At 40.6% G+C, this 72089-nt stretch overlaps 1 protein-coding gene across 1 annotated transcript; it reads right to left on the bottom strand.

The window, feature by feature from the left end:
* Positions 1-1166: 1166 nt before the first annotated feature.
* pdia5 (protein disulfide isomerase family A, member 5) lies at positions 1167-55249 on the bottom strand. The gene is made up of 17 exons (XM_054615182.1): positions 55183-55249; positions 44188-44314; positions 39554-39641; positions 31794-31877; positions 31620-31665; positions 29985-30077; positions 28609-28669; positions 27115-27182; positions 25203-25294; positions 22028-22099; positions 18893-19029; positions 13543-13613; positions 12221-12384; positions 11298-11428; positions 7836-7906; positions 3845-3979; positions 1167-2939 (listed from the first exon to the last, which is right to left on the bottom strand). The coding sequence occupies exons 1-17, from the start codon at positions 55240-55242 to the stop codon at positions 2859-2861; spliced, it is 1581 nt and encodes a 526-aa protein (XP_054471157.1). The 5' UTR covers positions 55243-55249; the 3' UTR covers positions 1167-2858.
* Positions 55250-72089: the final 16840 nt, after the last annotated feature.

Raw genomic sequence — 72089 nt, forward strand, 5'->3', positions numbered from 1 at the left:
CAGAAACAAGAAGCTTTTCATTAAAAACCCTCGATGGTTTCACGTTTGACATTTTCACGATTCGTCTCCGATGGATTCCCTGAACTCTAAATTACAGATTTTCCAGTCGATCTGATCATAGAGGAGGTTTAGTTTACCGACGGCTCATCCAGCAGCACGCAGGATCTACATGAGGAAGTAAACCTTGATCTCCCCCAGCAGAGACGCTCGGCTCCGTTCATGGAATGGACTTCTGGGGCTTTGATTGGTCCCAGCGTTGACACACGCATGTACAGAAAAGATCAACAAAATCAATAACAGGAAGTGGCTTTTTTTAATGAAGAAAAGGGAAGGGGTCGTGTGGGCTTTAAGGGAAAACATTGACGTCAGGAAACCTGAGCGGCCCAACCTGTGAAAAGTGAAACGGTTTCTGGTGAAGCTACTCGAGTCCGAGCGGCCTCGACTTCTGTTCCAACAACCAGAGCTTCATTCTGCTCGACGCAGAACACTTCTGCTTCAAAGAACACGAAGAGGAAGAAGAGCCCCGACCCCTGACCCCCGACCCCCGAGTCTCCTCTCAGGACAATCAGAGTTCTTCTGCATGAATGAATCCAAACATCACAGCTGAAAACCTTCAGCCTCAGGGTCAGGTGATCCTCTAGAGGCCTCTGATTGGTCACCTGAAGGTCCGGCTCCATTTCTCATAATAAAGCCATCAGTGTCAGACCTGCTGAGCGCTCCATTTGTTTCCATCAAAGAGAAAAACAAAGAGAAATGATTCCAGGAGGAGAGTCCATCGGTCGACTTCTGTTCATGTGGCTGAGACGGCAGAGAAACTGAACCCTGATCAGATGTTCAAATGAACAAAGGATTCTTTCTCTGCATGTCTACGCTGTGTGATAGCTAAACAGAACGGTGGTTACTGGTAGAATGCTACTGAAACTCTCCTCTATTAGTTTCAAACCTTTATTCTAATATTTGATTATGTTAAATACCACAATATTTGTTTTAATTTAATTTTTAATTTGTTTATTAGTAACATTATGACAAAAACAGTTTGAACAATGTATTAACATGCAAATAATAACAATTTTAAGAAAACATCCCAGTGTGAAAAGGCCTTTAAACCAACGGATTAGTGAACCAATCAACTTTCAGCTTAAATAAAAACAACCCAAAAAAATCAGTTTGAAATGTTTGATTTTATTATTTCAGTTTAAATCTTGCAAGCTCCTTTCTGCAAGAAGACAAACGGTTCTTATGGCTGAGCTCAGAAAACTAAAATCCAGAGAGGAAAGGATGACTTCTTGGCATAAGTGACTCAACACGTTTGTTTCCGTCAGCGTCTCTGCAGAAGAAGAAGACAACGAGCAGCTCGTTACAGCGAGACGCTGGGAAGCAAACTGTTAAAGACACTGAATGGAGAGAACGAGGAAAAGAAAAATCACACTGATGTTTGAGGAGACGGATCAGTCACATCGTCTTATTCAACACACGACGTCATGACGGCACAGAAACGGATTTGTCTTGGGATACAAATGTAAACAATATTTAATTTGGTGATTTAAGGGCTTAAAAAATGATTCATCTGGAATGAAAAGAAAAGAAATCACAGAACAAACGAGTTCCCTTTTAATTGTGTTTCGCTTTCCCTGAGAACTTTATTCAGAATGACAGAAACAGAAGTCTGGAATAATAAAAACACAAGAGTTTGACATATTTATGGAGGCCGAAGAGTGGGAGTAGAAAAAAAAGTCTCAAAAGTAGGAATGTGACTTTTTTAGTCACCAGACTAATTAATTAGTCAATTAGTCTGGTGACTTAATTAGTCAAAGCTCAAGAGGGCCGCCATTTTGGCTCCTCGGTGTCGTTCATCTCTACAGGAAGTGGAGGAGACGTGTGGCCATGAAACACAAAAAAAACACAACCCTGAACGCACCACAGTGAAAACAAGGACGAGGCGTCTGAATGCAGAGGGGGATTGTGGGATATTTGGCTGGAATCCATGATTACGGGACATTATATTCATGATCATCATGTAAATATTCAGCCTGGTCTCTGAATGCTTCCTGTATGCAAATGAGCTCTAACCTTGTTACATCACCACAGCTCTGAATGCTAATATTTGGAAACGTATCAAGCAGAATATTTGTTACACCTCCTCGTGTTTATGACTTCCATAAGCTGAAGGAGCTGAAACAGCACCAGGACTCTGATTCCTCTCCTCCTTTGATGCAACTCCAGCATGGTTTTATTTCACATCTTTAAGGCCACAGTTTGAAGCAAACAAAAAAAAGAATCAAGTCATTTCAAAAAAGAAAAAAGCAGAATTAATCACGAGGGACTGGAACCATCCAGAATATGAACCCGTCGCTGCGGCAACGCTTCACATTTCACTGCTGAGATGTTGAGAAAACAAAGGGTGATATTCTGGATGGTTCTGGACCAGAGACATGAAGGTGTGGTTCTCCTTCTGGAGACTGCGGGTTTGATGGACTGGACCCCTGTGGTTCCTCCACCTTTATCTGTTAATGCCCCCCCCACCACCACCACCACCACCACCACCAGCAGCACCACCACCAGCAGCACCAGCACCCTCAGGTGTGAGTCGGCCCAGCAGGGGTCCGTGTTGCATAGATCAGGTTTATAGGGTGAAGCTTCTCACACGTCTCACAGTGTTTAGTTTTTGTCTGCGTTGTTTATTCAGCCGGTCAGAAGAAGTCTCCCTGCAGGTTCTCCGTCCGCCTCGTTACAAACAGGAACCTCCGCGGTATATAAAAAAAACGTAGCCTTTTAGCTGAGGTCATCAGGTCTCCCACCGTCAGTGCTGATTGGGCCCTTGCCAGGGGGTCAAGGGTCACAGTGCAACGCGCCGAACCTCAGAGCTCCTCCTTCCTCTTCACCACCTTCTCCTGGTCGCGACCTCGCAGGCTGCGCATGAACCCGATGAAGCCGGCCTCCTGTGGAGAGAAGTTCAACAAACATCTCACAAACATTCAAACATTCAGACAAGAGAAGGAAACACAGTCTGAATGCCGTCTCCACATTCAGGGTCAATCTGTTTGACCCTCACTATTATTAAAGGGACAGTTCACCTCGAGATCAAAAAGTCTCTTTCTAGGATTCATGACTGAAGATAATCCACAGACCTCGTTGTGATCAGCTTCATGGAGGAACTATTCTCTTTCTATCCAAGTTTGACATTTTGGTCATTTCTTCACAACCAGTGAACAGGAAGTGACCATATATGGACTGAGGAGGAGTGACGTAGAGACGCCGTATACGTCTCTGGTGTGGACCTGTCAATCAGTGTGTAGCCCCGCCCTAAAGCATCCCCTGCTTTATGGTCTGTTTGACTCTAAATGGAGCATCATTTACTAAATGAACATCATGCTGTATTGAAGAAGACTTGAAACTAGAGATTGAGACCATAAACTCATGTTTACAATGTTTACTGAGGGAATAAATCAAGAGAGAAGTAGAGTCATTTTCTCATAGACTTCTATACAACCAGAGGAGTCGCCCCCTGGTGGACAGCAGAGAGAATGCAGCTTTAAGACACTTTTAAAGTTTTAACAACTGTGGAAAGACTGGCATTCTACATTTAAGCACAGTTGTCCAGCTCCACTTTTAAATATATGATATAACTCAGACTCACTGCTGACTCTCCATCATCCCAGACGTTTTTCTGATGGACAAATTGGTGTTTTAATGAAGTCTTTGGGCAGCTCCCGGCTTAAGAACAGAGCTTATGAATGCTTTTCACGTTCTTTAGCATCGGTGCAGAAAAGAAAGGGGATTAAGTGTTCAGTGTGTAACAGCTTCAGAGACAAATAAAGAGATGGAGAGGCGTAGCAGAACTTACCCCACGGTCTCCGTTGTATTTCTCCACAAACTTTCCGTAGTTGTAGTGGTTGAATGTCGGGTAGCCCTCCACTCCCTCCTGCTTACACAGCTCGTGGTTCTGTCCTCTGGTACAGTCCACCGCGGCGTACGCAATCTGAGGAAACACAATCAGTTCAGTGAGATGTTGAACTGATATGATGCAACGTGGAGCTTTTACTCGTACAGGTGTTTGATATGCTGCCTCAACAGGTGAGAGGAGGTTAAAGGGACAGATGTGATGTTTGGAGGTGTGGTTGTATGAGGTTCTTCCTCATATAATCATATATATTTAGAATATTTCTATCTCTTTAATTTGCTGTCAGACAGCCCTTCCTGCTGTTATCTCTGCTCTCTTTAAACACACCAGACAGTGATTTCACCTCTCAGGACACAGAAGGTTCTGCTCTCCTGCTGCCTGTCTGGTAGGTAGTTTGTGTTGTTGTGTGACTTTGGTGTTTTAAAGGGTTAATTCAGATTCACCAAAGTGACACAATAACACAACCACACTACCAGATGGAGGCAGCAGGAGAGCAGAACCTCCTGTGTCCTGAGAGGTTAAATCACTGTTTTTGTGAATGTAGTCTGGTGTCTTTATAGAGAGCATAAATAACAGCTTCAGTTCCCGTCATAAAGGTAAAGTGGAAACATTCTAAATATAGCGTTCACTTAAACTGATATTGATTCCTTTAGGAGTCTAAAGGACGTCGACAGCAGAACATTGATGGCTCCATCTACTGTAGTAAAACCCTGAGTATGTAGAAGAACATCATACTAACACACCTCTAAACATCTCTACTGTCACTTTAAGGAAATCTAATTCTAAAACATCAAAGTGGAATTCTTTGAAATTAACCATTTTATTTTGACAGTAACTTGGTGTAAAAATAAAGACGTTTTTCTCTTAAAGTTTGAGTCTCTAACGTTGTAAATAAACACCGTTAGCATATTAGCATGCTTCGTAGCATGAATGTAATGTGGTTTAAAACTTACAGAAGTTTTTTTTATCTGTGTTTGAGGAGAAGAAAGAAACGCTGTGGTCATTTTCTCTGATAATAAAACCATGATTAAGTTTAATGGAGGATATATATATTAAACCAACATACAAACTTTTGAGGCAGGTTCATTAAATCATTTGGCTCATGTTTTTTAATATTTGTTCTGTAACAATGATTTTAATTCACAAACAGCATTTGGTTTTTATCGTTTTGGTTCGATTAGTTATTGTTTCAGTGTCTCTAAAGGACTCAAAAGAAATAAACTTTATTATAATTGTAAATAAATACTACTAAACATTCATCAGCTGTAAAATGCTCCTTTACATGCATTCAGATCTGTTTCTCTCCAGGTTGCAGAAGATGCATTGATGCTGAAGCGTTTGTGGCTGTTGGTGTGGAGAGAGAACAGGAATCCCATAATAATCACTCCTACATAAAAACAACAAGGGAGATTTATGTTGCGAGGCCGTCGCATCGATTAGTGACGAGCCGTAAAAGCCGCCTCGGCCGCTGGTTCTGGTTCTGGACGACTGAAACGTCTCCGAGCTGCTGAGCGGACCCGTCAACGCCAAATAAACGCTCCTCGTCTGACTGAAGGTAGAAATGACAGATCTGCTGCAGAAGGGAAACGCTTTTCTATGCTCGTCCAACCCTGAGGCGAACTCTCATTAAAAAATACAAGTGTTTGTTTTTTTCCACCCATGCAAACACTCAAATGTGTAGAATCTGCATGAGCAGCATCGTGCTGTTGGAGGAGAGGACGGGACCAAGAGTTCTGCTCAGAGTGAGGACAACGGAGAACATGAAGAGGAGTCAAAGCTTCATGGGAATATAAACCATGTAAACAGATTAGTAGAAATATTGTAAATATCATAATTAATCTGAATTATTGGTGCAATTAAACGTCGTCACTGTTAACTTCTCTTTGCGTTTGTTAGTTTGAGATCAGAGCTGCTGTGATTTGACGGGAGACAATGAAGCCGTAGAGACATTGTTCTTTAAAGATCTGCAGCCAATTCCCTTATTGATCCGTCTTCAAGTGACAGAGGAGACCCGCATCGTGTTATTGATCCGATAGCTCTGAGGAGCAGCGGGTCACCAGTTGGCTTGGTTTCAACGCACTGGTCTGTAAGACTGGTACTGGAGCAGATCACGGAATATTTTGATTGATCCGTATCGGTTATATTAAAGAGAGACAATGTAACTTGAAACTTGTATTATTACCATTGCAGCTGCCATTCAGGTCCCACTGAGCTCATTAAAACACAGGAAACCGTGAATTAACACTACTTTAATAAGACAAACAATATATATATGATTAATTAATTTATTTCATTTTTCATCATACACGGTTCACCTAAAAATGATATATAATGTATATATATAAATATTTTAAAAATAGGAGAGATGTGATGTTTATTTATCTTAATGCTGTTTTTTATATTTCAGCAGAGTCCAACTGTATATTGGATCAGTTTTACTCTCTTTAAATTAACTTTAAAAGCTTCCTTAATTTGAGAAAATCTCCTTTTGAATTGGAATAATTCTGACTATTATTTCATTATTATGAATAGGAGCTTACTTCCATAGCTCTAGTAAACTCTTTTATCATTATGATAGCATTGTCCTCATCTTTCGTTTTTTCAGTTATAGTTAATTAAGTTATCATGTTTTAACCTATTCCTTGTATTTGTTATTTATTGATTGGTGCTTTTTTATTAAGAGAAATACCAAAAATATCTGACAGTTCTCTGACAGAACTTTCCCCAGAAGCCACGAGAGAGGTTAAACATCTGTATTTACAACCTTTATAGATCACATCAGGAACGACAAACTGATCCAAACATCGGCGCCTTCAGCCGTTTGAACGCTGGATGTTTAAAATAATAGATTTATGATGCAACTTTTCTCTTAAAATACAAAAGAATATGCTTCCTGTAGGAGGTTCTGGTTTTAATGGTTAGTGTTTTTATGGTGGCCATTGTTAGAATTATTGCTCCGAGTTTCTGCTGTAACAACTATTATTTCTCCCTCATATCTTTATATATCGTAAAAGGACTTTCTGTTGTTTTATGCTGATGATCTATGGGTGTATTTCAGTGTTTACTCTACTGATGAAGGAATAAACAAAAAGAAATGTAAGAAGTTCCTGGACACACAAACATTCCCACATCATCTGTTGAAGTTTACTGTTACAGAGGATTGCCTCAGAGAAAAGAATGTGTGACGGAGTGGGTGAGGACACGTCAGCGTTTCACACCATCTGACTGTGATTTTGAGAAATTCCAAACAAATGAGAGAGCAAATGTTGGCTGGATGCTGATGGAACCATGATGAGGTTTAGCATCTCAATGAAACTATAAAAATCAAGAGGCAACGATTTGATACGTTTTCTAAGGTGTCAGAATTTAGAAAAGTGTTTTTCAGTATGTGTGTGTGTGTGTGTGTGTGTGTGTGTGAGTCACACAATGAAAGAGGTTTTGGAAACACTGAGCCCTGCAGTCGGAGGGTATTAACATGGACGAAGAGCAGTGGGAGGACAAGAGTCTGGAGGGAACAGAAGAGAAAGGAAGAGGAGATGATGGAGGACGAGTGAGTCCTGCATGAACCTTAAAGTGTGCCAGAGATCTGATGAGTCTGTGTGGGCTTCAGCTAAGTGGGCAAAGTCCTAACTTCTTCTAAAGTTTGCAGGGTTTCTATCAACATACATACGACATTTTGAGGATGCATTAACTTTTGGAATCCAAAAAAAACGTTGGAAGAAATGAAAAACCATCGCGAAACATCACCGTTTATCCCAAACAGAAGCTGTAAAAAACGTCTTTATTGTCAGATTATCATCAATTATGAGCAATTAGCAACTTTAGCAAAAAAAAGCATGAATATGGGTCTCCCTTTCTCAATTTTGAGCTGATTTTATGCTCCTTTTTGCACCACTATGTGTAATCGTACGTGTATAAAATAAGCATCACTCACCTTGCGGTCCTCTCTGAAGAGCTCTGCTGCCGTGGTGAAGTGAGGAACAGCGTTTTTACAGTGTGGACACCCTGGAAGACGAGGACAGACACAGACGGGATGTTACTATGACGGCTCATCACCACACATTAACGCCGTGACATCAATGCTTCACGTAAACAGCTGCTGACACACATCACAAATCACCTCCATACATCACTGACTGGGTCTCCAACATGTTCATAAAGCAGATGGAGCATTCAGCATCACTTCACGCCACATTAGTCGTGTTACGAGAGACCGTAAATCTCTTTATTGCCCTCATGAAACAGTCGATGCTCACACTAATAAACCAACAGAACCACAGAAACATCAACACCAGGAGAGGACTAACTATACATCTGACTCTAGCTAAGAAAGGAGGATGTGTTTCTGCACACAACAACTGTGAAGACGTCGTTTCTCCCCTTTTGAAAAGTTTGACTTCCGGTAGCTGCTAATGTCAAGTATAAAGCTTTTCTTCTGTTCACTACAATCAAATGCTGCTGTTGGAAATGTGAAAGGTGAGAAAAGGTAAGAACACCTCCTGTGGTGACAAAAGAGCTTTTATAGGACGAAGAAGAAGAAGAAGGAGGAGGAGGAGGAGGAGGAGGAGGAGGAGGAAACAGCCTGGCAGTGGGTGACTGGATAAAAGCTTTCATGCAGAGTTCAGATTAAATCAAAAGTCAATCAGTCTGAGACAAAGAACTCTATTTATAATGTGAGGATTATTTATTTTTGTGAGGAAGCTTCTGTTTCTTCTGATGCTAATTCAGATTTATTCAGCGAGTGTTATCCAAACATTCATGTTTTTGCTCTTCTGGTCCCAGTTTGACCTCCAGATGTTGCAGACTGGCGGAGGAAATAGTTTCTTTAAATGTAGTATTCTAATAAGGTTAACATACAATGCATGCTTTTATGTTTTTTGCTTCTGCTCTGTATGGATTTAATGTCTAATAATATAACATATTTGTGTCTTTAGTGCATGTTTCTATTAACATAATTATCCTCTTTTATATCCCCCATGGGGATCAATAAAGGAATATAATAATATGCTTGTGTTGAATGTCGTAATAGTACTTCACATTGTAGTTTAAGGGCGTTCTGACTGATGTTTCTGCTTATATTCATATTCTCTCCTCTTGTATTATTGTACTGCATGCTTTTAAATGATAAATGATGAATAACTTTGTATTCTTAATCCTATATTCTGTTTTTTAAGGGGACTTTGTAAGATCTGTCCAGGGACTACAGATGAAGAATAGCCTCTAGGAACATTTATAGTTTTATAAATGTGCATTGTCCCTACAAAAAAAACCAATAAATAAAAAAGGCCAAACGTAAATCACCCAAACAGCATTACAGATTATTAACAGGTATCATTTAGTTTTATCAACAGTTTTAACAGCTTTTTACTGTCGCGTCGACACAACTCTGCCTTCAACTCAATTAACCGTCGTCTCCCTCTCTGTCACAGCGGCTCAGAAAGCCATTTTCCTGCTGAAGTGGCCTTTTAGCTGCAACATTAAATGGCCTCTAAACCTTTAAAGGTTCCGTCGCAGTTCTGAAACCGATATATCATAAAAACGCAGCAGAGAGAAGTGGTTTTTCCTTTCAGATGAAGAGAACAAGAGAGAACGGACCTCAGAGGAACAGGAATATTTCAGTCTGTCGTCAAGGTGCTTTAAACGCAGTTCTGCTGTCGATGAAGACTCCTGCAACTCTCAGTTCTCTCCTCTACCTGCACAGATGTTTCAGACACCTTCTGCATTCTCTCTGCTGTCCAGCAGGGGGCGACTCCTCTGGTTGTATAGAAGTCTATGAGAAAATGACTCTACTTCTCTCTTGATTTATTCCCTCAGTAAACATTGTAAACATGAGTTTATGGTCTCAATCTCTAGTTTCAAGTCTTCTTCAATACAGCATGATGTTCATTTAGTAAATGATGCTCCATTTAGAGTCAAACAGACCATAAAGCAGGGGATGCTTTAGGGCGGGGCTACACACTGATTGACAGGTCCACACCAGAGACGTATACGGCGTCTCTACCTCACTCCTCCTCACTCCATATATGGTCACTTCCTGTTCACTGGATGTCACGATGACTGCGTCCACTTCTTATAGACCGTCTATGGTTCACACCCTGCAGACCACTGATTGGTCAGAGAGAATCTTCACCAAACAATCCAACGTTTCTAACAGCCACAATTTTTCAAATTCACTCGACCCAGATTTCTAAACACTACGCTCCACACCTGACTAATGCTGTTCTAACAGCTCTTCCTAGGCAGTGCACTCAAACAATCTTGCACAGAAATGACAGCTAATCATTATTTTCTGTTATTTCAACTAATCCAAAAGGAAACACTGAAGTGTGCAGGCGTTCCTCTGTTTGGTTGCGGATGAAAGAACCCATGGCGGCGGCGCCACAGTGATCAGGAGCAAAGACAGAGAAGTTCAGGTTCAATAACCCGAACTTTAGTTAAAACACAGATCGTTCCGTCTGCAGCGTCTCCAGCCTCAGACGTGTTAGAGAGCAGCTGCATCTCATCAGACGCTCCGTTAGACACCAGCTCCCTCACTGATCAGACAGCAGAGAGAGGGATGCAGATGTGAGGGAGGGATGTGCAGCTGGAGCGACTCTTTGTGGACGGACTCAGAAGACTTTGAAGCCCTCGTCAGACACAAAGGGCAGAGGGGAAGGTGTGAGTACTCAGTGTTCCTCCTGCTTCTGTGTTGTGTTTGATAGCTCAGGTGAGGAGGGTCACGACGACGGGACAGAAGTCTCGTTTACGACTCAAAAGAAACGATCGTCAACAGGGAGACGAAGGAAAGTAAAGAGGAGGATGAAATGCTTCACTCAGAAATGATTTGAAATAAATTCTATAAATTTGTCAGTGAAAAAACAATGTTACCGTCTCTCTACTTATATATTCAATCTCCTCCTCAGATATCTTGTGTGCATATTCTTCCTTTAAAAATACCAGTTCATGTTTTTACATCTGGTTCCAGGTGTATATAAAGGTTTGGTTCCAGAGATTCTAACTTTAAATGAAACTAAAAAGATGAATTCAAAGTGAGAAATAAAGTCTTTACTGTGAAGCTGCAATATGAAATTTGAAACATGAGGTGGAACCAGTGATTTGTTCTCTTTTTTGTTTTGTTTTTGCACAGATCTATTCTCAGTCACGTGACTCCGTCTCCCTGTGGTTTAGGCGGGGTTCTTTTCTGAGTGATGATGAGCTTGACAGACAGCTCAAGAGTTACGTAAAAGCTCTGACTTAAACCCAGGAAATGATCACACCAAGTCACAACAGAGCAGAGCTGTGATGGATGCAATGAAATCACACGTAACATTCTGATCAAAACAGATTTCAAAGATTGAAATCTAACATTTTGTGTAAAAAGTGTCTCTAACTGCTATGAATGAGTGTGAGCTCTTACAGGGAGCGTAGAACATGACCAGAGCGTGTTTCTTCTTCTTCAGCGCCTCTCGGAAATCCTCCGATCCAAGATGGCTGACGCTGGAGGGCTTGTCCTCCCAAGACTGCTCCGGTGGAGGAGGTGCCTGGGGACTGAAGACATGACGGAGAGAGAAGATGTGTTTATAATAACAGAAAACATTTATTGAACGTGGTAAAAGTGGTGTGAAGAGAGATATGAGGTGTGCATGTATTGTATTTATATTCCTGTTTCAGTAAAAGAAGAATGTGAAGGTGGAGAAATGAATAAAGCTTTGTTTATAGTGCTAACGTCGTAGCGTGAGTCTCCTCAGATGGCGGGTTAAGTCAGAGCACGCACAAAGGTGTTCATGCTCAACGGGCTGTTTGTTGCATTATTCTCAAAACACAAGAGAGCGAACAAACTAATCAAGAAGACAATGTGTGTAACCGACAAAATGCCATAAACCAACCTCCTCAATGACAAGGAGGGATTGTAATTATCTGTTATCTCATATCTCATAGACTACTTTATTACCTTTTGAGAAAGAAAGAAGTCAAGTATTAAATGTATTGTAAAGAAACTAAGGTTGAATATCCTGTAAACTATTTGAACACATGAATATTTTTAAGACCTCCTGTTTCTAAAGAATTTTAAAGTGAAACTTCCTTATTTGTATAATCCTTAGACATGTAAATAGCGTTTTTATCAGTGAACTTTTTGTGACAGGCGCCTCTGAAAAACTTTGAACAAATTTTGTTCACGTGCAGGTTTCACTACGGTGAGAATAAACCAAGATTAAGACTTTATGTCGGGCTCTTATAAAATGTCCCTACAGCTCCTCTACGTATCACAGTGACCCTCCAAAGAGGAACCTATCCCACTGGACTTTGCTCCGGTGGTCTCGGTGAAGGTGAGCTGCTCACTTGTGCATGAACTCGATGATCTTGTCTTTGCTCCGGAGGTGTGGCAGCGTGTACTTTTCCTCTCCTCCCTCGAAATACATGACGGTTGGGAATCCGGAGATCTTGAAGCGTTCCCCTACGGCCTTGTGCACCGTGGAGTCCACCGCTGCCAACACACCGGGGCTCTGTGGACAAAGCACAGGACTTTAATCACATGATCCGTCACATGATAGCTTTGTTTATACTTAATGAGCTGTTTGTTGCATTATTCTCCAAAACGCCAAAGAGCGTACAAACAAAATGAGCTGTGAGAATCAAGAAGACAACGAGTGTAACCGACAAAAGTCCATAAGCCAACCTCCACAACGACGAGGAGGGATTGTAATTATCTATAAACTCATATCTCATATTCATGAACTACTTTATTGCCTTTAAAAAAGCCCTGTAAAGAAAGAAGTTAAGTATTAAACGTATTATAAAGAAACAAAGGTTGAATATCCTGTAAACTATTTGATTTGGCTGCAAAATATTTACTCACATGTAGATTTTTAAGACCTCCTGTTTGTAAAGCATCTAAAAACTAACTGTCCTGTTTTGTTTAATCCCTAGACATGTAAATACTGCTTTGATCAGTGAACTATCTGTGACAGTCACCAGATCAAGAGCCGTGCATGCAAAGTCACAACAATTCAGAGGTGCACGACCAAGCGTTGAGACCACTTGCGGACCCTTCACAGCTCCACTACACCGACTTACACGTTCCATTAACACCAGCTACTTTAGAAACAATAATCCCAGCTCAACCTTAAAATGAGCTCACACCGTTAGTGTTTACACCATAAAAATTAGTGACTCCAGCAGAGAGGGAAGGAGCAGATAACAAACTGCATGCTGGGTCTTTAGGTCTTCGAGGTCGAAGAGGCTCCGGTCCATCCAGACTAGATAACGGCTCGGGCTTCTCCCATTGACCTCCAGTCCTGGGCAGAGAGCCACGAGGAGCAGGTCCAAGTTTACGGATGAGATAATTGCTGCAGTCACCAGGGCCGGAGTTTAATAGCCCCCCCCCCCTTTGGCTGGGGAGTGTTAGATTAGCACAGAGGACGGAGGGACACGCCCACACTAATCAGAAACACATCCAGAGACGAGCTGCAGGACAACAAGAGACCGGAGCCTTCAGAGCCAAGAGGAGGGATGATTATCATCCGCTAACGAGGCGACGATGCACCCGCCGAGTGTGAACACATGAACATTAACACACACACACACACACACACACACACACACACACACACCTGCAGATATGATGATAAAAAACACACACAAGCAGAGGAGGTGAAACTCACGTCTGAGCCCTTGTTGAGGACTTCAGCAGCTTCATCGTACTCCGGCTTCATCTTCTTACAGTGTCCACACCCTGAAGGAGTCAGAGCACACATCATTACTCACACTGATAACTCACATCCAACAGGCAGAATAACTCAAATATGAATATTTATGGTTATGAAATGTTGAGACTAAAGTGTGTTCTGCAGCAGAATATCTCACAGTTTACCATCGACCAGTATGTTTAAGTGCCATGTTCTAATGATTACCGAGACCATTTCGTGCAATTTCGTGCATTTCGTAATCAAGACATTAAACGGCCGTATTAATATTATTATAAATATTATTATAAATATGATTAATTAACATCAGTCAGAGTAAACGAAACAGAGCAGGGTGGTCTCCTCTCAGTCTTGCAGAACATTTAAAACTTGAGGATCATAAAGAAATGAAAATGCACACGATAAAACAAATGAAACCCAGAATGTGTTCACCATCACCACCCAGCACAGCTTCCTCATTACGACAGACAGTAGTAGGTTTAGTTGGAAAATACAATATATGATTTGTTTTCTTGGTGTTTAACACTTTGCAATGTCATGATATGTTTTTACACCACGCCCACGTGCTGCAGGAAAACAGCACAGCAGGAATCTAAAGTATTGCTGCCGTAATGACTCTGAGGCTGTGGAGTGATTTTATTTGTGTGAAAATGGTTTGTTTTTTAATGAAATATAAATATAATGTGACCTAAATGAAGCAGAGTGAGCGGACTGGAACAGAAAAACTGGGCTCGAGTACAAAGAGAGAAAGAAATCAAAGCACCGGATAAAAAGCTGATGTTGAGTTTTAAAAACAACCAAAAAGACAAATTACATCTGAACAAGCCGGTTTTTAACTTGTTCTACTTGACAGAAGAAGCAGATGGTGGAGAGACAATTCTGTTTTGTTTGGTTACAGATAATCCAAAACAAACCCTTAAAACCTGTATCATAAATATAATATTTGTAAAAGAAAATGTTCTTCAAAAGCAGCTACGAAATATTCTGCCTCTTTTTTCTCTTCTTTGTTGGTGCAATTAATGACTCAAGATGTTTTCCTGTTTCAATAAACATCAATATATGATAACAATAAATAGATATTAAGAAAGATAATTCAAAGAGCATCACATGACTTCACCATCAGGTTAATTTAGTACCTTTAATGAAGAAGCCAGACAGCAGTACTCTTGTTTTCGTCGTATAACTGTGTATTATCTGGAGGTAGTGGCGTCTTTGCAGCTTTGCTCAAACCATAACTAATAAACTTCCTGTCTGGTGTGGAGGTGTTCTTAATATTTCATGAGCATCGAGGAAACTATATTTTTTTTTTTAACCCAATATTTGTCTCAAACAGTGAACAATATGTTTAATCTGTAGACGTGATGAATATGCTGTTTGATCAGAGACGAGCGCTGCTGGTTTGTGCTCGTGGCGCCGTCGTGCACGGACGCGTGAAACAAAACCTGGAGCATTTCCAAAAAAACCTGCTAAATTGTCCTTGTCAAAACAGTTCAGGGATTCCTTTTATTCAATATAGAATGCGGATCTGGCAGCGGCTATAAATCAAGTGCGATATGCCTCATGGGGGGGGGACAAAATATAATAAAAGAGCTGCTTCTCTTTCAACTGAGTCACTGTGGTGTGATCAACCAGACTGAGCTCAGCAGAGAGACGGACAGCGACTGAAAGGACAAAGTCTGACCCTTCAAACTGAGGAGAGAAACCCCTCAGAGTGTCCGTCCTGAGTTCTGCAGCGGCCGCATTCAGAACCAGTGGTGCATGATGGGGGCATGGGAGGAAAAACTGCTGATTCAGACTGAAGAGAGGAGCTCAGAGTCAAACACCGAGGCTGTAATAAAAACGGACGCATGCTGAAGAGGAAAGAGAGAGAGAGTCAGACTGCTGAATGTCATCGTCTCTGAGCCTTTAGCTGCTATAGAGGAACGTCAGGAGAGATTTGGGACATCAGGACTTCCTGATGCACCAGCTGCAGCGTTGAACACAAACATCCTTATTTAACCCTCTGAACCCCAAAGCTGTTTCGGGGTATTTTTTTTGCTCCTGTCACATTTTACTCTGTGGTTTTGATTTCACTGCAACATAAAGTCCTGCTCCTCTATGGAAACAGAGTCACAAACCATCGTGACTAGAAGTAGAGAGAACTCAAACATGTCTTTAGTGCAGGACATAAAGGACATAAAGTTGAATTTCTTTGATGATTTCTTTTATAAAAATTGGAAAACACTGGAATCTATACATCTAACATGTTTCCAAGTGTCTACAAGTGTTACCAATGTTGGGGAAAGAAATCTATGCGTTATATATACTGAACTATTCACATTTTTACAACCTCTCCTCTCCTCTCTGCTCTGTGTTCAGCAGCCTGACGTTTCACAGATTTGTTGTCACATGACTGTTGGTCTCAGATGAATCAATCATGTCTTCATAGTTGAACTGGGGAGCTCAGAATTTAATGATTTTTACAGAATCTGGTTAAACTGAACGGTTTATTTGTGACGAGATTTTAAACGAGACATATTGTTGAAGAAATATCACAATTATAAGCTTCGTTTAGGCTGCTTTTCCCAACGAAAGCGTTCATCACACATGATGTGTTCAAGTGTTGTCAGTAAGATGAAACTCTAATGATGATGTCTTTTACAGCTTCTGGCTTTGATAAACGATGTAGTTTCAGCGACTGTTTAAAGAAAGCGATCTTTTCCATCCCGGTGGGTGGTTTAGGGGTTCAGAGGGTTGAACCATCACTGCAGGAACGACCCCTCTGTGTTCAATCATTTCCTTTTTTCTTCCTGCTAACAACATTGGCAGAGAGAGGACGTTTAGTTGTTCCGGTCATGAACATAATCAGGCCCTCTCTGGGAAACAGAGCGCTCAGCTGGAATTTTCTTTTCTTTTTTTTAATGCCGTAAGGAAAAGCTGCACGCAAACAACCCCTGCTGAGTGCTGCTCAGAGGACGGAGGGACGGGCGGCGCTGAGAGGTGGACAGGATGGAGGCTGATAGTGGAGGTTTGGAGACCATTAATCTCACTCTGACAGCAGGGCCATTAAGAAAAACTGCACTGAGGCAGCAGGGCGGAGAATCTGTTTGTGTGTGTCAGTGTGTGTGAGGCGGAGATATGCGGTGTAATTGTGTGCAATAAATGTTTGTGTCACGGTATGAAATATGTGTTTGATAGGTGCACAGATATTTATGTGTGTGTGTGTGTGTGTGTGTGTGTGTGTGTGAGAGGCCGTCTGTTTCAGCTGGATGCCCTTGATTTGAGTGTGTGGGTGACTGGCTGCTGTCCACAGGACGAGTGAAGAGCAGGACGGTCTGTGCAGCTCTGACACACTGACAACGTCCACTCAGACGTCCACTTCTGTACGTTAAGATAAGGATGGTGAAAGAAACAGATGCAGATTTATTCAGTTATGCTTTCTGCTCTAAAAAACTACATCATCTGCTAAATGGTGATATAGCATATGATTTATTGACATTTGGAACATGTTGATGTACATATTTGTATAACTATACATGCAGTCACGTACAAATGGTAGCTAAGCGCTTGTGTCTTTCATCACAAACAGTCTGACCTGATGCATAAATTGTCTCTTTCGTGTCAGCGGATGATATTAAAAGAAATCCCTCGTCGTGACATTTTTAGTCCCTCACTTGCAGAAGTTAGCGCTGATATATTGTGATATATTTGTGAGTGTTAGGCAGTGAATAATGAGTAGATGCAGCAGTGAGTGAGAGTTAAGGATGTCTGATTTTATCACTTTAACAGCTGGAGAGTGTTTTTCTGCACTCTGGGTGGAGTGCAGCGCTGCCGGCAACCCGGAGGTATGAAGAACTCTGCAGCAAAGTATGTGATGACATGTAGGAAAACAATGAATCATCGTTATGGTGAAAGCTCAGGGAAGAGGACCGTCTTCTTATTCATGCATGGATGTTTACGGAGCGGAGAGAGGTGGAGGTGATGAAGTCAGAAGTAAAGAGTACGCAGAAAGAAAAGTAATCAAAGATCCAGAAATAGATTGTGTTGTGTGTAGAATGAATAGAATGAATATATTTGCAGGAGTCGCATTTATCAACACGCCGGATCTCCTGTGGACGGACACGCACGACTAAAGCAGAGCAATATGGAGGAGAAAAAACATCACTGACACAATCTGGGTTCGTTTCACAAAGTTGTGCGTAACAACAGCCGTGTGGTGCGTGAACACAAAATGACAGCGGGCTTATGTGAACCATATGGAGGCGATGGAGAACATGGAGGACGAGCCGATGGTGTGATACTGGAGAGATGAAGCTGATGCAGCCGGCTCTTTTAGAGTTTGTTTTTCATTTCTCAGTCTCTAGCTGTTAATTCTGAGCACGACAGGGAACAGTGATGTTATTTGTGTGACTAAATAAGAGTTCTGCCCGAGAGATTCTGCAGAACGATGTTTGACACAGCAGGATGGAATGTGAGGCTCCTCTGACTCGCTGCTGCACATATCTTACAACTGGAACTACTTTCTGTGGGTGGAAATGGGATTGTTCATTTATTTACTTTACATACAATACATCCATGAACAGACCAAAACTAACACAAAGTATTGTTTGTGTTTTCAAAACTTGTTATATCCTATTCGTCTAGTATCAACTGTTTCTTCATTATGTGGTGTTGAGAATCCCCCACACACAGTCCTGCAGCAACAAGTGTGGATTAAGATATTAATGTAACACAAGCTCTGTGGTGGATTTTGTCTTTGCTGAATTAAGGGAGACGCTTGTACAGATTCAGAAAATATGCTGAATTCTATCGTTGTGAATTAAAAAGGCGTTGTTATTTTCCTTCATTTTTTTAACAGAGTTCTGCAGATACATGCAGCAGCTCGGATTCGGACTGTGCAGCTAGCAAGCATTTAATGTTCTACTTTTATCTTGAATTAAACTTCATTTGTTCCATTTGTCTCCATACTTCTGGCGGGTGCTCGCTAAATCCACAAAAACGCAGTGTTAGGTTTTAAACTTTAAACCATGCACGGGGTCCCAAACCAGTCGTATAGCAGAGCGCTGCAGAAACACACAGTCTCGCTGTCGGACAACGATGCAATGCATAGGAAATAGTACTGTTTTAAACAGCAGGTTATTGCGACACATTTCTGGTATCTGGATAATGTGCAACACTAAATTAAATATCTTCACATTTATGGGTGTTAGTTTGAAAATAAAACAGACATTTAAAGACATCGTCTCTGGGCTCTTGTGATATTCAATAAAGGATTGATTAGAACAATAATCTGCAGCTCTGCTCTGCGTCAGCGAGCGTTTGTACTCACAGGGGGCGTAGAACATGATGAGGGCGGCAGGATGCTCCTCCAGGAAGCTGTCAAAGGTCTCATCCGTCAGGTGGAAGACCGGGGAGTCCGTCTCCGTCCACGGCACCTCGGGGGTCTTCGGCTGGGGGGGCTGAGGGCTGGAACAGGAAGAGAAGGGGGAGAGAAGAGGGTGAGGGCATCAGAGGTGAGGGACGTTTTTATTTTAATTTTATAAAAGCAGAAACGTTCCAGATGGCTTGTAATCTGCACGGAGCAGAAATCAGACCCAGCTGTGAGCCCAGCTCTCCACCCAACATGTCACACACACATCTGGAGCGAAGCAGCCCCGCCCTGGTGACGGAGTCCAGCGGTGCCGTGCCAACAACCAAGTGGACGCACTGGAGTCGGATATAAACAAGAGCATGCATAGTCCTTTCAAAAGACACGCACACACATATTCTCTGATCTGAGCCAACGTTCTGGAGCCACATGAGACTGGATATCTTTTAAAAAACACGAGTATGTACATCTCCGCCGCCACTTCACTTTTATCCAGAATGTATCGGTTTAATATTCATCCCTCTGATACATAAAGAGCTCAGGGTTTATCAGGACTGAAGCTACACTTACCAGGTGCAGTTCTGTCCTGAGCGGCCTCGATCGTGTGCTGCACAGAGACAGATATGATCGCAGAGGACTTCTACGTCTGTGTCCACTTATTGCCAAAACTAAACTCTAGAGTAAGTAAGTAGGGATTTGTATCAAGTAAATGCCAAAAGATGTTTTGATGTTACATAAGGAAGAAAGTATTTCACTGTAACTTTCAGATTGTGACCTCTATTGCTCCTGTTGGCGAAACACAAAATCCTGTCAGTGCAAAGAGCAAAGGGTAATGATTTAATCTGCTGAAAAGAACCGAGAGGAGCATAAAATAAATGAAAGAAAAACACAAGACAGCTGAATCTGTACAGATGAGAAACTTCTGCAAAACTTGGAAGGTAAAGTAGAGGTGAAAAACAGGGCAGAGGAGATAAAAAATCTGAGGCAGAGATTCTCAAAATATGAACGCAGCAAATTACTCTTTCCTGAAAAACCTTTCAACAACGTTTATTGCAAAAACTCGTTTCAGCTTTCCCTCATCTCCAGCATCTCCAGATGAGAAAGGGATCACGGGTGTGATGAGGCTTGAAGGAGGCCCGTCCTCCACCTTTTCACCATATGGAACATATTTAATATGCAAATGAGGGTCAGTTCATGCATGTAGGGTTATTTCTGTTTTTTGACAGACAGATGGGGAGAAAGCAGAATATATTGTAAACTCTATTTAAAGGAACAGTGTGTAAGATTTAGGGGGATTATTGGAATATAATATTCATAACTAGGTTTTGATCAGTGTTTAATCACCTGAAACTACAAACCGTTATGTTTTATTTAGCATAGAAAACGTGATTTATGGACCTAGGGAGCGGGTTGTCTTCCTTGAAGTTCACCATCTTGCACAGTCATCATTCTACGGCAGCCCAGAACGGACAAACACTAACGGACACTGGCTCAAGAGAGAGCCTGTCACATTACGTTATCTAAAGGGAGGGGTCATTCCGAAACTCGGTATTAAACGACCTCGGTGCTAAACTAGCGGTAGTGAAGAGAACCCGGTGAAGTGACGGATACTCCAGCCGACGGCCTCTACGCTTGTTACTGAACGTGCAATAAAATATTTCCCCAATACTTTCAAAAACATCTGTGAACATGTAAACAAAAGTGAAACGATCTGCCGAAAGCTCTTTTGTAAACGTCTCTGCCGGCTGAGCAGAGCAGCCAGGTGGACAAAGGATAGAAGGAATGACTGATACTGACGGTGTCTGTGTTCTCCATTTGTTTCCAGTGAGATATGAGAAACTTTATAAAGTGACTTTGTTGAGGTAAACATAACTGTTGCTGCTCTATAAACAATATTAAGATTTATATAAAATATAACTTCTAATCCTGTTCTCAATTTATTTGTTTATAAAATACTATTTATGTTATTAAAAGCAATCATTTAGTCATGAAGAACTACAGAGTATTGATGAAGAGTAGTAGTAATAAAATCCATAAGATAACTTTCTCTTCCTGAAGGCCACCGTAGTTCTCCAAAATTCTTATATGGGAGAGGGGTGTTTAGTTGGTTGCGATCCACAACTTCACCACTAGATGTCACTAAATCTTACACACTTCTTTAAACAGTTTTTACTGAAGTATGAGTTGTCGAGGTGATTGTGAGCGTTCTGGGTTTCTGCATAAGCAGAGCAGTAGAAGTTTAGCGGTCCTGCTCCTCTGGGTTAAAGAGAGTGGAGCTCAGAACACATCCTCTGTCTGTCTCGCTCCGTTTGCTGTGATCGCTGTGAAAGCTGTGAAAGCTGTGAAAGCTGTGAAAGCTGTGAAAGCTGCAGCTCTGTGCCCTCTGGTCGCCCCGAGGACGGTCACGGCGTTACAGAGACAGGCCCTTTACACCAAAATGGAAAAAGAGGAGATGGACCGAAAAAAATAATAAAAAAAGAAAACATGAGAGCCGAGTTGAGGTGGGAGACACGGGGTTACGGGCAGAGAGCGCGGTGAGGTGAGAAAGAATAATGAGACGGCAGCAGAGCAGGTGTAGATTGATGACAGCGTGACAAGGTGAGGCAGGGTGAGGAGAAGGTGTGATGAAGACCACGGTGGAAGGAAAAGGTGATGCTGGACATTTATATGGTGAGAGATTGAAGCAGTCTACTTATTGAAGGAGGCAGAATGTTGTCTTTTTATTTTAACGTCTGTGGACACAAACATCTTTAGAAAAGGAGAGTTGTGATGTTTAGAATCTGGGTTTTTATGAGATATTCTCCATAAATTCCTTGAATGATTTACCTCGCCATCAGACAGCCCTTTCCTCTCCTCAAGGACACCAGACCTCTTTGACAATAACATCAATTTTACCTCTTAGAATTCAGGAGCTTCTGGTCTACTGCTTTCTCCATTGGTTAGTTATTTGTGCTATTGTGTGACTTTGGTGTATTAAAGATTCACCAAAGTCACACAATAACACCAACAAACGAACCGACCAGCAAATGTCACTACTGTCCCTTTATCAAGTCTAAATGCATCTCCAGAGGATGAGGTGATGAGGCTGATACTCACTTCTTCATCCAGTCAGCGATATCTTTGGCGGTGGCTCCGTAGTTTTCATAATGGTAGAGGAACTTCCCCTTACTAAAACAGAAACACAAGAACAAGATTATCTCTAAACCACCCGACAGAAATGGACATGATTATGGCTCAAAGAGTTTTAAAACCACTGCCAGCATGACATCTGTTATATATGATACAAAATGTTCTCTTTTTCTATTGTAATTCTACAACAGATTATTTTATTTAGAGGGAAAAACCTGTCTTCTGAGTATTATAAACTTACAGTATCGTTGTAGTAAATACAACTGTTTCTGGTGTCATCTTAACAAAATAATATCTAGAATGAATTTAACAAAGTCATTATTCAAATCAGGACATGGAAACATGAACAAGCTGACCAGGGATTCTATGTTAACTCTCAGTTTTTCATAAAAACTCAACTTAACAAGTACTGAGGTTTAATTTCTTCATCACTTCCTGCAGAACTCACATAGCAAAAACAGAATAAAGGCTGATTTATATTTGTTATTTGCTGCGCTGGTTTGTCTGCGTTGCTCTGCAGTTACAACCCAAAACAGTAGGTGGCGGTGTAATTTCTGTTACAAGTTGTTGAGTTTCTTCATCTGCTTGGCTTAGCGATTAAAACTGAGCGGATCATGTTGGAGTTGGGGCCAATAAATGTTGAACAACAATTACTTTAAATGAAATTACTGCAACGCAGAAAAGAGGGAGGATGTTGGAGGAGATGTGGTTTGTATGAGCATTGAGGGTCAATTTTCTGCTTTTGTGCTTCACAGGAAATGAGATGCTGAGATTTGCACGAGTTGCACATGAAGTTAGCGCAAATTAAGGGACAAAAAGATCCTAAAAACATGAAACATAACGGCTCAAATCCAACAGGAAATGTTTTATGAGGAAATATCCAACAATGATTGATATTCTTTCCATGTGGTTTTGCATGTTAGCATTTAAGAAATGCCAGTGACTCGTCGTAATGCATTTGAAATGAGCTGCAAGCGTCTCCTCAGCTCCTCAGCCTGGAAAGATTTCCTTCACAGCAATGAGTTTATCTTCTCCGTTGCTGTCCGCTGTGAACCCCGGAGCTGAAGGATCAGTGTCAATATGAACTGGCTCCGGGCAGCGAGGCTTTGCAAACACTGAGGGGGGGTGACGGCCGGCGTTTAAAAGCTCCAGACAAACAGAGCGGACACTATTAGAGGTGATACACAGTTACACGCACTGGATTTGCAGCTCTAAAACTTGCATGTTTAAGTGAGCCGACTGCCGTGGAGGAGAGAGCGGCTGCTTGGAATTCAATCAGGGAGATTTATGGCCGACTCTTATTCTCTTCTTTTATCTCTGCTGCAGTAAAATACACCCAAACCTTGTAGAAATCAAGTTACGGGAATGTCAAATTAATGTATTTTGCCCGACAGTCTGGGCGTTTTTCTTGGTTAAAGGACACAGCAAGGACCCAGAGGCTGGAGCAGTCTCACTGTTACTGCTCAGCTGATGTGGGTGTGCTGCTGTATCGGGTTGTAAGCTTTCTTAATCTGCAGGACTGGAAGGTGAATGGACCTTGAACGCCCGGCCTTACGGGTGCAGCGTGCGAGATAACTCCGGCGGCGTTGATGCAGATTTACCCAGCAGTGATTAGCTGCTGTTTATCAGAGAGCGGCTCATTACTGGAGCCGATGGATCGGATGGTCGTTAGCTCGACCCGTGCTGACACTAATGCGCTGCCGGCTAACGGACTGGCTCCGGCTCAGCTGCAGATGAGTGCACGAGTGTGTGCGTGTGTGTGTGTGTGTGCACGTGTACCTGCACACACACCGACTTACCACAAAGGCACTTAATCAGTCCCGGTCTAATTAAAAGGCCGGGCTGGAATGGGAGAGTGTTTAATGTAGAAAATGGTGGATGATAAAGCTGCAGGAATAAGGAACGGAGCTACGAAGCTCACAGTAAAAGAACACTGTAAATATGAGGACGGCTCTCCTGCTGTGTGTGTGAGTGTGTGTGTGTGTGTGTGTGTGTGTGTGTGTGTGTGTGTGTGTGTGTGTGTGTGTGTGTGTGTGTGTGTGTGTGTGTGTGTGTGTGTGTGTGTGGTGGTGGTGGGTGGTGGGGGGTCTGCATTAACAAACACCATCAGTCACACTCTCTGTGTAAGTGGCTACCAGCTCTGATTTTATGTACATGTGAGACAGTAAATATCATAGATTTCTTTCAAACACTAAAAGAAAACCCCCCAAAAAGGCAGAGTGTAAGTCAGTGTGGCCCTTATGTTGTTCTTGAAGATGTAAAACACTTTGGCGCAGTAAATTACAATCCTTTACTTAGTCTGGAATATTAATAATTCAACAACACTGGCTCGTTTTGAGCGTTGGGGAGGATATCTTAATCTGAGGCACCGTCTTGACAAATCAAGCTAATAAGGGATCTTCTAAACAGCAAAAGGACCACAGTTTGTCTCATTTTCTGAAACCAGTGTACCATTAAAGCTAGGGCCGAACAAAGTTGTCACCAATCTGTTCATATCAATGATCTTTTCCTACGCTGTGACAAGAGTGTGTGGATAAAGCATTAACTTAAATTTGACTCATTTACTGCCTATGCTTCCTAACTTTACTTCTCCACTGCTTGTTTTGGCGTTAACCCGCTACAAAACAAAAAACAGGCCGCTGCTCAAACCATCCTGCTACGTTTATATGAATGAGAATGTCTGTTCTATTCCCATTTTATCCTCACGGTGTCGGAACATCTTTGCATTTTGTTTTACATACGACTTCAACAATGAGTCAATAATCCAAATTAGTTGCCAATAATTTCTTTGTCCATCAACTGATCATTCCAGCTCTACTTCATAGGAAACCATACAGCACCACCCGTGTGTCCTCTTTGCTAACAGCTGAATCCCTGTCCTCCTCCTGTGAGTTTACTTTTTTCAAAAGCAAAGACCAGACGATCCCAAAGCTTCTAAGAGACTTTTCTCCTTTACACCTGGTGGAGGCGAGTTCTGAACCTTCAAGGACCACCGCTGTCAGTCCGCCACCGTCACGTCTGCCTGTGTTTAAGAGGCCCGGACTGCACTTTGTGCGTTTTTGAAGTGGCCCTACTCTGATGTCGGGAGCCTTGGAAGTGAGGGCTGAGCCGTAAGTGAGACGGATGAGAGGACTCCACTCACTCAAAGTAGCAGAAGGTCGGGTAGCCTTTGACGTTGAACTCCTGCTTGAGGCCGTCAAACTCAGCTGGGTGAACATTCATCCCCGCCAGGACCTTAAAATAAAACACACAGAAAACACAAAGAGCGAAATGAGCCGTGGGTTTGTTAGAGAGGTGAAGGAAAGAGGAAGGACAAGATGAAACAGGTCAGATGTCTTTAGAGGAGTCAGAAATACAAAGATGGATGACTAAGAGTATAAAAAGTGAAACAACATCAGTTCAATGAATGTTGATGAGCGGATCACTTTAGGGATCAACTCTTTATTGATATTATAATTTAAATATCTGGAGAGAACATGAGAAATTAAATATGAAGAGTATTAGTCATAAATGAAGTAAATGAGTGACTAATATTCCTCAAATACAGACTTTTCTTTGATATAAATCAAAAAGCCACAAATTCCCAGTTTCCCTATGAGGAAGTACTGTCCAAAAATTGCTTTATAGACTGTCCATGAATGTGCTATCTGAAGCTGACAGTGATCTTCAACAGTGTCCTCGTTGTGTAGTGCAAATCAAAATAGGTGTTGTGAGCCAACACCAAATAAATCCCCCCAAAGAACTGAAATTATACAATCTAAACAACTCTCCAGAGTTTTTCAGCCTGACTAGATGTACAAACTCAAACACTGTGTGACACAAGAGGCAAGAAATGTGTTGTACAACCTGGCAGAACACCAATTCACTATTCAAATCTTTCTCAGCAGAACTATTAGTCTCTAGAAATAACAGGAACACTCCCAAAAATATATCTCATCCTCACACACACACACACACACACACATAAAACAACACACCCCTCTATGATCTGTACAGAGAGCGTGTATGATCCTGGTAATTACATTCACTACTTAAAAAGCATGCTTGATAATCAAACAAACATGCAGTTAATTAGCTTTAATTCGTTCCCTGCTCTGCGAGAGGCAAACACGACACTTTGCTCTACTTCACCGTCTCCTCCGGCAGCTGCCAACACGTCCTCCCTCACATTCTACTTATTCTTCTTCTGCTCGAGGAGAAGTGTTTATGAACACAAAGCGTTTGTTCCCCCAGCTGATCACATATGCCCGTGGTTGCTTTTTGTGCATGCATCTCTCCAGAAAACCCCCGTAACAACAGCAGCAGCTGGGAGCAGAGAACTTTCTCCCCCCCCTCACCTCCACCCTTAAGTTTGTTCGGTATTGTAACGCTGCTTGTCTGCGAGCTGACAACACAGGTGTTTAGGAGACCCGAGAGACCGGGGAGGAGAAGAAAACAGGATGAAAACAGGAGAGCAGAGCAAAAGCTAGGAGGTAAACACAAAGACTGGACAGGCTAAAGTGACATTTAATCCATACAGAGGTTGTAAACTTCAGCTGGAAGGACATTAGTCTGTAATTGTTGCTACAGGTGCCAGCTGAAAACCAGGTAAGAAACACATTCAATACACACACCAGTTATATACCTGTACAGGAATATCAAGCTCTGAAATCATTAAAAAAGATTGCTTGGCATGATTGGCATGAACTACTATAATTGCTTTGGTGGGTCGATGCAAACCAAAACAAGGATAAAGTATAAACCAAGTCCAGCAGAGAGGGGATCAGGGTTCCTGGATTGCCTTTAAATGCCAACTGTGTTATTATCCTGCTGAATAAAACACCTATCGTGCAAAGGTTGCTGAGGTTTAGCAGGAAATACCACAGGCTTTCATTGAGGGGCCAGACTGTACTCCTGCAGACTGCAGAGCTAACCAAGCAGACCATTCACTGCTGACACGTCTCATCTAATCTGCAAACATCAAGAGACAGAGGGACGGCTGCAGATCAGAGATCAGCCGACTCAACAAAACAAAACAAAACACAGTTAAGAGATGGAGATTTCAGCAGACTTACGTATTTTCCTTTGGTCTCTGTGGCCGCTTGCTGAAAGACGGGCTGCATTCTCTTACAAACGCCGCACCCTGCAAGAAAAATACAAACAAATACAAAACAGAAGGGTTATTACAGAGGCCTGGATGGGAAGCATGGCTCTGACAGCATCGATGCGACTGTCACAAAACGCCCCATCAGCTGACGGGGGAATGGTTGTTTTTGTCAATAGCAGCTTTCAGAGTGTTGTGCTGAAAACCACCGACTATGACAACTGAGTCCAACATATGGAAGATCCCATATGAAGTCTTTAATATTAAAGAGAAGACCAATAACTCCTCACTGAGAAAACAATATTTGGAGAAGATTAAGGAATCTACTGGAACCGACCATGTCAGGCTTAGTTTATACGCGATCATGTGACTGTCACAAATAGTTCACTGAATAAAACACGGCTTAATGATTATACAAAGAAGTTCAATTCATTTTTTAAACACTTTAGAAACAGGAGGTCTTAAAAATCTACATGTGAGTAAATATTCTGCAGCCAAATCAAACAGTTTACAGGATATTCAACCTTTGTTTCTTTATAAAACACTGAATACTTGACTTCTTTCTCTACACGGCTTGTATAAAGGTTATAAAGTAGTCCATGAATATGAGACATGAGTTTACAGATAATTATAATCCCTCCTCTTCATGTGGAGGTTGATTATAGTGTTTTGACGGTTACACTTTATGTCTTTTTCCATTCCCTTGCGAGTATAAACAAAGCTTCATGCTGGCATGTCGGGAACAACTCTCTAAAGCTTTGACGAAGATAAACTAGCATGACCATATTCACAGGGATTCCTTGACCTCTGACCTCAAGATATGTAAAGTAAACATTTGTTCTCTGGTAACTAACAAGTCTCCATGTTGTCTCTACTGTTGACCTGCTATCTCCTCCTAAAGATCCCCTGTCCCCCTTAAAAAGACCAGAATGTGTCTCTAGGAAAGAGGGGAGGAGTAGAAGAGGTTGAATTGGTGTTGAAGTGATAATAAGTTAATCATTTAGCAATCAGAATTAATTGACAATCATTTTGTTCATCATTATTTGTTTGATCCTTTTACCGAGGGAAACCTCTAGTTCCTACGTTGTAAGGATTTGCACATTTTTGTGTTTTATAATATTGCAGATTGAATCTTTTTTGTGTTTCGTGAAAATGTCACATTGAACTCTGGAAACAAGTGATTTCTGATATTTTAAAGACTAAACTATTGATTGTAAAAACAAATTGGGATTAATCAGTAATGAAATACATATACTACCACATAAAACACTATGTCCAAAGATGAGAACATGTCATGTTATGCAGTATTGAGTTTGCACCAGTCCACATCTTTCATGCCAGCTGTTGTCAGTTTCTGCTTCCAGACTGTTGTTTACATCACAATATGTTGAAGCAGTCTATAAAGCACCACTTGTCCCCGTTACCGTGGACGACTGAACCCGGTGCTAATGGATAAAGGACTCACAGGGGGCGTAGAACATCAAGAGGACCGGCCTCTCCTCTTTCTTCAGCAGCTTCCTGAAGTCCTTCAAAAGAGAGAGAGAGGGTAAGAAGCTGATTAATAAGACAACTTAACATCTATTAATAAAAGATATGTACAGAATATATATTATAACATGACTGAATCAGTTTAAAGACTAAACCTTGGTCTCAGGAGAGATTTCTCTGTTTAGCATACAGAGCTCTACATTTACTAAGCACACCATCATCATTTTTGCTTCCTCAGCAGTTTATTAGACCGATTACACAAGAGTCATCAAGATGAGAGAATACGGGACTTTGTTCTTTGGACCCCTACCAGCTCTTCATCACCACCTCCTCTTTAAAAGAAACACCCATATTCAGCACAATCTTCTGTTGACACCTTCCACAAGCCTCGGGCTCCAGTGGACGAGCAGCGAGAACCGACAGAAGAGCTGCTTGTTTAATTAAAGAGCCTTCAAAGAGCTGCATGCTTCTATGGTTTGATATGAGCGACATCTGACCGGACTGGAAATGTGTTTCAGCCGGAGTCAGGAGACGTCATGAGGAACCATCAGCTGCTCTTTGATGGTGAAGCCTGATGTGTTACTTTGTGTTTTGTTTTTGTTGCAAAGGTGGACATGCTGCTGATCAAAGCCTCAACGAGAGAGGAGGAGGAGAGAGGAGGAGAGGAGAGAGGAGAGGAGGAGAGGAGGAGGAGAGAGGAGGGAGGGGAGAGAGGAGAGGAGAGGAGGAGGGAGGGAGGAGAGGAGGAGGAGGAGAGGAGGAGGAGAGAGGAGGAGAGGAGGAGGGAGGGAGGACCTTTCCTGACATTAACTGCTTCCTCTCTGTCTTGTTATCACAGTTACTGCACATCAACATTAAAGGGAACAGTTGACACCTTTTATGTGGATTTCCAATTAGTGTTGATGGTAAATGTAGATGATTCAAGAAGTAATATCCTCTGGTCTTGGTCTTATCTTGGTCTCCATACTGTCTTAGTCTTGGTCTGGATGCCCTCTGATCTTGGTCTTGTCTTGGTTTTGATACCATCCGGTCTGGGTCATAATTTGGTCTTGATAGCCTCTGATCTTGGTCTTGTCTTGGTCTTGATACCCTCTGATCTTGGTCTTGATACCCTCTGATCTTGGTCTTGATACCCTCTGGTCTTGGTCTTGATACCCTCTGTCCTATCTTGGTTTTGATGTCCTCTGATCTTGGTCTTGTCTTGGTCTTGTTACGGTCTCGATGCAGCTACAGAGTGTAAAGGCAACGCTGGACAGAAGCTTGCGTGCAATGCATTCTGGTACTTCAATGTTTAGGAGCCTTCAGTTAACAGTTCAGCCCAAAGCTCAAAAGGTTGTTTAGGTCACTACTTACTTTTTCTGCCTCTAAGTGGACGATGTCTTTGGCCTCAGGGTTCTCCTCCCACAGCGGGGGTCCTGATGGGTCCTTCAAGAACGCTACCATGGACTGAAGGAAGGAGAAGCACAAACACAAGAAGAATCTGTGAGTGAAGACTTTAGATCAACAACTTGGTGACTGCTCATGATTTACTCCACAGAAGACCCACATTGTGCTGCCAGATGGAAGCTCGTATAGACCAACATGTTCGTCCATCCAAGAGGTGTCGAAGCTATTTCAGCACCTTTAAGTGTCTGCTGATGGGCCTGCTGATGCTCCGTGTAAATATAATGAACCATATGTCTGCCGAGGCAACAGCAGGAAATATTTCATTCAGCGGCACTGCGACATGACGGCGTGGACACGGGTGGAATATTTAGTGATTATGATGTTATTATCGGGATTACTTGGTAATGGTTCAAACTCAGACTTTTGGGGTTTTATTGTTTCATAAAGCCTTTCCATCTGCCAGGGAAAGAAACATGGGCAACACACCAGCAAACAGAATAATACAATCATAACAGACTAAAACAAAAGAAGTTAGAGCTCCCAGATTTCTCATGAACTCAGATGAACCCAACAGAAGAAGTCAGTTCTACATATTTCAGAGATTCTTAATTATGGCTAAATAGTTTATCATGTTAATCACTATTTGATTTTCATGCATTTCAAACCACAACACCTGAGAATGTATGTCTTGCAGTGATGTTAAAGAGGGACTGTTCTTGGAGACCATTGATTTTTCTGGCTTAATTAACAACTGTAGCCAGTTAATCAAGCAAATTGTAGTTAATAACAACTCACACAGCTTCAGACCACAAATCAAAATGAAACCGATCCTCTTATGCTCCGACCTGCATAAAGTCCTTCATGTTTTCATCTTCTCAAGACTCAACTTCAGTGACTCCTCCTTTCTGAAATCAACCCAAAGTCACTCTCACCTCCAACTAGTTCAGAATCTGGACTGTTTATAAGAAGTGGACGTTGTCACCGTGACGTCAATTATTGGCTTCTGGACTGATGTTTAGAAGCCTTGAGTTCAGCGCGTTGATCGTCGCCATCTTGTTTTTTTGCAACCGGAAGTGACAAAAGAGGGCGGAGCTAAGTACAACCCAACGCTGAATAAGACATTTTTAGGACCAAAATGTTACAATTAAACTTTAACTCTTGGAAAGAGTTAAAGTGAATAAATGATTTATTTGTGGAGAATCTAACCGATATAAAGATGAGCAACATATTGTCCATATTGACAAAAGTTACCTAGTGGTTATTTGTCAAAACGTGTAGACACACCTGGAGAGTAAAAGGGACTCGGCGTCAGCTTTTAATTAAAGTTTTATGTTATTAATACAGGCCCAGAGATAATATTTTGAAATTAATCAGAATTTAAATTACACTATTAGTCAAATTTATATATTTCCCTTAATTGCTCATCCACAATCTTAATAAACAGGCAGAGTGAGGTTGCTCTTATCAAACTAAATGAATACAAAGAGCTTCAGAGGAAAGTATTAATATGGTTAATGATGTCAAAATAATGATTACTGAATACCATAAATACTACAGACACGGGTGGTGGAATAAATGCAGGATATTCAGCGGAGGACTCACCTTGAACGTGGCCGGCCGGCTGTACTCTGTGTGGAACGTCCCGTCTCTGAAAGAAACAGCGGCAGTAAACGGTGAACTTCACGCCTCTTCAGCTCAGAAACACGCTTTTACTTTCCAGAAAGCACTGAGCTGTGGAGAGTTTCTGACAGAGCAGCTGAGCTTCTGGTTACTCACTTGTAGTGCAGCAGCTCTGCTCCTCCACGTTTGGAGCTCGGGTCCACCTTCACCTTCTTACAGAGCTTACGGCCCTCCGAGTCTCTGAGAGAGAGAAAAGAAACTGTCAAGTTTTAGAATAATCTGAAACAAATGGTTCATTCACACATACATGTATTTATAGAGCAATGCAAGGTGTAGTAAATACACTGCCTCTCATCAAAAAAGGTGGATGAGTTGGGATCACTATGATGGAATGAGACAAAATCCAGAAGGTCAAATTTGCTAAAAGGAAATTTATGATCCAGTCTCAGTTTAGTCCTGATCCTCTATAGACCTCCATCAGTAAACAGACCATCAGAGAGAAGATCGTCTGTTTCTATAAAGTTATTCTTAAAGCTCGTCATCGGAGCCACCGGGTCGGATTCTGGAGAAACCAGATGAAATCATGAAGGTTCACCAGAAACTCCTTCAGACCAGACTCCAGCAGAGACCAGTCCACCGTGGACAGACCCAGATCCAGCAGAGACCAGTCCACCGTGGACAGACCCAGATCCAGCAGAGACCAGTCCACCGTGGACAGACCCAGATCCAGCAGAGACCAGTCCACCGTGGACAGAATCAGATCCAGCAGAGACCAGTCCACCGTGGACAGACCCAGATCCAGCAGAGACCAGTCCACCGTGGACAGACCCAGATCCAGCAGAGACCAGTCCACCGTGGACAGACCCTCCTCCTCCTCCTCCTCCTCCTCCTCCTCCTCCTCCAGGAGCAGAGCTTCTCCTCTCTGGGAGTCAACACCAACACCACGCTGCTGGAGACCCAGGCCGTATTGTTGGACCCGTTGAAGGGGAAGGGAGGCACAGGAGAACCAGAACCAGGACTGAGTGGGTCAGACTGTCAGACCCTGCTGCAGTAAAATAAGAGGTTTTCTAAAGGGAGTCGCTCAGAAACACTACCACTTTAGTCCACAGGGGGCGCCAAAATCAACACTAAATGAAAACTTGTAACTTTAATAAATTGTCCTACTGGTTAAAACTCATCAATAAAAACGCTTTTTCAAAATTTAAACCTTATGCACTTTGATTAGTTACCGATCAGACAGTGCAACGGTTCATCATTGAAAACAAAAGTCCTTCCTTTACTTAAAAAAAAAAAGCTTATTTAAACTTTCCTTGGTGAGATTGAACGACTAAAATATGACATACTTGCCTAAAACTTATCATCCTACTCAGCATCTTTTCATGTTCAGTATTTTTCTTTCATATTAATTTAATTCACATCCTTTCCCTTCTGTTCAGTAGCTACTTGTTATATTCCTCGTACCGCTACCATTATCAATATGCATCATTTGTATTATATCCTTAATTCTGTGCAAAAATATGCTTCGCCAACATGTTTTTCTTTCCAATAAAGCTTCACTGGATTGAATTAAGAGAGGAGAGAAGGTGCTGCATGAAGACATAACTGCATCAACACTTTACTTTATGAGATCCATCTCCTCAGATGCACAGAGCTTTTTAAACAAGGCTCCCTGCTCTGGTTATTAGTTGCTCCAGCATTACATATACAGACACCTACATCTGCAATGGGAATACAATGTTGATTACATCCTCTACTGTAAATCTTAACAGCACACAGGACAGATCTGCTCTATGCAGGCTTATTTCTGTAATTGAAAAAGGGCCATAGCTGGAAAGGAAATAAATATGCATCAGGCCACCTCCACATACTTCACACTAACTACAGCGAGGCATTAACAGCAGCATGAAGTCATAAAGAGCAGGACTATATGCAATCATTTAGAGAGAGAGAGGGAGAGTAGGAGGGAGATGTGTGCTGGAGAGAAAGCCTGACGCTAATAAAGTCAAAGAGGTGGAATTCAATTATGGCTCCAAGACCCACGGAGAGCAAAACATTTGTTCAGAGCCGTTTCACATTATGTGAGGGGCCGTGTGATTTGTTTACAGAGACTATTTCAGCTAATGCAGGTGGCTTTAAAGGGAAACTTTTGTATTTTCAACACTATTTTCACATGCTTTTTGTGTCTAAGTGACTAATGGGGACAACAGTTTGATTAACTGGTCCAGTATTGAAGGAGAACGCTGCAGCCGCTATGGCTCTAATGTAATCTCTCAATGTACGGCCACTAAAAGAGCTTGTTTTTGGGATTATAGTTGTCTGACAGAATACGGAAAAGAACCATGCAGAAAAATAAAGCATTTCTCTCTACCTTTCTCTTGATCCGGCCTGTTTGTTATCGTGTCATACAAAGTCTCGCATAAGCAGAAGTCTCGTTCTGAAATCTCGTAACACGTGAGAGTTGGAGAAAGGAGTGCTGGTGTTGTCAAAGTTTGTTATGTTGGAGCACAAAAAGTGTAGTTTAGTAAAATCTTTTAGATTTTCAATGTCATGGACTGAAGTTTAGATGTCACCTTTGTGAGATTTGAGAACGAGACTTCCCCAACCAAGTCTTGGTTAGACACAATAACAAACAGAAGTAATCAAGCAAAAGGTTTATTTCTTGGCAGGGTTCTTTCCATAATGTTGTCAGACAGTTATAATCACGAACAAGCTCTTTTAGTGGACGTACAATGAGCGGTTACGTTACACTCTCCTTCAGTACTGGACCAGTTTTGAACATTGTTGTCCCCATTAGTCATTAAGATACAAAAACATGAGAAAATAGGTTGAAAAATGCCCAAAGGTAACTTTTAATGCCCTCTTCTGCTGACTCATGAAGGCAGATGGCACCGGTCGGGGCACACCAGGAGCAGATGTGACCTCGACACCTATCTGGAGATGGAGCTCAGTCACCCGGTTCAAAACCAGTCTGCTTCTTCTTGAAGCATTGCCACAAGTGACAAAGACTGTGGGGACAACAATGTCTCCAATAAGGCCTGGACAGAAGATACCAAAACCACGTCAAGGAAACAACAAACCAGAAAAAAGAAGAGTGCTGAGAAATTCTATCTATCCAATTTTTGTCTTCAGAACTGTGTTCGGTAACTGAAGACGGTCAACCTTGTACAATCAACACAATATGGAGGCAACAATGCGTTAGCTGCTCACCGATATGCATGCTGTCTTTAAGGGAAATATTCAATACTCTGATCCATTTACCAATCAGAGGACACATTTAGTTTACGTCCGTTTGTGTACACATTTGTATGAAAACTAGAACTGTACTCTCTCTCCTGTCCACCAGGGGGCGACTCCTCTGGTTGTATAGAAGTCTATGAGAAAATGACTCTACTTCTCTCTTGATTTATTCCCTCAGTAAACATTGTAAACATGAGTTTATGGTCTCAATCTCTAGTTTCAAGTCTTCTTCAATACAGTCTTAGTCGACGGAGACCAAAATGAAGCCTATGAAGGGGTAGCGTTATGAAAATATTTCATTTTTGCTTTATAAAAGCACTGGCCTTAACAGAAAGTACGACTTTTACTTTAAAACATTTTCCTGCTGTATAAAGTCTTTACTGTTTCTTTTTGGTCTGATTTTACTTTTATTTGAATCTACTCACAGCCTGCTGCCAACTTAATTGCGTTGCGCTGTGCAATTACGACAAAAACATGTTCATCTTGCTCATTTAAATGTCTCAGACACTGACTCATTCTAGACAGACGAGTGAAAAAGCAGTGATATCTTTCACACAACATTCTTCAAAGATTAAATTGCATTTTTTGGGGAAGTGAAAAGGCCACCCAACTGGGTACGGACCAGTACAACAAAGGAAATGGCCTTTCAGCCTCTTACTCATTCGGTCGTACAAACACAGGAAGACTGACTCAGAGAACAGAAAAGAAGGCTGCATGGCGTTTTGTTTCTGTGAATCAACTAATGAAACAGCAGTACTCTTCAATCCAAGAACAAACGGAAGCCCAGGGAAAGTTAGAATGACTCATTAGCTAATGTTCAGAACAGAGAGAACTAAAGGCCATGAATGGCAGCACATCAGAGGCCCGTCCACCAGCTGAGCACCACCACAGAGCATTCATCTCTGAGGTGAAGCCGGTCGGTGCGTCAGAGATAAAGCTCCAACTACGACTGCAGCGAGAAGGAAGTGTGTTTGTGTGAAGGAGGGAGGTATGAGTGAGGAAATCCACTGTAACAGTCCAGAAGATGCCAAGACAAACTATTGTCCAATCATGTGTTGTTATTAAGACATAAAGTTCAGAGACCGTGAGATGATGGTAGAGAATCATTAGAGGTAGATGAGAAGGTCAGCTCTCACTGAACTGGTCCATATTAACCATGACTGTTGAACTTCTGACTCCTTGGTTTATCACCTAATGTATAGCCTTGTGTATTACGTACTTAATAAGGTGTCATATGTTCGTCATCAATTAAGTTCCTGTGATGGTTGATTCACTGAATGAACAAGCAGAGTGTTTATTGTTGTCTTCAGATGTAGCCTAGTAGTCTGAACCCCAAAACCCACCGTTTGGGATTTAAAAGCATGTTTGTTTTTAACAATCTGCAAAACTACAAAGTAAAGCTGTAAAAATATGTCTTTATCGCCAGATTTTCATCTTTCCGACGATCCTTGAACACATCACGTGCGACGAACTAGGAAGCCATGATCGACTCAACTGACACCAACAGTCACATGACAAAAAATGAATAATGTTTCTTTAGGGAGTTCAGTTAGTGACAGTGTGGGCTCCATGGTGAGCTTGACGAAATAGCAGAGGGGGGCGGGGCTTAAGGGGTCAATTACCTGCTTTTCATTTGCCAAACCAATGAAAATAAGTTTTAATAAACTTAAATTTAAGCACAATGAGGGATGTTTGAAGAAAAAACATATTTGCCCTTTACTTCTCCTTTTGTGACATTATTTGGTTACCTCACTATAATACTCTACGTAACGAGGTGGTCGTTTGAGGTGCACCTCTAAGATTGGAGTTGAAAAGTCGCATTAGGCCAAAGTCAACAGCGTCCCCTTTGTAAAGGATTAATAACGGATTCATTGTGCTAAAGAGGATGGAGCTCTGCACGCCATTTCATTATTACTCTTCCAAAACACAAATGCTAATCCGTGCTTTGCTTGTTTGTGCTCTGCGGCTCCCATTGATCCGGACTAGACCAATGCTCCTCACCATGTTGTAAATCTGCAGAAACAATGTGTGAGCAGGGCAGCACGGTCCTGTTCTTCCTTCCTGTATGAGATCACCCTTTCCCTCCGGTGGATCCCAGTTGGCCGACACTCAGGTGCCCGTCATCTGTTCAGAGTGTGTCATCGTCCTGGCCTCGGCGGCCCTTCTTCCTTGGCAGGACGGAGTGTTTCTCACGCTGGGATGGAGGTTCTGCTCCACTCCCTCCCTCCGTCCACCGTGGAGCTCCCAGCTCCGAGCTTCGATTTGGGATCCGGCCCCGTTTGAGATGGGGTGGGGGTTGAAATACGCCAAATAGCACACAATGCTTCTCTGCAGAGCCTGGCAACCGGATCCACGCGTCCCGCGGTGATGAACCGGCTCGCTGTAGAATCCCCTGGCAGGAATCTGGCTCAGTGTAAATATCTGTTTAGCATTAGCTCACTGCGTAGCATGCTGGAGTTTTTGGCGAAGGAAGAGAGATGAAACCATCCTCTCCCAGAGAAAAACGTAAACAGATAAAGAAGAGGACTTGTATCATGGAGCGTCTTTGAAGAGAAACATGGACACCAGAAACTTTGAGTTCAGCCTCTCTTCCTCCGTGTCCGCCCGGTGTTCGATCCCCGATAAGCTTGAGAGAGACTGTGAATGCTGCAACGAGCTCTAGGTGTCAAAGGGGAGCTCCTGCCTTCCTCACTGTTTCCTGTTTTATGAAACATTCTTTCCTCTCTGCTGAAGAAGAAGAATGGTTCATGCTGCTGATGGGTTGACAGGTATAAAAAATAAATAAAGTAAAATAAAGTAAGTGGAAGTGAACAGCAGGAAGGACAGAAAGAACAACAAACCGAAGTCAGATCGCTGTGGAGCAAAGCAAGCTGTGCTCAGAGAGAACGATTCCTTCCAGGTGTCCTGGGACTATCGAGCGTTGGCTTAATGTAAACTCTTCCACGGTGTGGGCTGGAGATAGATGTGCTCCACAGAGACCCATGACAGATGTATTGTTCTGCAGGAAACAGTGCCGGGGTATGAAAATAAAGAAATGCTCTAAAAAACAAAAAGTATTTTCCACATGACCGTGGCCGCAACTAATGACTGGACTAATGAGAACACTGGAGGAGCAACGGGACGATTAAAAAGTCCACTTAAAGCGCTGACATTTTAATAAGGCCACACAGACGTTTATGGACTTAATGAATAAATTATCTTTATTTAGATTGTGCTTTCTAAAACAGATCCATCTCAAAGACGCATTGCAAACATACACTAAGATGTGTCAAAGTAACAGATCTATGTCATTATTTACACTTTTAAATGTCCTTTTATCACTTTTAGATCTTTTATTTAAAAATCTATCTGATGTTGGGTGTCCCAAATCATGTTTGAAAAATGAAATATGATGTAATGGAACTTCCTGCAGTAACATACTGTATGATGATAGTGAAGAAGGAAAAGAAGATGAAGACAAAGTGTTGATTCGATTCAGTAGATTCACATTATTTTTTGGCTTAAGTTTATTTCATAAATAATTTAATTTAAAACCATTACATAGATAAAACATGAGATTAAAACCATGTTCCTCCTTAAAATAATAATAATAATAACTTGTTGCATAAAACAACACATTAAACATCATCGTAACCTGTCTTTTTAAACCTTACAGCAAAGGTGTCAATAAATAAATAGAAAATAACAAATTAGGTCTAATAATTAAATAAGTTGTGATTAGACAGGAAGATATTAGTTAAAAACAATGAACAGACTGTGCGAGCTGAGACGCACATGAAGCCTAACCCTCCTTTATAATAACTCACTGCATGATTACAATCAGGCAAACTCATTAAAGACGGAATAAACGTTTTCACCAAGGTTTCACGATACTCCATATCTTTATGAAAAGCTCTGTATTGATCCTCATTTAGACTCAGGTAGAGACCAAATGGTGTCGATAACCGTGTCGAGTGGTGCTGCAACTAATCATTTTCAGTATTGATCAAGTGATTCACGGCTCAGTCTGAAATGTCAGAAAATGACTCTGCATTAAGAAATGTTCATGTTGACATTTTCAAATGGTCTGTTCTGTCATTTTTCTATTATACTAAATAGACAATTAGGTTTATTAAAGCTGGAACTAGAGAATGTTTGAAGAGAGGAGACGTGGCTTATCTCCATGGAAACCGTTATCAACTAAACCATTTACTTCATCAACCACGGATGAAATAACCACTATATTTGCTTTGTACTTGCATGTAATCTCTTCACGTGTTTTGTGTGAACAAATCATTAGAGCAGAGAAACATTAGCGGCTTCATCATCATTCATTCATTCATTAACCATTTCAGGATAAAAGTTCCCCAACAGGGAGAACAGAAAAGCCAGAACTAAAGAGATGTGTCAGATTGGACCCAGAGCTGCAAAAAGCTCCAATAAGTGAATAATTGAGCCCTTACAATAGAAACCAGTGGAACAAGGCCATTTACACCTCGCTGGAAAAAGCTATATATCGTGCAGATGGATGGCAGTGGAGACGTTCTTGGGAGCAGTAAATTGTTCTGCTGTCAGAAACGTCCTTGTACAAGAAGAGGTCGTGATGTCAAAGTAGACAGGGAGTCAATGGGTGAGATGGAGGGAGGGAGGAGAAAGTCCTATAGTGTGGTTTTTTTTCCTTAAATGGTCCCATTACTTACCCACAGTTGACCCAGGCAATAGTCCCCTGGCCCTTCACCGTCTGGGCCACATCTGATAGCAGCTTCAGGTGGGAGTCCCCCGATGTAGCTGCAGACACAGAGAATAAACCGTGATCAGCGTTGTCACCAAAACCCTTCAATAGCTTCAGGACGACCCCCAGAGCCTCCAGACACAGAGGACAAACTGTCCGCTCGGACACAGCGGAGAGGAGTCCAGTTTCAGCGTGGCACTAAAGAAAGAGATCACTGAGTTTAGGACGGAGGACGGCTGTTTAATACCTTTTCACTGGATGGGTTTGAGTTACATCAGCTTTCAACATGGTACAATAATACAATAGTGTGGCTGAGCAGGGGACGGGAGGATTATACCGAGCCACAAAGACCGACTTTGCAAGCAAGCGGATGAAGAACAGCAGGTGAGTTTCTGAGCGAAACGGTTCCTTTCTGTTGAGGAAGGTTCCTCACTGAGTGGAATGACACAAGTATCTGAGTGGTCGCCATGATAAGACATGTTTAAACCTCTAAATGTTAATGGAACATGCTTCAATGCTTACTTCCCTATCTCCTTTAGCGTAGGAGACACTTGACCATCCTTCACCAAAGAGAACACGATAATGCCGACCCACAATTCCATGAGGCAACATTTAAAGTGACGCACCTTTCGGCCGTCCATGAAAACCAACTATTGTTATACAGTCATAAACTAATTAATGTTCATGAATATGAATAGACAGTGACAACCATTTTGGTTCACTTTATATGTATTTAATGAATTTGAACATGTAACAAATAAGTAAAAATGACAGTAAATATATCAAACTGTCAATAAACAAACTCTCATTCTCGATAACAAGAAGGAAAAGTAAAAAACTAAACAAGCTAGGCCTATGATACATTATTAAAATGTTAAATTGCAACCGAACGTTTGAATTATTGCACAAAGGAAATGTTATTATTAACAGTTTCTTTGATATTCTACATGAGTGAATTGTTTCTATTGAAGCAGTGTTGATGGTTCAGTGAGACGGCAGCAGGAAGGAAGGAGCTCAGGTTTCTCTCCTTCACACCACCTGGGAAACATTCTGTCCCTGAAGGAGATCTTTAGAAAGCCTTCAGAATACAGAGTAAGATCATTCATGGGGTCATTTCTTAGTTGTCCTTTTTGTAGTCCTTCTTTGTTGTAGTTTCCTCATGGTAGACCTACGTCAGTGCCATCCGCTGTCACATCATAATTACCTAGTTTAGTGAAAGTGGAGTTGAATTCTCTCTTTTCCTAACTCCTCATGAACTCTCCATCACATCGTTCCTCTACCTTGTGACATTTCCCTTTGAGGTCAAGGAGAAGTGGTTAGGAAAGGACGTTAGGAGGTCATTCTTCAACTGTTTCCACTGCAGTCTTTGGACCTGCTGCTTACTGCCATATTGTGATCAATGACGAACATCAAGAGTTCACGACCACTGGAGACTTACACAATCCACCTGGTCAGAGAGGAAACATGTCCGAGCTGTTCTGTGTTAGGAGAGGAGACGCTGGTGTGTGATAAACTGAAGCAGCTACAACAACACACACGGGGAGATTACAGATTTCCATCAGATACGGCCAGCGAAGCAGATTCCTCAAGTAAAGTAAACACAGTGTGATATTATAGTCTTTGTGTAACACAATACATCATTTTTATACTCTCCCCCCCACCGAAACCAAGTGTGTTTTATTCTGGATTCCTCTCAGCGCCGCGGGGCCAAAGCTATATTTAGATTTAGGGCGCTGACATGACTCCCCAGGGCGCCGCCTCTAACAACATCTGGCATCTCGGTGTCAGTTTATTACCACGTATGGAGCATCGGGGGGTTCTGATAAGATTACTGTAAAGTTTGACGAGCGCTAAGCAGAGCAAAACTCAACAGGGATGTCATGTGACTGACTGACTTTACTCAAGAGGGTAAGAGGCTACAAGGGGTCAGATAGGTGGGTGAGGACGACATTAAAGAAATACTTCACCTGGTGTGTCCTTGAAAGTTGAAGAAAACTTTATTTGTCTCTCATGCCTCTACGGTGAACAAATATCTTAAAAAGTTGAAAAGTCCTGATGACGTAAAATTGGTGCATTTAACAGCAAAAGTCAAAAGCTTCATGTCTTTACGCTGCATTCTCTCTCCTGTCCACCAGGGGGCGACTCCTCTGGTTGTATAGAAGTCTATGAGAAAATGACTCTACTTCTCTCTTGATTTATTCCCTCAGTAAACATTGTAAACATGAGTTTATGGTCTCAATCTCTAGTTTCAAGTCTTCTTCAATACAGCATGATGTTCATTTAGTAAATGATGCTCCATTTAGAGTCAAACAGACCATAAAGCAGGGGATGCTTTAGGGCGGGGCTACACACTGATTGACAGGCCGACACCAGAGACGTCACAGAGACTACGTCCATATTTGACACATTCTTTGATTATAAACTGCACCAGCTGTGTAAACAGACGTTGTTAACAAACCCTCATTTACTTCAATCCATCAAGAGTTTTTTCCCGTGTTTGGATTCTTGTGTGTGAAGTATTTCTTTCAACCTGCAAGGAGAAGGAACCTTTGGTGTCTTTACAGAAGGAACATCTGTGTGACGCTGATCAATCAGAGCTGAGGCTGGAAACCAGGAGGCCTCATCCAATGACCCGACGGAGGCCGTGAATGATAAAACTAATAGATCAGCGGTGCTCTGACAGTCCTCTGAGGCTTTTAAAATGAAAAAACATGTAATATCAAGCAGCTCCATCTACAAGCCTGCAGAGAAAATATGCAAATGAAAATGGAATTCAAATCTACCGGGGTGCATTAAGGATTCCCTAAAGGTGGAAAGAAAACGTTGCTTTAGAACAGTCTGACTGCATAAAGTGTTTTATTTCTATTTAACGACTACTAAGTATTTCCATGTTCATTACTGAGAGAAACCACTGAGATCATCGCCTTAAAGCAGGCTGCAGGAGATGAAGATACACAAAACAGCAATTCTATATATATATATATATATATATATATATATATATATATGATATATATATGTTAAGATGGTAAAATGCTTTTTAATATCATATCAGCTTTGTGCAAAGGGCCAGTGGATAATTTCATTTTCTTATTCAGAGGGAGAAGCATTCCACATAATTTAGTGTTTTAATTAGAGCTGTGTGGATTCACAGTTATTCTGGCCAACTACAAGTTTAAAGGCAGAGTTTGTAGTCTTCTTCTATGTTTCTGATATATATGTGGGAATTCTCATTATAGAGGTGCTGCTAACGTTACTAGCTCTCCTCCTGTTAGCCATTAGCGGTGCTGCTAACGTTACTAGCTCTCCTCCTGTTAGCCGTTAGAGGTGCTGCTAACGTTACTAGCTCTCCTCCTGTTAGCCGTTAGAGGTGCTGCTAACGTTACTAGCTCTCCTCCTGTTAGCCGTTAGAGGTGGTGCTAACGTTACTAGCTCTCCTCCTGTTAGCCGTTAGAGGTGCTGCTAACGTTACTAGCTCTCCTCCTGTTAGCCGTTAGAGGTGCTGCTAACGTTACTAGCTCTCCTCCTGTTAGCCATTAGAGGTGCTGCTAACGTTACTAGCTCTCCTCCTGTTGGCCGTTAGCGGTGCTGCTAACGTTACTAGCTCTCCTCCTGTTGGCCGTTAGCGGTGCTGCTAACATTACTAGCTCTCCTCCTGTTAGCCGTTAGCGGTGCTGCTAACGTTACTAGCTCTCCTGTTGGTTTAAACACAGGTTGGTTGTTTACAATGTAACATTATCAGAGATCAGAGACTAGAAAAGCATAAATGAAGTTCTGATCTCATGTTTTACTGAATATTGGAGGAGAACGATCGTCAGTAGAACTTTATTGACACTGTGATGGTAGCTTCTTTCATTGGAAAGAGTTCCAGTAGGCGGGGTTTTCACTAGTTTCTGCAGATCAGCGACTCTACCTTTAAACCGGTGTGATTTTATGGAGCCGCTTCACTCTCTGATCCTTCTTATTATTATCATTATTTAGTGTTTCCTGGCTTAAAGGTGCATTACATCATTACTAATGCAGCGATAGACCGACAAAAGTGTTTTGTGCATCACTTCCTGTTATCACTAATTATTTATTCATTAAGAAAGCTTTCAAACACAACTAGAAGCTTTAGCAATGACGGCTGCCTTCTCTGATTATAATAAAATGATTATGATTGTCTCTAATTACGTACATAATGACGGCAGCACTAAAAGCCTACCTTACCTTTCATGAAATAAGTGTGATCCTTTAGATCTAACAATAAAATAACACATAATGAGCCATTAAAGGGGGTAGTTTTCTATGTATTCAACATATTGTATGTCTATGAAATATCTGTGGGATTAGATTTAACATCAGACGTTAATTGGTCTTCCAGCTGTACAGACGACATGTACAGTGACGAGCTGTTTGACAGTCATTAAGATAACGAGCATTATTACTATGAAGGTCCAGAAGTCTTTCTGTCCTCCTGCTTTAACGCAAACAACAGATGCTCAACCAGAAATGAGACGTCACAGACGGCATATTTCAACCCCACAAATGGTTTCTTCTCCTTAAACCAGATATATAGTCTTGTCATCGATCTATAAAGACTGGATGTGTGTGTTCTCTAACCTGTGTTGGTGTAGGCCACCAGGACGTTGGTTCTCGTCCTGAGCAGCTTCTTGAAGTCTTTGTGGTCGCTGACCTTCTCGATGAGAGGAGACACCTTCACCGCCTCCAGCAGCGGCAGAAGCCCCGCCTGGTGAAACACAAGTAATGAAAAAGAAATATGACTTTTGCACATTTAAAACATCATTTTGCACGTCAAGAAATCACTTTGTTGTCGTAACATTTGGTTTTGTGTGAAATCTGCTAACCAGCTAGCTAGGTTAGCTATGTCTATAGAGGTAGACCAAGAACACACTGGAGGGAATATATGTCTCAGTTCCCCAGGAGGATCTGGAAAACATCGTTGTGGAGAGGAACATCTGGAATACCATGCTAAGCCTGCTGATCCAAGACCCGGTCCTAGATAAGAGGATAGATAACGTATGGATGGATCCGGTCTTGGTGGAGGTCTGTGCTTTTCAAGAGTCCTTCTAGTCCCGACAGGATGATCCAGAACACATTTAGTGACCCTCTGATGTGCAGATTAAAATGAAATTGGACATTCATGCTCCCCAGACTTTACCCTGTTTCTATTAACACTATGAATTAAACGCAATCTTCTGAACAAGCTTTATAGTCTGAGCTGTATTTCTGTTAAAAATAGTCAGTGTGCTGTTTATTCTGTTGCTTGTCATATTCCTTCAGGGGCCACTGCAGGGTTTGGACTTTAAGACTTGTTATCAAATGTAAATGTCAGTAGCTATGTGAGGAAGGAATGGGTTTGATATCAGTGAAATGAGTTTGATGCAGAGAGCTTCAGTCTCATAACTCTGAATCAGAGAGCAGCTGTCACGCCTCCTTACTGGGAGATATTTACACTGACGTTGAAAGCATTGATATAGTTACTCTACTAAAATATAAACCTGTGCTGAAGGTGGGATGTCTGCTTCATTAGTCTCCATGGCTCCTTTGACTTTACACACTCTGGTAGTTGGACTAAAGCTTTGTTTGTACTCGTGCTTGGTACCGCATCATGAGAAGTTCCAACCATGAACAAAAGCGTTTATACTCAACGTGCTGTTTGTTGCATTATTTAGCAAAACAACAGAACAGAGGACGTACAAACGAAATAAACTGTGAAGAATCAAAAAGACAACCAGTGAAACCCATAGATATGTCCATAGACTGTAGGTGTAACCAGTAAAAGGCCATAAACCAACCTTAACAATGAAGATTGTAATTATCTGTGAACTCATATTCATTAACTTTACTTTATTACCTTTATAGAAGCCCAGTAAAGAAAGAAGTCAAGTATTAAAAGTATTATAAAGAAACAAAGGTTGAATATCCTTTAAACTGTTTGATTTGGCTGCAAAATATTTACTCACATGTAGATTCTTAAGAACTCCTGTTTGTAAAGCATCTAAAAACAAAAGCACCTTCTTTGTATAAACCATAGACATGTACATAGTGTGAGCTATTTGTGACAGTCACATGCGCCTCATTACTGCGAGTGTAAACTAAGCCCATATTGAGAGACTTTCACTTTAATGAAGTGGACTACCAACAGAAACCTCAGACTGATTACCCTCCATATGAAGGTAGCTCCGTGCATTGTAATGGTGTCCGTGCCGTCACCATTCATTAGGACGCTCTTCCTTTCTGCCTACGGAGAACTAAATTAGACACCAAACACGGTCTGCTGGCTCAGCGGATCCTGCATGGTGACGGATATCACCTGGAATGAAAACCAGCACCTGTCAGCCTCATTTCCTCATTTTAATCCCCAACCGGGTGCTCTTGTGAGGGGAGTCTGACGGGAACACCGCACTCTGCACTTCAGTAAACCTTAGAATTAACATAGAGGAGGACCAACAGTTAAGATTAATACATATTGGAGAAATTAAGAGTCTTTTTAAGTGTTATTCATGTTGATCTGCTTTTGTTTTGTCACATGAAATCAGTGCCTGAGTTTGATGAGCGATGACGGGACAAACAGAAGCTGTGTCGGTGTCGGTTCGGGGCTGTTAAAGGCTGGTTAGGGCGCACCTGTCTGCAGAGGGAGGAGACATTTATTGGCAACAAGATGGCAGAAACAGGAAACGTGACGCCGATGGCCGCCTGCAAGGATTCATAAGATAACGAGCACAATTACATCACAGATGGCCTGTCTGTTCATTGATCCATCCATGCCCAGGATGTTCCAAAGAATACTTATTTCTCCAATAAATCAATAATTACTGAATGTTGCTTCTTCCAGCGGAGCTTTGGGGCTACCAGGAGAGTTTAAATAGAATTTAAAATATTTGTGTGCAACTCTGACTGGTGTTTGGAGAACATAGCTGAACCAAACAACAAACCTGTTTGTTAGTTAATTCTATTGTAAATGTTCCTATTTTGAAGTTATGTATTATACAATTGCACTGTGTTTATTGATATGCACCAATCAAAAAGCCAAATTCATTGCATGTGCAAATGTACCTAGGTAGGTTCAGAATGTAAGTGTTTGATTCTCGACTGTAGAATATTAGTGCAAGCAAGTTCATACATTTAGCTTTTTTTCTCCTAATGAAAGCATTTTCATCAAGGGAGTATTTAATTCAACATGGATAAAGATCTGCTTGCAAATGAGCCGACTCATTTCTTGGTAAAATGCTGTTTCTGCACAAACTGCAGCCCTGGTAGAGATTTATTGAGTCTCCTACAGTTACAGTCTATGAGGAGCATTGGAAGTGTTTTGAACAGTGAACTGTTGATCACATACGGTATCCAACACATCATACACATCATTATTAGGTTGTTTTTTCAGAATAAGGGCAGACATTTGGACATTTGGTGCTTGTAAACGTCCTCACTGATGCCGTTGTCAAGCCAACACTACGTATGACTGTGATTTTGAAGCATGTGACGTCTTTTCAGTGACAAACGTTGGACAACAGAAATAACAGGACTGTGCTGACAGCTTCCCCACAAAGCATCATAAGTGACGGACTCATTCAGAAGCAGCTTCACTGCTCTGCAGAGCTTCATTACAACGAGGAAAAACCGCAATAGAAGAGAGCAGTGTTGTGTTAGCATTCAGATCACATGAATGTCAGAAGTAACCACATTTAAATGATCATAAAAATAGTTCCCCTTTATTCTCAGGCTCTCTGGGTTATCTCTGCTCTCCACGTACAATAAATGGCATTTCAGCTGCACACGATAAATGTGAGCAAATGATGATAAACTGAGCTACAGAGCAGGACTCCATCTCTATCAGTTCACAGCGTTCTCAATCAAAACTATCCTCTGGTTATCTCTCAATAGTTCACTTCAGAAGCAGTTTCATGACAGGCGTTCTATGAAACTTTTACTCTCTTAAGGAGACGACAGGATTCATAACTTTATACCCATTTTTGCACATTAAGTCTTTTGGAAAACGTGCATTTAGTTATCCTTAGTCCAAGTTTAAGAGGGCGTAAAAGTTATGAAATGTTACTACATAAAACAAAAGAATCACTTTCTTTTAAGTACATTTGTTTTCTAGCTTCAGACAGTTATATATATATTTTAAAACCTGGTATTCATGTTATTTATGGGTTGCAGCTTCACTTTGCTCCACTTAGAGCTCTTGTAGTTCATCACACCTAGCAAGTGCTCGAGGTTGTTGCTCTCAGACGATTGCACAAAGTGTTTAACCTCAGATGTTATCTCCCCACCACCTCGCCATGATCGTTTTACTAGAAAGCATTAATGCTGATCTCCGGATCACATATGTATCAGCGCCAATGGATCTGTGCATCCCTAAAGCTCAGTGTAGCGGACTAGAGATGTGAACCACTGGTTTGGCAGAACTTCATTTCTGGAAGTTGAGCAATCATCATTTTTCTTTGTGCATTTACTTTTGGCAACAACAATTTGATTCAGTGACAACTAACCAAAATTATATATAAAAACACATATCCTCATTCTGCAACAAGGCCAAGATTCACAACATTTATGTGACACAAATATACTATAAAAACTAGTGTATTTAATAATGTATGTAATGTAATAATTTGGTGCTCAAACAAAGTCAAAGTTGATGGACAAAGTTTTTCCCTTATGTTGAATTTATATTGTTCAAAAAAATGAACTTCTGGAATGTAGTACTGTTTTTGTTTTGTTTTGTTTGTCAGATGTTTGTTGTGTTGAAAATGAGCTACAACTGAATTTGGTTGTGCATCCCTGTGTTGCATTATGACAACAAAAGATCCTTGAATCTTTGGATATGAACAAATATCTGAACGTCAACCTTTCAGAGAAGGTGTCTGAAGGAATGAGAGGGAGGAGTTCACACCGTCCAACAAGTCCAACACCTCTGGAACACTCTGATAAAAACACAGCTTAGATCCTCAGGTTCCACTTTTATACATATTTAGACACAGAAGAGAACAACGTCCACGTGGGATTCACTGATGATGAGGTCGTTTTGCATTAATCTGAATATGATTGGCTGCATGTAAACAAGAATATTAGTGGCATATTCATCTTCATTAGCCATGTAATCAGATTAGTAGGAATGTTGTTTTTTTTGAGAATAAGGGAATAAAACTGAATATTTTGTGCTTGTAAACATAATCAATGTTTCAACACAGAACCAGCTCTCTGCAATGCAAAGCAGTAAGACAACAAATTAAATACCAGCCGACACGCTCACAGTGTGACCTCTCAAAAAACAAATCCATACCGAAAAAATCCTTCCATCATCAATCATACCCAGACTGTGCATGTGATAAAAAGAGATGACTCAGTGCGGGACAAACTCAAGATCCATTAGTGCGTTTACACATCGACCTTCCTCATCTGACATGAAGGTAAGTCCCGTCACCTCGGGAAAGAAAGAAATGTGGCGCTTACTAAGCAGCAGGGGACTGTTTCCTGACTCTACGAGCCAAATCCGCTTTACAAAAAACACCATCCAGTTCTAGTGGAATCAGCAGAAATCACACCAGTGTTTGTCAAGCATTTTGAGTTGTGTGTGTGTGTGTGTGTGTGTGTGTGTGTGTGTGTGTGTGTGTGTGTGTGTGTGTGTGTGTGTGTGTGTGTGTGTGTGTGTGTGTGTGTGTGTGTGGACTAAAGGAAGCTACGCAGCATCTGATAACACACTCTGATTTAAAGGCTACGTAGCCCTCAGAGGAGCAATCAATTAGCAGCTTTAGCAACTCTCACATTTCATTGATGGAAGTCAGAGGAGAGGATCACGAACATGAAACAAGCTGCTGCTGTGGGATACGATACTTTATTAAAGGTTTTAATGGTACCGACCATAACGTGTCAGCAGAAAAGGACTGAAAGGTGGCACTGAATGTCTTGTTCATAGTGTTGTTAAATTCTTAAATGAGATATTGGTTCAAACCATATTTTGTGTGTGTTCCTCATTATCATTTATAAACTTCACTCAGGAATGTTATGTATTAATTAATTACTTTACTGCTGCTAGAAACAACATTAAGTCATGTTTAAAATATGAATAACTTCTAATCCTATTCTGAATAAATCAAATAATATAGATATTTTAGAAAGAATTAAAAAAAATAAAGCATAAGAGTATCGATAAAGGCAATTTTTCAAGTCAAGAAAGTTGCATTTTGTCGTGAAACTGTTGACATAAGACTGAAAATGTGTTCATGTAACAAAGCTAAGTTAGATAGCTAGCTAGCCAAATGTTGGTGACGTATATTGTGTCTGTGACTAGATATTTAGTTCACTGAGCTATTTAAAACAAAACTAAATGATACTTTGAGGAACCGAGACTCTGTTGATGTGCAAAATTAGCTTTTAAATTTAAACATTATATATTTAAGTCATGGGACAATTCAAACGGGAACAAACATTTTTTTGCTTTTGCATTGACTATTGTACATATTTTTTTCTGAAATAAGATGTTTTATGCGATCTAATGTCTTTTTCAATACTGACACAACTAGACCTTTTGAAATGTATTTTATGATATATATATAAATTACATTGATTTTACTACTTACAACAATTTCAATGCCAAAAATACCAAACATTCCCTTGAGAAAAACTTGAGAATGTGCTGCTTTTTCTGTTCTATATTATTTTTCAATGAAATTTAAATTTTTGACAAACTTTGAAAACCGTCTGGAGAACTATAATGGACATTTTAGAAACTTAACAATAAAAGAGTTACTTGGTTATTAAGATAAATATTCAAAACATTAATCAATAATCCAGATAAGTTGCAGCCCTTATTACTAGAATACCTACTGACTATAAACAGATATTAAAAAGGCTTTTATTAGTTTGTTCGGGGAAAAAAATGATTTCCCAACAACTTAACCATATATTTGAGAAAAACTGCCATCAGGAAGTAAAATCTTTTTATTTTTTTGTTGGGGGGGGAATAATCAATAAGCCCACTCCCCCCACGGCTACATCTGCAGACAAAATGTCACACATATTGATTATTCTTCTGGCCCAAAAAAAACAGGGAGACAATATTTTGAGTGTACCAGCCACGGGCAAGGGATTAATAGTTGATTTTGTGTGTGTGTGTGTGTGTGTGTGTGTGTGTGTAGATGTGTGTGTGTGTGTGTGTGTGTGTGTGTGTGTGTGTGTGTGTGTGTGTGTGTGTGTGTGTGTGTGTGTGATGTGTGTGTGTGTGTGTGTGTGTGTGTTTTGGATTAACTTGTTTTGACAGGTAGACCTCTACCTCTCTACCACCCAGAGAGCTGAACTCTAACAAAGAGCTGCAGAGGATTCACCTCCATACACTCTACTGTGCTACTGTACCAGAACACATACACAATAACACACAATAACACACACTAATACACACTAACACACACTAACACACACACACAAGTGGCTAAAAGTGGGTGATAAGGACATAATTATAGCAATATTGATAATTACTATAAAGGCTGCAGCTAATTTATATTCCCCATCACTGATCAATCTTTCAGTTCTGTTTCTTCTTCAGTTACTTTATTAAACAGTTGGTCTATAAAATGTATAAATAATAAAATAGTTCCTTATTCTGGATAATCTAATCCGATCAAATCAATCAACTAATTGATTCAAAGCGTGTCATATTGGTCACGTTAGTAGTCAGACTCGTTCTCCAGACCTCCTCTCTTATTCATCGTATTCCTTCACATGGTCGTGTTTTAGTGGATCAAAATACAGAATGTTTAAGTTCTAAAGATACAGTTTTTGACAGATTCCAGTGAAATCATTTAGACGGATCAGGACAGCAACATATGAACTATTGGTTTGTGTTTTTAGTCCAGCACATCGGAGTTAACAGTGAGGATAAAATACAAACTTAAACTTTAATTTGAACGGTGTAGAACTCTTTACACAGTTTTCTAGTTCTATGGAAATGCAGAAGTCGGTTGCTTAGAGAGCAACAACTTCTTTAGTCGTTAAGTCCATTTTTATGCCTTTTTCATCCACGTCTCTGGTAAACACAAAATTTAAAGTGGTGCTTTTCTGCAATTTCTTTGTGGAGAAACTCACTTTTACAGATCTGAAGATTAAATCAACTAACAGACAAGTAAACAAAGTTGTATAAGTGTTAGTCGACGTAGAATTTCTTTGTTTGGGAACTCTGCTGTAGGAGAATGAGAGGTTTTCTAAAGGGGCTCTGGTGTTTGGAAACACTACCACTTTAGTCCACAGGGACCGCCAAAACCAACACAGAATAAAAGTTTCTTGGTAGCTTTAAAATACATTTTTCTAATGGAAATCTTCAAGATGATCGCTTTAAGGTTATGTTATCTTGTCAACATAATCTCTACTACACTGAACATCTGTTTTGGATGTAAAAACTGCACATTTACAAGCTGTAAGTCAACACTTTGACAAGTGACAACCACTTTATCATTTTATAGCCGGTGAGTCCTGGTGGCACCGTGCCACCATATCAAACAGTGTCACTGTCTTAATTTGTACACCGTGAACTGTACAAACACACCCAAACTCCACCCTTGTTTGCAGAACCAGCGGTGTAACAGGAAGTAGAGCAGGAAATGGTCTCCAGCCAGTTAATTGGGAACACCTAGCATGGAGGTAGGATTTACTGCACTAGCTTTAGCCAAGTGAACCTTAATAAATGACCAGCTGAGAGCCATAACTTAAAGGTATCCTCATCACGGTGTAAAGCTCTTTACATGAACATGAAATACTGCTCTGGGAAGAAGGCTGGTGGAAATGGTCAAAAGCTCCAGGAACAGCTACATTACAGTGTAAAGTATAATTACAACAGACATCCTTTGAGTCAGAGGCTTTCAAAAAACAGTTTCACAGGAGGCTCAGTGAAGGGAAGTGAAACAGAATGAGATCAGTTATGTAGAGATACTGTGTTTTTTGGGGGAATTTTACAGTAAGAACTAATAAATGCGTCAGGACAGGCCTTCTTAATGCAGCTGGTGTCTGAAGTTATGAAGTTGACACAGCACAAAATAAATAAGGATGACTACTTCTTGTCCGTCATCGCAACAAGAAAAACATTAAAAACCAAACTGCATTCAGGAAAACATTAATTTATGTTTGAGTGAAGGATCCTCATGAACTCTATTCTAATCTACTATAATGTCTACCCGATTAGATAGCTTACACTATAACCTACTACATGTTCAACATCTCAAAGATAAAACATTAATTTGTGCTTAAGGGAATGATCCACATGTACTCTCTTCTATTGTTTTGTATTCTAGTAACGACCTGATTAAATATGCATGTAGTTTATATTGTTATATACTTCTTGTCCGACATCACAACAAAGAAAACAGTATAAACCAAACTCCATTCAGGAAAACATTCATTTATGCTGTACACCGTATTGACACAGCACAAACAACTAACTAATATTTATTCTAAAGTGACAAATAAGGAAAATGTAAGTGAATTATCCACATTAACACTATTCTAGTCTATTAAATATGGGTGTATCCTACATTATTATCTACTTATTGTCCAACATCCCAACAATGAAAACAGTATAAACCAAACTCCATTCAAATAAACATCAATTTATGCTGTACACCGTATTGTTACAGCACAAACTGTTTATTCTAGACTGTTAATTAAGGATAATTTAGGTAAATAATCCACATCTACTCTTCTATATTATATTAAATATATATACAGCGGGTAAAATAAGTATTGAACACGTCACCATTTTTCTCAGTAAATATATTTCTAAAGGTGCTATTGACATGAAATGTTCACCAGATGTCGGTAACAACCCAAGTAATCCATACATACAAAGAAAACCAAACAAATAAGTTCAGAAATTAAGTTATGTGTAATAAAGTGGAAGGACACAGGGAAAAAGTATTGAACACATGAAGAAAGGGAGGTGCAAAAAGGCATGAAAGCCAAGACACCAGCTGAAATCTATCAGTAATTAGAAAGCAATCCTTAATGAATATCAGCTGGTTCAGTCCCAACTGATGGACTATAAAAAGGTGTCTCATTACCAAGGTGTCACACAAGAAACATCTCATGATGGGTAAAAGCAAAGAGCTCTCTCAAGACCTTCACAACCTTATTGTTGCAGAACATACTGATGGCATTGGTTCCAGAAGGATTTCTAAACTTCTGAATGTTCCAGTGAGCACTGTTGGGGCCATAATCCGGAAGTGGAAAGAACACCAAAAACACCATAAACACCATAAACACCAAAAACACCAAAAACACCATAAACACCAAAAACACCAAAAACACCATAAACACCAAAAACACCAAAAACACCATAAACACCATAAACACCAAAAACAACAGTGAAGGTTGGAGGTGGGGCTGTTATTAATCTTCTATTAATCTATTAATCTTATATGTGTTATATATGTCATATTGATCATATATGTGTTATATATGTGTCATATTGATCATATATGTGTCATATTGATCATATATAGTGTCATATTGATCATATATGTGTCATATTGATCATATGTGTCATATTGATCATATATGTGTCATATTGATCATATATGTGATCATATATGTTATATATGTGTCATATTGATCATATAAGTGTCATATTGATCATATATGTGTCATATTGATCATATATGTGTCATATTGATCATATATGTGTCATATTGATCATATATGTGTCATATTGATCATATAAGTGTCATATTGATCATATATGTGTCATATTGATCATATATATGTGTCATATTGATCATATATGTGTCATATTGATCATATATGTGTCATATTGATCATATATGTGTCATATTGATCATATATGTGTCATATTGATCATATATGTGTTATATGTGTCATATTGATCATATATGTGTCATATTGATCATATATATGTCATATTGATCATATATGTGTCATATTGATCATACATGTGTCATATTGATCATATATGTCATATTGATCATATATGTGTCATATTGATCATATATGTGTCATATTGATCATATATGTGTCATATTGATCATATGTGTCATATTGATCATGTGTCATATTGATCATACATGTGTCATATTGATCATACATGTGTCATATTGATCATATATGTGTCATATTGATCATATATGTGTCATATTGATCATATATGTGTCATATTGATCATATATGTGTCATATTGATCATATATGTGTCATATTGATCATATATGTGTCATATTGATCATATATGTGTCATATTGATCATATATGTGTCATATTGATCATATATGTGTCATATTGATCATATATGTGTCATATTGATCATATATGTGTCATATTGATCATACATGTGTCCCCCCCTCAGAGGTCTTTACGACACTCTGTCGGCTGTACGGCAGCAGCTCATCACCCCAGCAACGACACCCGCGAGCCCCCCGCGTCATCACGGGGTTCCACCCGCGCGCCAACTTTACCTGCGCGCGGACCAGCCGCCGAGCACACGCGGGTTCTCTCTCTGTGCACGCGCACAACACAGTGACAGAACACACACACACACACGCGCACGGTACCGGTTACCACGCACACACACGCACACGCGCACGCGCACACTCACCAGCAGCACGAGCATTGTCGCCCCCGTCCTCGCGCTCCCGTGGCCGTTCCAGGAGGCCATGATGCCACGTCTGGATACGCATGCGCAGTCCGGGCTTTTCCACGGATTCTCCGGCGCCGCGCAAGGCCTCATGGGAGATGTAGTCGGAGGGCTCCTCCTCCGGCCCCTCCCCTCCGGGGTGTGCTGTCTGATAGGAGAGAGTTAAACATGTTCCTGTTCTACTCAGAGCTATGCAAGAACACAAGAACATCACAAGAACATACAAGAACATGCAAGAACATGACAAGAACATGCAAGAACATCACAAGAACATGCAAGAACATGACAAGAACATGCAAGAACATGCAAGAACATGCAAGAACATCACAAGAACATGCAAGAACATGACAAGAACATGCAAGAACATCAGAACATGACAAGACATGCAACAACATGCAAGAATATCACAAGAACATGCAAGAACAGGACAAGAACATGACAAGAACATGACAAGAACATGCAAGAACATCACAAGAACATGCAAGAACATGCAAGAACATCACAAGAACATGCAAGAACATGACAAGAACATGCAAGAACATCACAAGAACATACAAGAACATGACAAGAACATGCAAGAACATGCAAGAACATCACAAGAACATGCAAGAACATACAAGAACATGCAAGAACATACAAGAACATGCAAGAACATACAAGAACATGCAAGAACATCACAAGAACATGCAAGAACATGCAAGAACATCACAAGAACATCACAAGAACATGACAAGAACATGCAAGAACATGACAAGAACATGACAAGAACATGCAAGAACATGACAAGAACATCACAAGAACATACAAGAACATGACAAGAACATGACAAGAACATGACAAGAACATCACAAGAACATGCAAGAACATGACAAGAACATGCAAGAACATCACAAGAACATGACAAGAACATGCAAGAACAAGAACATCACAAGAACATGACAAGAACATGCAAGAACATCACAAGAACATGACAAGAACATGACAAGAACATGCAAGAACATCACAAGAACATACAAGAACATGACAAGAACACGCAAGAACATGCAAGAACATGCAAGAACATGACAAGAACATCACAAGAACACGCAAGAACATACAAGAACATGACAAGAACATGCAAGAACATGACAAGAACATGCAAGAACATACAAGAACATGCAAGAACATGACAAGAACATGACAAGAACATGCAAGAACATCACAAGAACATACAAGAACATGACAAGAACACGCAAGAACATGCAAGAACATCACAAGAACATGCAAGAACATGACAAGAACACGCAAGAACATGCAACAACATGCAAGAATATCACAAGAACATGCAAGAACATGACAAGAACATGACAAGAACATGACAAGAACATGCAAGAACATCACAAGAACATGCAAGAACATGCAAGAACATCACAAGAACATGCAAGAACATGACAAGAACATGCAAGAACATCACAAGAACATACAAGAACATGACAAGAACACGCAAGAACATGCAACAACATGCAAGAATATCACAAGAACATGCAAGAACATCACAAGAACATCACAAGAACATGCAAGAACATGCAAGAACATGACAAGAACATGCAAGAACATCACAAGAACATGCAAGAACATGACAAGAACATGCAAGAACATGCAAGAACATGCAAGAACATCACAAGAACATGCAAGAACATGCAAGAACATGCAAGAACATCACAAGAACATGCAAGAACATGACAAGAACATGCAAGAACATGACAAGAACATGCAAGAACATGCAAGAACATGCAAGAACATCACAAGAACATGCAAGAACATGCAAGAACATGACAAGAACATGCAAGAACATGCAACAACATGCAAGAACATCACAAGAACATGCAAGAACATCACAAGAACATCACAAGAACATGCAAGAACATCACAAGAACATCACAAGAACATGCAAGAACATGCAAGAACATGCAAGAACATGACAAGAACATGCAAGAACATGCAAGAACATCACAAGAACATGCAAGAACATGACAAGAACATGCAAGAACATGCAAGAACATCACAAGAACATGCAAGAACATGACAAGAACATGACAAGAACATGACAAGAACATGCAAGAACATACAAGAACATGACAAGAACATGCAAGAACATGCAAGAACATCACAAGAACATGCAAGAACATACAAGAACATGCAAGAACATGCAAGAACATCACAAGAACATGACAAGAACATGCAAGAACATCACAAGAACATGCAAGAACATGACAAGAACATGACAAGAACATGCAAGAACATGCAAGAACATGACAAGAACATGCAAGAACATCACAAGAACATCACAAGAACATGCAAGAACATCACAAGAACATCACAAGAACATGCAAGAACATCACAAGAATATCACAAGAACATGCAAGAACATCACAAGAACATGCAAGAACATCACAAGAACATCACAAGAACATGCAAGAACATCACAAGAACATGCAAGAACATCACAAGAACATCACAAGAACATGCAAGAACATACAAGAACATGCAAGAACATCACAAGAACATGCAAGAACATCACAAGAACATCACAAGAACATGCAAGAACATCACAAGAACATGCAAGAACATCACAAGAACATCACAAGAACATGCAAGAACATGCAAGAACATGCAAGAACATCACAAGAACATCACAAGAACATGCAAGAACATGCAAGAACATCACAAGAACATCACAAGAACATGCAAGAACATGCAAGAACATCACAAGAACATGCAAGAACATCACAAGAACATGCAAGAACATCACAATAACATCACAAGAACATGCAAGAACATGCAAGAACATGCAAGAACATCACAAGAACATCACAAGAACATGCAAGAACATGCAAGAACATCACAAGAACATGCAAGAACATCACAAGAACATGCAAGAACATGCAAGAACATGCAAGAACATCACAAGAACATGCAAGAACATCACAAGAACATGCAAGAACATGCAAGAACATCACAAGAACATGCAAGAACATCACAAGAACATGCAGTACTCAGGAGGGTCATTAGTTAATTGGCTCCTGATTGAATGTCTCTTAACGAGCTCTCACTTCTTGTATTCGTATTCGTCTGTTGCACTTATTGTATTCCTATTAGTTTGTTGCACTTATTGTATTCATATTAGTTTGTTGCACTTATTGTATTAGTTTGTTGCACTTATTGTATTCATATTAGTTTGTTGTTATCATATTATGCAGCCTCATCACAAGAACATGCAGTACTCAGGAGGGTCATTAGTTAATTGGCTCCTGATTGAATGTCTCTTAACGAGCTCTCACTTATTGTATTCATATTAGTTTGTTACACTTATTGTATTCGTATTAGTTTGTAGCACTTATTGTATTCATATTAGTTTGTTACACTTATTGTATTCATATTAGTTTGTTGCACTTATTGTATTCATATTAGTTTGTTTCACTTCTTGTATTCATATTAGTTTGTTGCACTTATTGTATTCATATTAGTTTGTTGCACTTATTGTATTAGTTTGTTGCACTTATTGTATTCGTATTAGTTGTTGCACTTATTGTATTCGTATTAGTTTGTTGCTTTTATTGTATTCATATTAGTCAGAACATCACAAGAACATGCAAGAACATCACAAGAACATCACAAGAACATCACAAGAACATGCAAGAACATCACAAGAACATGCAAGAACATGCAAGAACATCACAAGAACATCACAAGAACATGCAAGAACATCACAAGAACATGCAAGAACATCACAAGAACATCACAAGAACATGCAAGAATATGCAAGAACATCACGAACATCACAAGAACATGCAAGAACATGCAAGAACATCACAAGAACATGGAAGAACATCACAAGAACATCACAAGATCATCACAAGATCATCACAAGAACATGCAGTACTCAGGAGGGTCATTAGTTAATTGGCTCCTGATTGAATGTCTCTTAACGAGCTCTCACTTCTTGTATTCATATTAGTTTGTTACACTTATTGTATTCATATTAGTTTGTTACACTTATTGTATTAGTTTGTTGCACTTATTGTATTCATATTAGTTTGTTACACTTATTGTATTCGTATTAGTTTGTTAAACTTATTGTATTGTATTAGTTTGTTTCTATACTTTTGCTCTGGTTTATGCTTTAAGATGCTTGTTTAAGAAAGGAGATGCACTGATGACTTCTGGTGACTAGTAGTTCTCTTGAATACCTATGTTGAATACACTTCCTGTAAGTCGCTTTGGATGAAAGCGTCTGCTAAATGACTGTAATGTCATGTAATGTAATGTTATATAATGTAATGTAATGTAATGTAATGTTATATAATGTAATGTAATGTTATATAATGTAATGTAATGTAATATAATGTAATGTAATATAATGTAATGTAATGTTATATAATGTCATGTAATGTTATATAATGTAATGTAATGTAATATAATGTAATGTAATATAATGTAATGTAATGTTATATAATGTAATGTAATGTAATATAATGTAATGTAATGTTATATAATGTAATGTAATGTTAATATAATGTAATATAATGTAATGTTATATAATGTAATGTAATGTTATATAATGTAATGTAATGTAATATAATAATGTAATGTAATGTAATATAATGTTATATAATATAATGTATATAATGTAATGTAATGTAATGTTATATAATGTAATGTAATGTCTTTATCAAATCCACCTCCTCTCAGAACGCTTGATTAAAGTGTGAATCATTTCATTCAGTGGATCAACCAGTTACAAAGGAAAAATGACATTACTATAAAATATAAGTCCAGAAGTAACCTAAATATAGAATATAATAGAATATATGTTGACACTTTACATAAGTTATTCTTATATTTCAGTTTAAAGATAAACTAGTGGTTGTTTGTGCTGTGTCAATACGGTGTACAGAATAAATGAATGTTTTTTGAATGGAGTTTGGTTTATGTTGGACAATAAGTAGATAATAATGTAGGATACATGCATATTTAACCGTTTAGTCATTGGATTAGAATATAGAGAATATGGATCATTCACTTAAATCAACCTTATTTTTCAGTTCATTTCACAGCTTTGGTTTTAGTCTATCAGGTCTATATACAACTGAGGTATATATATAAATAAAACGTAGATAAATCAATAAAACATAAATAAGAATGAGGTTTTTTGATCTACTGTTCAATCAATCAATACAGTGTTCAGCATAAATGAATGTTTATTTAATGAGTCTGGTTCATACTGATTGTTTTCCTCGTCATGGAGTCACTAATGATGTCGGCTACAGACATGTTTAATCAGATAGTCAATAAAATACAATAGAACAATATAAACCTGGATCACTTACTTAAATTAACATAATCATTAGTTCATTTCAGTTTGTTCAAGTTCAATGACACAACATGAAAAAGAAAGAAGACAGAATAATATATTCATTTATGAATGGAGTTTGGTTTATGCTATTTTCTCCTCAGCTTATAGAATAGAATATAATATTATAGAATAGAATAGAATATTATAGAATTCAATAGAATGAATACAATACAATAAATGTGAATCATTAACTTAAATGAACTTCATCATTCATTTAATTTTATCAGGTTTAATTACACAAAATGTAACTGAGGGAGGTTAAATAGAAATAAAACAAATTCATTTTAATACATTTTCTGAATGGAGTTTAGTTTAAACTGTTTTCCTCATTGATCTGATATAATATAATATAATATAATATAATATAACAGAATAGAACAGAATAGAATAGAACAGAATAGAATAGAATAGAATAGAATAGAACAGAATAGAACAGAATAGAATAGAATAGAACAGAATAGAATAGAATAGAACAGAATAGAATAGAACAGAATAGAATAGAATAGAATAGAATAGAATAGAATAGAATAGAACAGAATAGAATAGAATAGAATAGAATAGAACAGAATAGAATAGAACAGAATAGAATAGAATAGAACAGAATAGAATAGAATAGAACAGAATAGAATAGAATAGAATAGAACAGAATAGAATAGAATAGAATAGAATAGAATAGAACAGAATAGAATAGAATAGAACTCCTTGGGTCCCGTGTCCATCACTAGTTTACTGTTTGTCACATTAAACTGATGAGCAGATACCTGGATGCCCGGTGGACTCTGTCACCAGGTAACCAGGTAACCAGGTAACCAGGTAACCAGGTAACCCCACGCACCCACACAGGAGCTCTGAGCCCAACAACAACAAGCAGGAACCTCCTCATGTTTCCCAGAAGCCTCTCTGTCTCTCTGAGGGGCCACTGTGATGCTCTCTCTCTCTCTCTCTCTCTCTCTCTCTCTCTATCTATGTCTATCTCTCTCTCTCTCTCTCTCTCTCTCTCTCTATCTCTGTCTCTACTCTCTCTCTCTCTCTCTCTATCTCTGTCTCTGTCTCTCTCTCTCTCTATCTATGTCTCTCTCTCTCTCTCTCTCTCTCTCTCTCTCTCTCTCTCTCTCTCTATCTGTCTATGTCTCTCTCTCTGTCTATGTCTCTCTCTCTCTCTCTCTCTATCTCTGTCTCTCTCTCTCTCTATCTATATGTCTCTCTCTCTCTCTCTCTCTATATATCTATATATATCTATATATGTCTCTCTCTCTCTGTCTATGTCTCTCTCTATGTCTCTCTCTCTCTCTCTCTCTCTATCTATGTCTCTCTCTCTTTCTCTCTCTATCTATGTCTCTCTCTCTCTCTATCTATGTCTCTCTCTCTCTCTATCTCTGTCTCTCTCTCTCTCTCTCTCTATGTCTCTCTCTATGTCTCTCTCTCTCTCTATGTCTCTCTCTCTCTCTATCTATGTCTCTCTCTCTATCTCTCTCTCTCTCTCTCTCTCTCTCTCTCTCTCTATCTATCTCTGTCTCTCTCTCTCTTTCTGTCTATGTCTCTCTCTCTCTCTCTCTCTCTCTCTCTCTCTCTATGTCTCTCTCTCTATGTCTCTCTCTCTCTCTCTCTCTCTCTCTCTCTCTCTCTCTCTCTCTCTATGTCTCTCTCTCTATGTCTCTCTCTCTCTCTCTCTCTCTCTCTCTCTCTCTCTGTCTCTCTCTCTCTATGTCTCTCTCTCTCTCTCTCTCTGTCTATGTCTCTCTCTCTCTATGTCTCTCTCTCTCTATGTCTCTCTCTCTCTCTCTCTCTGTCTCTCTCTCTCTCTCTCTCTCTATGTCTCTCTCTCTGTCTCTCTCTCTCTCTCTGTCTCTCTCTCTCTCTATGTCTCTCTCTCTATGTCTCTCTCTCTCTCTCTCTGTCTCTCTATGTCTCTCTCTATGTCTCTCTCTCTCTCTCTCTCTCTCTCTATGTCTCTCTCTCTCTCTCTGTCTCTCTCTCTCTCTCTCTCTGTCTCTCTCTCTCTCTCTCTCTGTCTCTCTCTCTCTCTATGTCTCTCTCTCTGTCTCTCTCTCTCTCTCTCTCTCTCTATGTCTCTCTCTCTCTGTCTCTCTCTATGTCTCTCTCTCTCTCTCTCTCTCTCTCTCTCTGTCTCTCTCTCTATGTCTCTCTCTCTATCTCTGTCTCTCTCTCTCTCTCTCTCTCTCTCTCTCTCTCTCTCTCTCTCTCTCTCTCTCTCTCTGTCTCTCTCTCTCTCTCTCTCTCTCTCTCTATGTCTCTCTCTCTCTGTCTCTCTCTCTATGTCTCTCTCTCTATGTCTCTCTCTCTCTCTGTCTCTCTCTCATCTCTATGTCTCTCTCTCTATGTCTCTCTGTCTCTCTCTCTCTCTGTCTCTCTGTCTCTCTCTCTCTCTCTCTCTCTCTGTCTCTCTCTCTCTCTTCTCTATGTCTCTCTCTCTCTCTCTCTGCGGGGGGTGTCCATGCGCACTCCCTTTTGCGCGTGCATATCTGCCCCATCGTTGCCTACAACCCCCCCCCTCTCTCCTCCCCCCCCTGGTCCCACCCCCCTCCCCTCAACCCGGTGGTATCGTCCGACGCTCCAAGGAGAGAGACATAGAGAGAGAGACATAGAGAGACATAGAGAGAGAGAGAGAGTCTGCTGCAGGTCTCCGGGAGAGAGGCGCACACAGCGGCTATAGAACCCGTGTCAGTCTGTCTGTCAGTCTGTCTGTCTGGTCTGGGTCTGGTTCTGGGTCTGGTTCTGGTTCTGGGTCTGGTTCTGGGTCTGGTTCTGGTTCTGGGTCTGGTTCTGGTTCTGGTTCTGGTTCTCTCCTCTCTGCGCAGCTTTCTCATCATCTTGCGGAATACAAACATCTTCAAAGGTAAGAAAAGAAAATCACTTTTCCTCTCTTTTCTCTCTTTTCTCTCTTTTCCTCTCTTTTCTCTCTTTTCTCTCTTTCCTCTCTTTTCCTCGTGGAAAAGCACTTTTGTAGGAAGGTGTGGATCTGATACCGGAGACCTAATGACACAATAGCTGCTCTGGATCCACAAGATCCACAAGATCCACAAGATCCTATGATCCACAGCACTGTGCTGGTCTATAGTTCTGTAGTTCTGTAGTTCTATAGTTATATAGTGATATTGTTATATAGTCATATAGTGATATAGTCATATAGTTCTATAGTCATATAGTTCTATAGTTATATAGTCATATAGTTCTATAGTTCTATAGTTCTATAGTTATATAGTCATATAGTCATATAGTCATATAGTTATATAGTTCTATAGTCATATAGTTCTATAGTCATATAGTCATATAGTGATATTGTTCTATAGTTATATAGTTATATAGTCATATAGTTATAGTTATATAGTTATATAGTCATATAGTTCTATAGTTCTATAGTTCTATAGTTATATAGTCATATAGTCATATAGTTATATAGTCATATAGTCATATAGTCATATAGTTCTATAGTCATATAGTTCTATAGTCATATAGTTCATATATAGTTATATAGTCATATAGTTCATATAGTTCTATAGTCATATAGTCATATATAGTCATATAGTTCTATAGTCATATAGTTCATATATATAGTCATATAGTTCTATAGTCATATAGTCATATTGTTCCATAGTTCTATAGTCATATAGTTCATATAGTTCTATAGTCATATAGTTCTATAGTCATATAGTCATATAGTCATATAGTTCTATAGTTCTATAGTTATATAGTTCTATAGTTCTATATAGTCATATAGTTATATAGTCATATAGTTATATATAGTTCATATAGTCATATAGTCATATAGTCATATATAGTTCTATAGTCATATAGTTCTATAGTCATATAGTCATATAGTTCTATAGTCATATAGTTCTATAGTCATATAGTCATATAGTTCTATAGTCATATAGTTCTATAGTCATATAGTTCTATAGTCATATAGTCATATAGTCATATAGTCATATAGTCATATAGTTCATATAGTTCTATAGTCATATAGTCATATAGTCATATAGTTCTATAGTTCTATAGTCATATAGTCATATAGTCATATAGTTATATAGTCATATAGTCATATAGTTCTATAGTCATATAGTCATATAGTCATATAGTCATATAGTCATATTTCAGGTCTTCCTCTCTTCCTCTTCCTCTTCCTTCTTCCTCTCTTCCTCTTCCTCTCTTCCTCTCTTCCTCTTCCTCTCTTTGTGCCACTTTCCTCGTGTTGTCGGCAGTGAGCGGCTCTCTCTTTCTGCCTCCAGCAGCTTTACTGTCCGCTCACGTCTCCTCCCGGGATCAGAGGAGCTCTGCTCTCCCCCTCACCCACAGCACACTACAGGAGCACCTCGGGGGTTCGATGCCCACAGAGAGAGAGAGAGAGAGAGTCTCTCTTCCAGTCTGTTCTCACAGAGGAGACATGTGATGCTCATATGTCTCCTCTGAGGTGTGGATGGACACATTGTCATTCTTTCTACTTTGCTCATGTTTTTCTGCCCATAATGACCTCATTGCATCAGTTTCAAATCAGCAGATTGGCCTTTACGCAGCGTTTCTGCACACATTCAGTCTCTTTATACATTATTCTTTCTATTCTTTTGACATTCCTGATACTTATTCTGCATGAAAACACTCAGCGGTCGGATGCATTGTTGAGGAGCTTCTATGTTTGGACCCTGGAGACGGTGCGTGTCCAGCAGAACGCCTCCCTGTGGAACACACACAACACAGTGTTAATAAGCAGCACATTATTATATTATCATATATATATAGTTGGTTATTGTGTGAACGCATTGTTAGCTGGAGGCGGTTCCTCTGCAGACCGACAGAGGGCAGTGTTGAGCAGCTCACTGAACACCTTTCCAGGTGAAGTTTGCTGCATCATGTCCAACCAGCCCTCCTCTGTGGGACTGAACATGCACAGGGACGCTACCTTATGGAGTATTGCCTTTGTGATTATTAGTATGATTTATCTTTTATATAGCTAAGGTTTTTAAATGTCAAGCACTTTTTGAACAAGCTGTTTTATCTGCAGGTCTTCAGCTCTCCTTCTCTCAGGGCTTTAAATATCACCCTCACTGCACTGAATGAATCCACCTCTTTCAGGAGGCTTTTAGAAGCTTCACGTGTTTGTCGTCTCTCACATTTCATTTTATTTCATTTATTGAGCCTCGGTGTCTCTTCAGCAGCGCCAGTGAAGGACGCTTTATTATTATTCATTAGCACTCAAACGGCTCTCACATGAAACCCGAGCACGGCCGCACTGAGTTTTGGGAAACGTGTCTGATGACATGAGAAGTTTCTTTTGCAGCTTTTATTTTTTAAACCACTTTGCTTCTTTTTAAAACATGCGTATTGCTGCCTGGACAATAAGTGATGTAACTCCTCTAGACACATCATACCACAGAATCCTGCTTTGTTCAGCCCTGTTTCAAGCTAACTGGAATTCAGAACAGCGGTTTGCATAACTTTTATTCTGCTTATTCATCAACACGTGTGAAAGTCTCATACCTCCTCTATCTTTTGACTAATATTCATATATATCTGAACACGTTTCGTCAGGGCCCACATGCTTGTCTTATGGATGATTAGTGCTTTTGTGATCTGAAGAGCTGTTTTAGTGTCCTGGGTCCGTCCTTTCAAATGTAAAACAGGTTTTTTCATCTTTGATGAACTTATGAGGGCTCTTGACAGGTCCTGGTGGGGGGGCAGCAGAGACCTGAAACCCCCTAAAACTCCTCTTGAACCACATTCACCTCCCCGTCTTTCTTTTCTCCGTCTCTCCTTCGTGTCCTTGTGTAGTTTCTGTGTGTGAAAGTGTTTTTTGATGAGAGGTCGGTATCTCCGTGGCGATCTGACGTCCACATAAATGATTCATTTTCATTAACTAATATGGTCGACGTGGAGGAGATGAGCCGGCAGCTTCTTCATCAAAATGTTAATGATGCATATTTAAAGCAGCGCTATGGTGTGGGTCTCTGTTGTCGGGCATCATCTGAGAGGGGACAAACGGAGATGAAAGTTTAATGTGAGGAGAACTGGAGCTCTCCTCTGCTCCGTCTGGTGTTACCTCTCCAAGATAAAGAGAAGGACTCGGTGTTCCGTGTGGTCTGAGATGTCCAGTGTTTCTAAAGAGATAACTGTTCATACCGTCACCTTCAGCTCCATGAAGCTATGGAAGTTATCAGGAGAAACAATGGGTCTTCAGGTGTCGACGGACTGTGTTGTGATTTCAAAGTGCAGCTTTTTCAGCAACCAAAACCCCAAAGTTACGACTCCTACAGCGCCACATTTCTGCTGTTAGTCTGCCACTGGCCTGCTGTGTCTCTCTGTGGTTAATTTGTGTCTTTTCTTTTGTAATTTTTGCCTTTTTGTAGTCGTTTTGCTTCCGTTTGTGGACATTTCTCTGTCTCTGTGGTCATTTGTTTTCCTTTTTTGTGGTTGTTCTGTGTCTCTCTGTGGTCATTCTATTAGTTTTTTGGGTCATTTTGCCATTTTGTAGTCGTTTTGTGTCTCTTTGTGGTAATTTGCTTCCTTTTTGGGGTCATTTAGCCTTTTTTGTGGTTGTTCTGTGTCTCTCTGTGCTCATTTTCTGTCGTTCTGATCTTTTTTGTAGTTATTTTGTGTCTCATTATTTTGTGAGCAGAAACATGCCGTGTTTTTGTCAAGATGTTTCAAGGAGAGCAGAGAAGCTTCTTGACCTTTCCTCGTAGCTGTTTTGTGTCTCTTTGTGTGTCCATAAAGCTAGAAGTTTTAAGGAGAGATAATGCGTCTCTCTGGTGTTGACTGACTGCTTTGTCATTTTCAAACTGCAGCTTTTTCAGCGACCGAAACCCAAAGTGACGACTCCTACAGCACAACATTTCTGCTGTTATTCTGTCACTCAGCCTGTGGAGCTCGTCAAAGCAGCCCTCCAGGGCATCTGTCTCTGCTCACATGAACCACAACGCTGTCCACTAACACCTCATGCTCTTTTCTTGAATCCTGCTTGAGAGCATTTCCAGGCTTTATAAAACAGGACGGATGCCTCGGAGAACAGCTGAGAGACTCTGCGACCATTGATCTTGTTTTTGCTCCCTGAGCACGGCATGAGAACGTGAAGCCGGAGAAGATTTTTAGACTTTTAAATTGGCCTTTTCTCGAGCAGGATTCACATGGTAATTAGGTCAGGACACGCTGAGGAAGAAAACAAAGCTGTCCTCATGCAGAGAGAGAGGAAAACATGCAGCGATGCTGTCGAGATGTTTCAAGGAGAGCAGAGAGATGCTTCTGGACCTTTTATTTGTTGTCCTTTTGTGTCTCTTTGCAGTTGTTTCATGGCTTTTTGTAGACATTCTGTCTCTCTGTGGTCATTTTGTGCCTTTTTTTGGTCATTTTGTGTCTCTTTGCAGTCGTTTTAATGTCTGTTGGTAGTGTTTTGTGTCTTTCTCCTGTTATTTGTTGCTTTTCTGGGGTCATTTTGTCCTTTTTGTAGTCATGTTGTAATTTGTTGTCTTTTTGCTTGATTTGCACTTTTTGTACTCTGTGTAGTCCTTTAGTGTCTTTTTCTGCTATTTTGTGCCTCTTTAATTCTTGAGCAGAAAACATGCAGCATTTTTGTCAAGATGTCAAGGAGAGCAGAGATTCTTCTTGACCTTCTTTGTAGTCGCTTTGTATCTCTTCATCGCTGTTTGTGTCTCCTTGAGGTCATTCAGTGTCTTTTTCTGGTCGTTGAGATCTTATTTGTAGTTAATTTGTGTCTCATTATCTTTGTGAGCAGAAAACATTTGTCTTTTTGTCGAGATGTTTCAAGGAGAGCGTAGAGAGACGCTTCCTTAAAGTGGCTCTATATATTCAGAACTCTGCAGCCACGTCTCTGTCTGTTATGTAAATATAACGTTCACATATTGGAATCACAGTTTCTTCTGCGCTGTGACGTTGACAACAGCGTCCTCAACATTCACAGAGGTCCTCACACCCAGAACACAAAGCTCTGCCTCCTGATGGAGATGATTCTGTCTCCGATGTGCCGACATAAACGATAACATTTCGCATTCTCCCTCCCGGAGCCTGATTGAGGTCACACGCCTCAGCACACCTCGTTTTATTTGAAATGAAATCATTCCTCAGCCGCTCGTCTTCTGCACAAACATGCAGATTTGTGTTTTTTTTGTTGTTGAGTGTTTGTTGTGAGCGACTTGACAGATCCACTCTGTCTCCGTCCAGCAGCAGCCTGATGAGAATCCGCCTTCGACTTCTGGTTCAGTCTTTTGTTCGGGGCGGAGTAGGTTTGACAGTCTGAGCCGGTGGGTGGAAATGAATAATTCCACCATGTCTGTCTGGTTCCAGCCCCCCCTCCAGGATCTCATTGTTTCTGAGATGCAGAGTGCTGTAGACGTGGCCTTGGCGCTCGCTGTCGGTCTGTAACCTGGCCTCTCTCTCCGCCTCAACACTCAACCTGCTCGTCTGTGAAATCCGACGCGGCTGCAGCGTCTCTGCTCTCCGTCTGCAGCCTCACTAATTAATGCTTGATGCGACCCAGCAGTCTCAATTTGTCCCTGGACCGTTATCGCCTGTGTTCAACCCCCCCGACTTCCTGTCTTGTTATTACTGTACCTTTACAAATGAATGGAGATGGAAAAGGACAAGCTGTCTGTCAGGGAGAAACATACGCTTTATGGTTCTTTATGTGGTTCTAAAAGAGCTGCAACTATTAAATGAATCCACAACTATTCTGATAATCGATAATACAGTTTGAGAAATGATTTAAAAGAAATGTTAATATTTTCTGCTTTCTTTCCTCCTCTGGGACAGCAAACTGAGTTTCTTTGAGTTGTGAACAAAACAAGACATTTGAGGACGTTCTCTTGGGTTTGGGAAACGTTTTCTGACATTTTAAGACCAAAAGAATTCATCTTATAATCAAGAAAATAAACAACAGACATTGAAAATATAAATTTGATGCCGCCTTAAATCAATTTATCAGTTTATCATTGAGGGCATTTATGAGGCATCAATGACAACCACTTGTTGTTTCCAGCCTCTTAAAGGTGAAGATTTGCAGCTTTTTTCGGTTTTATTTCTCTGTGAATTCAATATGTTTGGATGAAAATGTCTCTGGGAACAATTTTCTGCTGAACGATTAACCAATTAATTCACAATATTGACGGATGATTCAAAAACTGAAACACTGACGTGTTGCAGCCCTGGTTTGGCGTCGTGTCTTTGCTCATAATCAAAGTTTCCCCGGCTGCTGAGAAGCATCTAGAGAACATAAAGTGTTTCTCCTCTGCTGGTCATCTGAAGGACATTTCTTAAACTGGAGGTGTTTTGTCCTGAAGACTATTCAGCGTCTCACACATTCTCATTGTTGTCCCCCTCGGTCTTTAGACGAGGTGTGTGTTAAAGCATGCGCTCATACCTTCTTGTGCGCATGCGTGCATGTCTGAGCAATTTGATTTTTCTCTTTTGTGTGCGTGCGAAGCGGACGTGAAGGCATGTTGGCTTTTTTCTCTCCGGCCCCTCCTCCCTCCTCCGTTCAGCCCAAGAAAAGGTCTGAGCGGAGGGAGGATAAAAAGGGGTGCAAGAGGAGGAGAGAGTGCTCCCACAGTTGATTTGGCCATTGTGGGGGGGGGGACACTATTCCCATTGATGCTCTGGACGCATGGCTGAAACCCCTAGAAGCTTTAGGGAAGGAGGCTTATTCAAGGCTGGATGTGACCCGGAGGACTGGGGTTGGAGGACGGGGTGTGGAGTCCTTTGTGGAGACGGTGGGAACATTGTCCACCGCTTTAATACCAACCTGACCCACCGGCTCTGTGAGCTGGACCGGCTCTCAGGTCCTCTCTGATGTTACAGTCTGAAGCTCCACATTAAAACATCCCCATCTACAAACAGGGCTCTAAAAACCAAAACCATCTCCGTCCACACGGGCGTTTCAGCATCGTTGTAGAGATGATTTCCATCCACGCTAACACGCCTGAAAACAAATAGTACATGACTATTCACGCACACTGGGCATGAGGGTGCCGGTGTAAACAGGAAGTAGATTGGTTGCCTAGTTACAGAGAATACGACAGAGTATTATAGTGCTCTTTAATAGTAAAAGGTCGGGCTTGATACTTAAGATCGTCCTCTATAAACTCAAAAAGAAACATTCCGTAGAAAAAAAGGTTTGATTGTTTGAACTTAGTTCCACCGCTGCAGGTCCATCTTTCTCTCTCACATATCAAAGTTTAAAAGATCTCACTCGTAGCTCTGCTAGTGGCTGAAGTCTCTGTCGTACTGGAGAGCCTTTATGCTTTTGTTCCTTTACAGTTTCTTTGTGAACTTCACAAAAGTTGTGTAGAACAAAATAGGAATTGATTAGAAAAGGAAAGTCGCCCGTTTTGTGTCCATCGGCCTCCTTAAGACCTGCCCCTCGCTTGATAATTGCTCCAATTTTGTCCAATTTGTGTCCAGACGATTTAGAAATGTGGGTATTTGGACAAAACGTTTGCCATATAACACACAAACAGATCATGTTGATGTTGACAGAAGCCCCATTCTGACATAAATGTGGTAATTGTATACATATTCCTTTATTGTGTGGCTTCGATCATCATAAACACTGTAAACATGAGATCCAAATGATAATATTCCAAAGAAAGAACTGTGTAAAATGTCTTTAAGGGTCCTCATCAAACCGTTCAGCTCCCTCTTGGTCTCAGGTATTTGACTTTGCCCCATCGAGCAGTGCCTGGAGAAATACAGCTCATTTTACCCCACTGCTCCTCTGAGATGGTTCTATCTCTTCCAAATGGAGTCACAGGGTGAGAGCTAAACTCCTGTCTGGACTCTGTGCTCTGTGAAGTAATAGGTCTGCAGTAAGCCCTCCGAACAGAGCTCGGATTAGGACACACTGCCATTTATTTTACACTCTGACAGGAAGAAAATAAGGATTTTATAACAATCCTCACCAGTTTATTGAGTTTGGGATTATGTGAGAGGCTGCCATGATTCAGTTTGTCATCTGAGCATCACCAGTGGGTTTGGAGGGTTATTAGCTAAAGCAGATCTGAGTCCCTGACGTGTTTACCGAAAGTTTTATTAGAATTGGTTTGTTTCCAGTATCAGATTTGATGAACTGCCTCCGGTAGCTCGTATAACCGGCTCGTTAGAGAGCTCATGCATCCCCACGGTCTGCAGTCTGCTGTGTGAGAATACACCTGTTTGTCAGATTGCATATGCATGTGTTAGTGTCCATGTGTGCACATAGGTGTGTCTGCTTCATATGTATGCAGTAATAGCTGGGAAACCAGCAGTTAGCGCTAGCAGGCAGCTGGGTTTTTTTACCCACAAGCCCCTGTCCCCGTAGGGCACGTATAATTGGACGACCACATGTCAGGCTGCGATTTGCAGCGTGAGCCTAATGATTCTGCAGCACTAAAGATGATGAGAGCAGTTGTCACCTTGTCAGATGCTGGCTGTGGAAATGCAACGCTACAGTTTGGATAAATTCACTGGAGAGGAG

Source organism: Anoplopoma fimbria, chromosome 16, assembly GCF_027596085.1.
Source record: "Anoplopoma fimbria isolate UVic2021 breed Golden Eagle Sablefish chromosome 16, Afim_UVic_2022, whole genome shotgun sequence".
Taxonomy (NCBI): Eukaryota; Metazoa; Chordata; class Actinopteri; order Perciformes; family Anoplopomatidae; genus Anoplopoma; species Anoplopoma fimbria.

Bases quoted from the DNA above. Each gene is read 5' to 3' on its own strand.
- pdia5 (XM_054615182.1), bottom strand. From the start codon at position 55,242: ATGGCCTCCTGGAACGGCCACGGGAGCGCGAGGACGGGGGCGACAATG. The intron at 39,642-44,187 runs GTTAGAGAACAC...CTGTGTCTGCAG, and splicing joins GGTGGCCTACACCAACACAG to CTACATCGGGGGACTCCCAC. The intron at 25,295-27,114 runs GTAAGTCTGCTG...TTTTATTTTAAG, and splicing joins CAGAGACCAAAGGAAAATAC to GTCCTGGCGGGGATGAATGT.